Here is a 72,089-nt window from a genome sequence, read left to right as displayed (position 1 = left end):
CCAGTATGAACCTTCCAGATCCCTCAGGTCATCTGGATCCGGTTTTTTATCAGTTCCCAGAGTCAGAACCAGACACGGAGAAGCTGCATTCAGCTTTTATGCTCCATATATCTGGAACAAACTCCCAGAAAGCCTCAGATCAGCTGAAACACTCAGTTTATTTAAATCCAGGTTGAAGACTCACCTGTTCTCAGCTGCTTTTGAATAAAGCACAAAATCCACACTTTTAAGCTTAAATTTCAAAACTTACATTTTAACTACTGATTTTATCTACTGTTCCTTCCTTTCCCCCCCCCTTTTTTTAAAAAAAATGTTAAATCATGCTTTTTATTTGTTTTTGTTTTTTAATGTCTCTGTAAAGCACTTTGAATCACCTTGTTGTTGAATTGTGCTATATAAATAAACTTGCCTTGCCTTATGTCCTTCATAATGCTATGAATCTTTCCTTGGTTTGCTTTTTTAAGAGGGTTTAATAACAGCTCAAAAAATAAAAAGGAAGCACTGAAATAGTTTAAGGTAACTCTAACTTCACTGCATTTCTCTGTAACTTGGTTTTGTGGGTGTTTATCAGACCAGATTTTAAATCTTGTTTTACTTTCCTGGTTAAAATGTCTTGATGCATGCAGTTGATTCTGTTCATCTGGAGGTAGTGTTTTCAGTCACTCATCTGTCATGGTACTGGGTCTGACCCAGTGTTTTGTGTTTATGGGTTTACTTGTGGTTTTCAGTTTGTGTTCATTCTTAGTTCCTAGGATTTAGGTTTCTGTTATTTTTGCCTTCCCCGTGTTCCTCGTCTAGTCAGTCTTGTCTCCATGTTGCCTCCGTCTCCACAGTCAGAGTCAATCTCTACGTCAATTGCGCGTCTTTGTGAATGTCTCTGGTTTGCAGTTTTAGTTTGATAGTCCTTGTTCTGTGTGCAGTGTGTGTAGTTTTGCTTCCACTTGTCTCATTATTTCTGATTAGCCCCAGCTGTATTTCCCTCGCTACTCCCTTGTGTATTTAAGCGCTGTGTTTTCCTTTGCCCTTTGTCGTGTCGTACCACATCATGTGCTGTAAGTCTCGCTGTGTTTCTGGTTTCTATTTTAGTTCCGCACTTCTAGTTTCCTTGTGTTTTGTTCTTTGTTTCTTACTCAGGGTTTTGGTTTGTTTTGTTTGAGTTTATTTTTATGGAAGATTTTTTCCCAGCAAATAAAGCTGCTATTCTAAATTTACCTTTTCGTGTTTGAGTCCTGCATTTGGGTCCACTTCCTGCCTGCCACAGCCGCACATGACATCATGCAAGTGACTTCTTGAGTCTCATCAGAATCAGAGTACCACTGATCAATGACTATGGACCGGTTGAGGATCAAAGCCAGAAACTTTGAGATGTTATAGGTGACCAAGTTGATCATACAGACAGTTGGTGTTGAAGGTACTTCCTGTTCATGTATCTTCAGTAAGCTGTACAGACTTGGTGTAGCTCCCCCTGGGTGTAGCCTGTGGTGTGAGGTCTGGTCAGTAGCATTGCCCTGTTCTAACTGTATCGTACTCATCCTGTAACCACTACTTAGGTACTCATGGCCATTGATCAATTGGTCATGGCAATTTCCATATAGTGATCATGAAACTGACCTCACGGCCCGTTGTTAGTCGGTGGTGCTAGTGTCAGTCATTATGCAAATGTCCTGTTATAAGGTCGCGGAAACCTGCAGTCAGCTGAGACTGAAGAAGTCACTTGGACGAGTGACGAAATGTTTCTCCTTTCTGGGTTTTCCTGGTTAAGTCAATAAATAAAATGGCAGTAATCCTTTGTTATTTGCTTTCTTTGTATTCTCCTCCTGCCTCTTTCTTCTTTATCTCTCTCCCTCATCTGTCTGCTATGTCTTCACCCGGCCAGTCGCCTCTCCCCTGTTCTCCCTCTCTTGGCCTCTGGCTGAAAGAGCTTCTTTCTCGTGCAGCTGCTGCCTCCAGTAAACACCTCGAGGCTCCTGTAGCTCCATCACCTCTGAACACAGACAGCGGTTATGTGTTGGCCGGGCTTTTATGTAACCTGGCAGCAGGTTAGAGAGAAGGCCTCTTCATCAAAACATCACAGGTTCAATCTTCGAGGGCGTCAGCATGCTCTCTGACTGACACACCAAACACGTGAATGCTCCCTTCATGCCACAAGCAACACGAAGCAATTTAAAAATGAAGAAATAAATAAAAGTAACACTGGCCAGAGATTTTTGACTTCACAATCCTCTTTTTCTTTCAGCTAGTCAGCAGATCATCTGCTGACTAATAACGGCTTTCAATGATTTTGTACACAAAGCACACCAAAGCTCCAAAGTTGTGCACAGTGTATCCTCTAAAGCACCTGACATGTCATCAGCTCTGCTTTTGATTGCGTTTTATTAGAAAGCACGTTTTATGATGCACATGCTGCATCTGGACCGAGCATTCAACCGCAAAGATCCATCCACCCAGCAGTCTAAGCAGAGACACTCAGCCTTCCCTCTCCACAGTCCCCCTCCTGCAGTTCTTCATTGGGGAGTATCAATATTTTCCCAATCCCACCTGGCTGCCTGGTGTTTTGGTGCATACACAGTCTTATATGCCACGAACTATATTGTCAGTGCAACAGTCTCTTGGTGAAGTCTAGTGAGTCGATGAGAAGCCAGAAAAAGTGTGACTGAAAAATAAAAGCTATGCTGATGCAATCACAGAGCCTCACTCTGATGCTTATGGTCACCCGATGTGATGGCTGCAGTTACAGCCACACTTAGTGGTAATATCTCCTAAACATCAGTGCTACAGTAGAATTATAAATAACACTACATTTATATTTTTCTTTCTTTAAATATAGGATTTAATTTACAGGGTAATAAAGAATTGGTTTTGGTTTAGATTAATTTATTTAATCCTTCTTTGTTTTCCAGTTACCTCAGAAGCAGTGTAAAAGGGGCGGAGCAAGCCTATATGGAGACCTGCAAATTGGGTCATACCACAACTCTGGATCATGGAGGGGGGTAGGTGGGTGGGTGGAATTTGTTATGTTACTTTCAGTTAGGTTTTTGTGTGTTCTACCCCTTTTTGTGTCTTTGTGGGCTGATCAGCAACTGTTTAAGTTTCCCCTTTGTCTCGTTTAGGTAGGTCAGTTTGTTTGAGTTAGTAGTGTTGGTTGTTAGCAGCGTTTGAGTAGAGTTCTTATACTTTGACCTCTTTTATGGGCCCAAGATTTAGATTTTTTTTTATTTTGTATAATTTAAAGTTTGTTTTTTGTGTTAAATAAAAAAAACACTTTTGCTTTTGGACTTTAACCTGTTCCTGGCTTTCCTTTGCTGCTTGGTCCATCACACCTGATAACACAAAAGAGCTATATGGGTCCTTATGGACTCATCACCTGCAGGAAGAGCTGAAATGGCCCAGTGGACTCGTTTTAGAGACACAGAACTTTTCAGGACAGTAAAGATGGATGCCTATAAGTATCTTTTTATTCTCGTGTGGTCAACTGTAGTTCTGATGCTCTTTAGATGAGTACCAGCGATGTTCTGCATATCCACTGTGTGAGTTTGACATTTCCAGATGGGATGATATCAAATGTTCACCTTTCTCTGAATGATTTGTTGCACAGTGGATTCTTTTTCATTGTACAAGTGACCGAGTTTTTTTTTGGTATTGATACCTCTCTGCACTCTCCTGGTGGTTTTGGCTTCATTTCCATGTTGCGGGCAGACGTTGGCTGGTGATGATTGATGACCTGGAAGTAGGCTCAGTGTGTTCGCAAGCAGGTGCAAGGAGGCGGAGGTCCCCCTGGAAATGGTCCTGAAACCCAGATCTGAACATCTGTCTGCAAGATCGGAGCGGGTGTTGTGAATGTGTGTGTAGTAGTTTGGCAGGTAGCAGTGATGACGACGTATGTTTGGCAGGTGGCTTAGCAACAATCAGGTAAAATGCCCCATTATGAACATTCCTGAGCTCTTAGAAGTACAACTTATTTATCGAGTCACAGACATTATTACACTTTAGATAAATTTAGCATAAGACTCAACAGCCATTTAATACCGGAAAGTCTGTAGTTTGAGTCCACAGTGATGCATACGCTGTGGAAAGCTAGCTACTGGCATTAAAACAAAGCACATCGTGGCTCGCAATTGATACGGTGAGCTATTCTGAAAACTTCAGTTCAGTAACAAAAATTGCCTTTACGTGCCTGAATGTTTCCAGGGTCATGTCGGCAGGATTGTGTGCATAGAAACAAAGAACCATGCTGCACAGGTTAGAGCAGGTCAGTCAGTGAGAAATCTTTAGTGAAGGATCGGATGAACGTCTGGCGCTCTGCAGGAAGTTTGAAAAAAGGGTAATAGATGTGTAGCCATAACCAACTCCTCCCATACATTTGTATTAATGATGGCAGGTTTCAATTTTATGTATTCTCTCTAATCTACAGATGGGTGACAGAACTGAAGCCACTTTCAGACCAAAGTGCTCTAAGACAAGTACCAGCTGTGGACTGGTTCCCCGTCCAAGTCCAGCTTTGACTCGTCCTCTAATAGCCACCAGCGGTCGGTTATGTCATGTAGTAGTGTTGTGGTTTCCTTATAACAAGTTAAGAACAATTCTGAGATATTTCTAGTTGCTAATTTGGGTTATTTTGTGTACATTCTTTTTTTATTTCAATATCCTTAGTATGCCTAGAAATAAAGGAACTCTGGTTCAGGCAATCGGTCAAAGGTCAATATGTGTGGAACCCAAAGTGTTCCACAAGACTCACCATAAGTGACCACAGTAATGTGGTGCTTAGCAATAACATCCTTTCTGTGTGAGTTCATTCTCTCCATGTCTGTGTGGGTTCTCTCCGGGTACTCTGGCTTCCTCTCACAGTCCAAGGACATGCACTCAGTGGGGTTAATGGTGATTCTGAATTGGCCGTAGGTGTGAGTGTTTGTTTGGCCCTATGACAGACAGTCATAGACTGACCTGCCTAAGTGTATCCCACCTCTCAGTGTGTGACAGCTGGGATAGACTCCAGCCCAGCCATGTCCCTGGACTGGATAAGTGGAAATAAAGGGATGGATGGGTGGATGTTCTCCACCTCCTCTTATTTTGTTAGAATTTGTGGCAGAAAAAAGGGTGTTATAAATGCCATAAGATCTCCACCTTCACTGGGTTCACCAACAACACATCGATGATACTGATCATGGCTATGTGCAGAATGAATTACATTATACTGCTTCATTCCATCTGCACCAGCTTCTCAGAAGTAGGTTCATTTCAGAGTGTTTTGGTACATTTTTGTTGTTTTGATGGATAAACCAGTGCTGCTTCGCTAACAATGTTCTAAGAACTGTGATGGTCCTGCAGGACAGACCCAGATAAAACTAAGGTTTCACCTTAAACAGTTATTAGACAAAGTTGCTGTTTATTAAAAGCAACTTCTTTTATGCTGCGACGAGCATTTTACTGGTATGTTAAGGATCCACTTTCCGTTAGAGAGAATCATGACTACATCACAACATTTGTTTTCTCTCTGAAACAGGTCTCTCTTCTAAATGAAACATCGAGTCTCAATAGCAGTTTATAGAGGAACACCAAGAGCCCTTTGGAAGTGGAGTGTTTGTCTCTCTAGTAGAGTGCCACAGGCTTCCTGAGTCAGTCCTACACTAAACTGATGTTTTTCTTGTTTAGTGTCATTGGAGCACAGACTTATTGGACTGGTAGTACAGTTAACTGCACAGCAATTCAATTCAATTCAGTTTTATTTATACAGCGCCAAATCACAACGACAGTCACCTCAAGGTGCTTTATATTATAAGGTAGACCCTACAATAATACATACAGAGAAAAACCCAACAATCATATGACCCCCTATGAGCAAGCACTTTGGCGACAGTGGGAAGGAAAAACTCCCTTTTAACAGGAAGAAACCTCCAGCAGAACCAGGCTCAGGGAGGGGCGGGGCCATCTGCTGTGATTGGTTGGGGTGAGAGAAGGAAGACAGGATAAAGACATGCTGTGGAAGAGAGACAGAGATTAATAACAGGTATGATTCAATGCACAGAGGTCTATTAACACATAGGAATCCCCCATGATGCATTGCATTATGGCTTGCCCATATATCCTGTAGGATAATTTCAGTAAGATCTCCCAAAAAACAGCAACACCTCAAAAATGTTCCAGAGGTCCGATATAGCGGAGATGAAGCCCACCAGGCAGTCATTGAGGCTATGACTGCAACTCCCACCATACAAATGCTTTTTCTTTCTTTTAATTTGCCCTGTCTGCGTTTTAATGTGCCACTGTAGTTTGATTCATTTTCACTGTTTAACTGTAAAGTGAGTCATTATCAGTTTTACCAGCAAAGCACTTTGGATCGCTTTAACGTGCCACACGAATAAAGCCGTTTGTTGTGCCAGTCAGTCTTAAGCGCAGTTTGCAGCTCTGCAGAATAACAAACTGTCACCATTTTCATGCCACGTGCAGGCCCGTGTGTTTTTCCTGCAGCTGACTGTACTGTTTTTTATTTGTGGCATTTTAACCTGACAACAATGTGATATTATGCAGCACAGACAGAAAAGGGTAGTTACTGGGGAAGAACAATGTAGGCTTTGTTGGGAAAACACATGGAACGAGTTGAGGAAAATAATATCTCTAAATATCAAAATCCAGTTTATAGAAGCCCTGAGTGGGAGCAGGTGCAACACTGAATTCACCTTTCCTTTAAATTCCTGAAAATCTGAGCATGATATTGGCGGTCTGAACTCGACAATGCGACATTATGCTGCAGCGGTGGGGGTAACAAAAAGGGAAGGCTGTCGACGGGAGGGGATAAAGTGCTCTTTGTTGGGGCAAAGCTCTGAGGAGCGGCGGCTGCAGCCAACGTTCAGATGAACAGATAAAAACACACTTTTTCAGCACTTTAACAGTTACCCCCTGATGTGTGGGCCGAGGGCCACCTTCATAATAACAGCCATGTGACCTCGGTGTTTGAGCTGCAGGGTCGCTGCTGCGCTCTGAAAAGTTCAGGGTTCATCACAGAGAGGACAAACAGAGCCGCTAAACGACTGACGGCGTCTCGCCAGGAAACGCGCTCTGTGCTCAGAGTGCAGGAGACGACCAGAGTCTTTGTTTCATTCATGGAGACTGAAATCTTACTAATAAGGGGAAGTGCTAAACCCACAGAAAATGCAAGGTTTCAAAAGTTTGTGTGTGCTCGTATCACAGTGGCTTTGTTCCTCTGTAAAGCAGGACTCGTCGGCACACTGCTCCACTCTGCTCCTGACACACTGCTGGTGTTAAACTGCTGTGATGAGTGAAGCTGATGAGGACGTCGAGATCAGTACCTCAGAGCCAAAACTGAGCTTCTGTTAACAAAGAGTCAAATTGTCTCATGAAACGCAGCATCAACACTGAATTTTCACAATTCATGATGATGTCACCTAAATTCACGCTTTCTGATTAATGAGCCTGCAGGAGACGAAGGTTTGGGTCATGACTTAATTAACTTGTACTGGAGTGATCACGAGCCGTGTGGGTAAGGAAGAGAACAGGAGGCTGCTACAAAGCAAGTTCAACATAGTCAGGCTTTTTTGGCTTTAGCTGGCTTGACAAAACATCACAGCTCACATAAAAGGGGACGTTTGGCCCATCGTTTCATTCTTCCTCTGTCAAAGTTTCCTTCTTCAGTCAGAGACATTATCAGAGGAATAGATGAAAAACATGATTCAGGTGAAAAAACGAAAAGTTTGTAAAAATACGAGAGTGAAATTAAGCACAATCAAAGCAAACTTCTTACACACGTAACTGATTCATTTTTAACCCTCCTGTTGTGTACACCCCCACCCCCTTACTTTAGTGTTCCAGTCACAATTGACCAGTTAGTTTTAACAGCTCTTAAACTAACATGAAAAACATTTTTCACCACCAAATTCAGTTCAGTGGGTTGTTCAGTAGGTCGTAAAAGCGGATCTTTCATTTTGTCATTCGGTGGGCCATTCAGGGGGTCAGAGGCAGATTCGACCTGAACACGACTTTGTTATATTGGCAGAAATTAGAAATAGATTCGATGATAAACACATTTGTGGTGGAGGTGTGGCCTGCGGCTCTGCTGCAGGGGAGCGGTGGTCCAGCAGGCTCGAGGGGCAGTGCCAGGGAGGCTGAAACCCATCCAGTAATCATGGCTTTGTTACTGACGCCGGGAGCTGGGGGGAGCAGTGGGGACACAACTGAAACCAAACCCTTTGTAAATAAAAGGAAAAACTCATCAAAAGCACGCCGAGTGTCCCGGGTCCTTACTAGGATTCAACATTCGTCACTCACATGTCCTGCTGAATGCGGGTAAAGTGCAGTGATGCATCGAACGGTCGGTTCTGTTCGCAGCTGAGCTTCATCGCGGCTGCTCATCGGGAGAAATCCTGAAACCCCACAGGACTGCTCACACGGGCAGACTCAGCCACGATTTTACAGCTTTCGACTGAGCCTGTCGGTGATTTGTGTTCGTGGCTGCGGGGTGAAACCCGACATCCTGTTTGGTTGTCGGAGCTCAGCGGACATGTTTTTCTGCTCCAGCCGGTGAGGTCATTCCCTTCTGACCTCTGTCATTAACTCAGGTTTTCATAAACCGCTATGACTGTTGTGGAAAACAATCCAGATCGACAGTTTTAGAAAGCACCGTCAAACTCGGTGAGATCATCTCTTCTGTCCAATCGGATGTTTGAAGGAAACATTAACTGAAGCGTTTGACCTGCAGGAGCTGCTGCCTCACTGCTGACACACGATTGGCCGACTGGATAATTGCATGAACGAGCAGGTGTTCTCAATAAAGTTCTTATTGAGTGCTCGCCATAATTATGAAAATAATCTTGTAAAAACAAGAAATGTTTGCCGCCATGGCAGCCACACAGTGCTGCAGTGTACAGTCTGTGCATTTCCTATTATTTGATGTTTGTGTGTAAAGGCCAACCATAACAGGCAGCCTGAGGAACGTTATTTGACTAGAAGGTGGAAGCGCAGCCTTGGGAGTGACAGAAGGTCACTGCAGATGCTGTGCGTGAGCTCTGCGTTGTACCTGTGCTGCAGTTGGAGGTGTTGATGCTCGAGTCATTTCTGCCCTTCCGCCCCCTCTCTCTGTTTTTGATGCCATAAATCATCTAATCTTGCTGTAAATAGAAGTTTGTCTTGGTTCACCCGAGACAGGTCGGTGGACTTACGCTCACATGCAATCATTCATAACGACCAGGAAACCCTTTTTTCCCACAGTCGGCCATCTTTCCTGGTGTTTCCTCAAGCCCGAGTTCATTCGGTTTAAGCATTAAAATCTGAGTTATAGTCGCTCGATAGGCTCCTGCACACATAAATGCACACGGTTAATGGAGCCACAGATGTAGTGGGTTTGCCACCGCAGACCTTCACTGAACTTTTCACCCCTCGGCTCCTTCCTGACGCCCCGGGTTTTTAAAAGCACCAGAAAAAAGATCTGCTACCGCCGTAGGAAATGGTTGAGAACGTTCATCAATATTTCGCTGGCTGAGCTGAACTGTGAGGCTCAGGGGCACGCGGGCACATTTTACGCAGGAAGTGACATAATTGCGTACATGGACTTTGGGCAGTTATTCAGCCGGTAGCGGCAGTGCATTGTTGAAAATGGCACAACTCAGTATTTACTCACCGGGCTCGGGTTACACGCCAGAGCCACATGCAATAAAATCTAACAAAACATACTTTTATTCTGTCCAGGTCCCATTATGAGCGACACCAGAGTTCATTCGACAGCTGATACGGCTGCAAACGCTCCCCGAAGAAGTGATTTTCTCTCGTTTCTGTTGCCTCGCTGAAATACAGGAAGTTATCGTGGTGGTGCCACAGTGGCATCGTGTTCCCCACACTGGCACTAACAATGATCCCTAATGGCACGTTAGAGAGGTGAAAAATTTTAGCACCCCAAAAACAATATAAATGAAATATCTAGTGGCAATCTTTAATTTTGAAACAAACCCCTCCAGAGAGTGAAGCGTAAATATATTGTAGGTTTACACCAGTCAGCCACAACATTAGAACCACCTGCCTGATACCAGAAGACTGAGACACACAGACACACTTTGCAAACGTCTTGAGTAACTCTTCATTATATTCTATCAGAGAAATGGGAAATGTACTGAAACATGTGAAGAAAGAGAAGGCAAAAACAGAGATTAAATTCCATCTTTATTTTTCAGCACAGTCTGAACTCTCTGAGGAAACTCCCTGTAATGTCTGCATCTTCATGAATATGTATTTGAAGGTTCTCAGTCAGTCTAAGGAGCTTGGAAAGAAAAGCGATGGACTTCTTTAAGTCTCTTGAAGACGTTTCAGGTCACCTCATCGAGAAGCTTCTTCAGTTCAGAACTGAACTTTCTTTCCAAGCTCCTTAGATTATCTTCAGGAATATTTCTCCGGGTGTCGTGACAAAGATTTCAACAGAGATCTCCAAAAGCACTGACTGACCTGCAGCTGAAACCATGACAGAGCCTCCACCGTGTTTGACAGATGGCTGTAGACTCGCAGCTCGTACATACTGACCATGTGGAGCCATCGCTCCATCAGCCCTGTTCCACTGATCCTCAGTCCAGTTCTTAAGTCATTTTCATACCTCAGTCTTTCCTCCTTGTTTCTCTTTATTAAGAACGGCTTCCTGACAGCCACCTGTCACTGAGACATTTCTGATGAAGCTTCAGTGAACAGTAGATGATCAGCTGAACGTCCAGATCATCTCTCAGGTCCCGCGTCAGGTCTTTGCTGGAATTTTTTTCCTGTTTCTAAAATACGTGACTTTCAGATACTGTTCATCTCCTGGAGGTAAGTTTTTAGTCCTGACACTTCCTCTTTGTCCTCCACTTGAACAATTTTCTCATATTTTTAAGGACTCACTGCACAACATGCAGAGTTTTGTCTAACAGCTCTTTGGGAATCTCCTTGTTGGTGCAAAACTGCAATTTTATGTCAAATTGTGTTATCTTTGGTCTTTAATTTTATAAATTCAACTAAACAAATGAAACCAAATGATGAACATCTTTTAATGTTATACAACGTTGTGTTTGCTGGTTCGAGGAGCCTGAGTTTTATTCAGAAAAATGGACTCTGAGAAATAAAAATGCTGGAAGACATTATGAAATTACACGATCGGAAAAAAAGTCGCATTTCAACTGAAAAACAGAAAATCCTGCAGTTCGGTTACACAAAGCAGAGATGGAATCCTTCGATGAGGTGAATGATCAGCTAACAGAGTCCATGTGGGCAGAACCAGAACCAGAACAGAGGGTTCAGTTACACAATGAGGAAATAAGAAAGTGGCATCCACATCAGAACCTGCTTATATTACATTATAGTGTGTTTCTGTGCGGACAAACACACAGACTGTAACTGAATTATGTTTCCTAAATGATCGTTTGTTAGTGTTTACTACATCCTGAGGTCACATCATCTGATGCCGACAGTCAGCTTTTGTTTTTTTCAAATTAAAGAGTAACTTTAAAATACATTAATTAAAAGCACTCACTGCTGGAAAATGTCTTGTTGTTCTTACCATCCATCCTGTCCTGTCCTCACTGTTCCATGAAAGTGTCGCCTTCCTCGGGTTCCCTATCTGCTGAATAATCATCTTAATCAGCTTCAATCAGGTAATTAGTGCACTAAAGGCAGGAAATTTAAAGATTTAAAGAGACACTGCAAACAACAAATGACCTCAAAGATTGTAGTTAGTGTTTGGATCTTAGCAAAGCATTTCGGCTCGACTGACGAGGCATGCACACCTCTAAGTCAACTATGTCAGATGGAAGTATGAGGCTCAGCAGGAAGTTGAATGATTTAAAATAGTAAAGCTAAAAAATTCATACTTCAGCACAGCACCTGAGCAGGTTATTTACACTCCACCTCCAGTGCTGCCTTTCACTTCTACCTTTCTTGTCATAATTTTATGACAGCGTAGATTTTTTTTCTACAGAAGTCCAGTCTGCAGCAGTGAAATATTTCTGATGATGTGTCTGTTTTTCATGCACAGGTGCAACGTTTTAAACCAGAAAAGGGACAAAAAGTGATTTATAAGAAATTTAAAAAACAAGTGAGAATAAAACCAAACACAAAGCAAAAAACAAAGAATAACAAAAAACTTGACATACACTGTAAGCTGTGCAGCCACCTGAAGGGGGCCATAATGAGTCTGCCTGAGTGAAACAGCTGGATCCTCTGAGAATCCAGCTGTGCTGAGCGGTGCACTCAGCGAAAAGATGGCGTTGAAATGCCCCACAGCTAGGCTGGAAACTTCAGAAACATGAAGGCAGCACAGCAAGGACATCATGTCATTCATGGCAAAAGGAGCAGCTCTGTAACATCAGGAAAGGAGGTGAGCCGCCTCCTACCTCATCATTTTCAACCAGAACCTCAATCCTATACTAGCTTTACCCAAGAAGTAGCTATTGTTGCTAGACGTAGCCAGTGAATGAAAAATAAAACCAATCAGCATGTGGAAAAAAATCTAAAACTGCAAAGTAAAAAGCTCCAAATAGTTTGTGAACAGATTATCCTGTTCTTCACCATCAGCATCTGCACTCGCTAACTCCGACTGTCATCTGCGATTCTGCTCTGTGCTGTCACTTTTCATCCTTCTAATCACCAAAAATACGATTTCAAGTCATCTCATCTTAATAAACGTGGGCTTATATTACATCCCAGAGTAAAACCTCAACGTGCTGTTAGATATCAGGGCTTACAGAGACAGCCTGCACATCCTGAGGAGAAGTTGTTCACATCACCTGATAATCACTCAGCTCACCTCCTCTTCCAAGAACCACAAAACATGGTAAATCTGCCTCCTGTAGTCGACCTTAGTTAAATATAAGCTTTGAGAGTGACTGTGGTGGTGGAGTGGATTTAGTATATGTATATAAAAGGTGTGTTTTCAGGGCAGCGGTCCAATCCTGAGCTGTAGTTACTGTGGAAACCTCAGGACACTGGACACGGCCTTTTGATCCGGTCGCATGCTTCAGCGCTCTGCTCAAACAAGGAAAAAGAAGGAAATAAACTGTGGGAACGCTGAGGGCTGGAACGCCGCGGCCCACGCTCCAGACGAGCCTGAATATAGAAATGAAAATTATAGGTGTGATTTTCCTTTTTTAAATCAGACAGTGATCAGGAGTCTCCCGGTGACTCAGCAGGTTATGATCCGTGTCACGTACGTCAGTCGTCTGAGCGACGTGTCACTTTTCCGATTCTTTGAGTTGGACGACAGCACACGTTCTTCTCTCAGTCTGTAGATCAAATATGAAGCTGCAGCGAGCTGATGGTTAGCTTAGCTAGGAATAAATATGGAAAACTCAGCACAGGTTGTTACAGCCAACCTGTCTGTCAGGTACCTCAGGAGTCCAGGAGACAGCAACCTCCTCCACTTCATTCCTCTTATTAATTTTAACCTTTTCTGTTTTCTTCTATTCAAGTTCTTCTCTCTAGCTGGAGGTCTGACATCATCTGGGTTATCTAGTACTGAATATTGAGGTTCATTAGTGTTTGTTAATTTTCATTACATGTGTTCTGCTGGATACACACCAAGAATAAATGTAACTGATGTTAACAGAATTTCTTCTGAAATAACTTTAGTCGCACTAATTTTGGTGATAGGACTTTGGAGGAAAACAGATTTGTGTATCTGTAAGATCGTGTAAAGTGTGATGAAGACAGTCTTAAGCTCTTTCTTAAACACTCCTTTGTCTTCAATATTTCAATGAGTTGAATTACATTGCAGAACTCTTACAAAATCTATCAGCTAAGAAAAAACAGGAAAATTCAAATCTCACATCTTCTCAGTTGCTTTAGTTTATAGCTGGACTGAATAAGGTGACCCTGAAATAGCCTTTAAGTTATGCTGCTTCTCCTGTCATTAAAACTGCACAAAATAATGAAAATAAGAATGTTGTTGCTGAGACAACAAATTGTAATTCTACTCAGAAAAAAGGAGGGAAACTTTTATTCTGCTTTGGCCAAATATTCAATGAGACAAAAAAAACTGAACAAATCCTCCTGGTGACATGACAGCACATAGTTGGGTTTAATGATCTGGCTCCAGGATTTAACAGTCTCAACAAGAAAGGACCTCCTGGCTAAATAAGAAAAGAAATACAATACAACAAAGGACACATGAAGAACAGAGCTCAGTGTAAACACATGCAGTTTGTATGAGCAGTGGCCCGCCAACCAACCAACTACCTAACTAACTGACTAACTAGCCAAACAAACAACCAAACAAACAACTAATCAACAAACAACTAACCAACCAACCAACACAACAGCTAACTAACCAATTGACCAATCAACCAAACAACTAACTAACTTATCGACCAATCAAGCAAACAAACAACTAACCAAACAAACAAACAACTAACCAACCAACCAATCAACCAAACAACTAACCAACCAACCGACCAACCAATCAACCAAACAACTAACTAAGCAATCAACCAATCAGCAAACAACCAACCAGCCAACCAACCAACCAACCAACCGACCAACCAATCAACCAAACAACTAACTAACCAATCAACCAAACAAACAACTAACCAACCAATCAACCAAACAGCTAACCAATTGACCAATCAGCCAGCCAACCAACCAATCAACCAAACAACTAACTAACCAATCAACCAATCAGCAAACAACCAACCAACCAAACTACTAACCAACCAATCAACCAACCAACCGACCAACCAATCAACCAAACAGCTAACTAACCAACTGACCAATCAGCCAGCCAACCAAGAAAATCAACCAAACAACTAACTAACCAATTGACCAATCAGCCAGCCAACCAACCAATCAACCAACCAACCAACCAACCAACCAACCAACCAACCAACCAATCAACCAAACAGCTAACTAACCAATTGAGCAATCAGCCAGCCAACCAAGAAAATCAACCAAACAACTAACTGACCAAATGACCAATCAGCCAGCCAACCAACCAATCAACCAACCAAACAAACAAACAAACAACAAGAGATTTACACAAACCCTGCCAGCTGAAAAAGAACCAAATTAAATAAAAGTTGAGGTCTTTGTTTTTGATTTGAGGAAAAAAACACAAAACCCTGAAAGTTCGACACAACATAGAAAACAAAACAGTCTCAATATGGGTAATAGGCCTACAGCTTACTACCACAAATCAGCAATATACTACACACTGTGATGGAGGGACGCGGTTTACTCTGTGGGCCTTAAGTGACTTATCTTTCACACTGGAACACCAGTGGACAGTGTACTTGCCCAGGGATACTTTGACATGCAGACTGGGAACTATGGGATCAAAGCACCAAGATGGACATCTCAGAATTTGTTGCTATGTGTCAGAAGGCATTGTGTTGTCAAAGAACACTACCACCATGAGACCAGATATAGTTTTAATGATGAATGCAACATTTTATCTTCTCAAGGTTCAAGGTTCAAGGTTCTTTATTTGTCACATGCATAGTTATACAAGTATAACACACAGTGAAATGTAATCTGACACGCTCCTCGACATGTGCAAAAATGGGGGGGGGAGAACATTATATATATAGTATATACATTAAGTGAATGTGCAGTAGTAGCAGCAAGCAGGAGAATTCTGTGCATTAGGTGAATTAAATAACAATAGACAATCTGACTATTTTACAGAATAGACAATATAAACATATTGGGGGGGGGGGGGGGGGGGGTTGGTTTAGTTTAGGGCCCGGATGGCTTGGGGATAGAAGCTCCTCTTGAGTCTCTCTGTCCTTGCCCGGATGATGCGGAACCTTCTACCGGATTGCAGAAGTTGGAACAGTTTGTTGCCAGGATGGGACGGGTCCTTCAGTATCTGCGTTGCTCTAGTCCGGCATCTCCTGGTGTAGGTGTCCTGAAGCAGGGGGAGAGCAATCCTGCAGCAGAGTTCCGCTGTACGGATCACTCTCTGGAGAGCTTTTTGGTCCTTCACACAGCTGTTCCCAAACCACGATGTGATGTTCTGTGTGAGGATGCTCTCCACAGCGCCTGTATAGAAGATCCTGAGGATCTTTGGAGAGACCCTGAACTTCCTCAGTTGTCTTAGGTGGTACAGGCGCTGCCTAGCCTTTTAGGTCTGGACCTGAATGTGGGCAGCCCATGTCAGGTCTGAGGAGATGTGGACACCAAGATACTTGAAGGACTGCACCCTCTCCACTGGAGCTCCATTAATGATAATGGGCTTGTAGTCTCTGTGCTGACTCCTTCTGAAGTCCACCAGCAGCTCCTTGGTCTTGCTGACGTTCAGTTGGAGGTGGTTGTCCTGGCACCATGATGCCAGATTCTTCACTTCGTCCATGTAGGCCGCCTCATCGCTGTTGGAGATGGCACCCAACACCACTGTGTCGTCAGCAAACTTCACAATGGTGTTGGAGCCATGGGTGGCCACACAGTCTGAAGTGTAGAGGGAGTAGAGCAGTGGCGAGAGGACACATCCCTGTGGTGCTCCTGTGTTGATGGTGATGCTGTTAGAGACGCATCTACCCACCCTCACCACCTGAGTTCTGCCAGTGAGGAAGTAATCGTTCAGGGATGAGGGTTTGCTGTTCTTGGGCACAGGGATGATGGTGGATCTTTTGAAGCATGTGGGGACCACAGACTTCGCCAGGGACTCGTTGAAGATGGAAGTGAACACACCTGCTAGCTGGTCAGCACAGCAGCGCAGCAGACGGCCGGTGATGCCGTCTGGCCCCGCCGCTTTCCTTGTGTTCACTCTCCTCAATGCCGCTCGGACGTCATGCTCCGCGATGTTGGTCACCGGTCTCTCGTTGATGACGTCACTGTCCTCGGTAGTCAGGCGGTAGATAGCATTAGCCGCCTGGCTAACCTCGAAACGTGCGTAGAACTGATTCAGCTCATTGGTAAATGCAGAGTCGGCGTTGATCGGCGCAGTGTCCCTGGCTTTGTAGTCCGTAATGGTGCGTAGTCTGTGCCACATACTCCGTGTGTCGCCCTGTTGGAAGCGGGACTCCACACGCTCCCGGTACCGGCGTTTGGCATCTCTCACCGCGTGCCGCACGCTGTATGAGGCCGCTTTGTAGGCGCTCATATCGCCAGTGGCTAGACCCGCGTTGTAGGTGGTTCACTGCAGCGCGGATCGATCTGTCCACCCACGGTTTCTGGTTTGGGAATGTGGTGACTCTCGCAGTGGGGATAATCTCCTCCGCTAGCATATTGACGAAGCATATTGCTACTTCCGTAAACTCGTTGATGTCGACCGCGCATGCTCTGAACATGTCCCAGTCGACGTCGTTGAGTGCGTCCTGTAGCGTAGCTTCTGATTGGGCAGACCACCGTTTCACCTCCCTCGTGGTTACTTCTTCCCTCCGTATGTTTTGTTTATACTGGGGAATGAGGAAGATGGCGTTGTGGTCAGACTTCCCAAAAGCCGGGTGTGGGACAGCTTTGTAGCCCTGCTTGTATGGCGTGTAGCAGTGGTCCAAAATTCGATCTCCCCTCGTCGGACATGAGACATGCTGGTAAAAGTTTGGCATGACTTGTCGGAGGTTCGCTTTATTAAAGTCTCCTGCTACAATGAGGGCTGTGCCCGGGTCCTTGTTTTGGAGCGAACTCAGCACATCATGTAATTCGGACAAAGCCATACCTGTGTCCGCTTGGGGTGGGATGTAGACCACCGTGGCGATGACCGAGGTGAACTCACGGAGCAGATAGAAAGGGCGGCACTTAATGCTCAGGAATTCCAGATGTGGCGAGCAGCTGCTGGAAAGAGTAGAAATGCTCCTGGCATCACACCACTTTCTGTTTACCATGAAGCACACTCCTCCACCTTTGGTTTTGTTTGACTCTGCCGTTCTGTCCGCGCGGAGCACAAAGAATGAATCCGACGGAGTTACGGCCTGGTCCGGCACGGTGGGGGTCAGCCATGTCTCCGTGAAGCACAGAATGTTGCAGTCCCTCATGTCACGTTGGAAGGTGACTCTTGCTCTTAGGTCATCGAGCTTGTTCTCCATGGATTGTACGTTGGCCAGTAGGATACTGGGCAGTGGTGCGCGATGCGCCTGCTGTCTCAGTCTGTTCCTAATGCCAGCGCGTTTCCCCCGGCGCTTCTTTGTTCTACGCCTCGGATGAGTGGCCCGTCCTTTGTTGTTCTCCGCGCCGCGTAGAATCTCTGGCGGCCAGGATGGGTCGGGTTTAAAAGTGTCCAAGATTAGATGTGCAACCTTGTCACCGATGTTTACAAGTGATCTGCTGTCGTATACTATAAAACTAGAGGATTTTGGAATGTAAACCAGAGCAAAAAATCAGTAAAAAACGAGAAAAGTGGATAGTCGGAGCGGAGCGGTCAGGAAGGCGTCCGGACGTGGCCGCGCCATCTTGTCTTGTCTCCAAATCCACATTTAAACCACAAAGTTCCATTTTGCTCTTATCTGTCCTAACAAACAACCTTCAGGCTCCTCCGTGTGATCTTTAGAAAACTGTAGTTTTATTTTGAAGGGCAGTGCTCTCTTCCTGCACACCATTGCTGTTCATAGTTGGACTGATGGCGGACTCAGCAATCGACACTGTGAGAAAGGCCTTTAACACGGGTTCCCCTGTGACCTCCCAGACTATCACGTCACAGTGATCTTTGTTGGTGGACCTCTCCAGTGTTGGGTAATGATGGTTAATTTCCTCCATTTATGCTCAATCTGTCTGAGTGTGGATCGATTCGGTCCAAAGCCAAAGTTGGATGGTCCTGAAACCTTTTCCAGCCCAATGAACAACTCTTTTTCTGAGGTCGTCATCTCCTGTTGTGTCATGGTACACGTAAATCAGCCTTAATGCCCTTTAAATCATCAGCATGCCGACTCACACCTGACTCACTTTCACCGATTGGAAACACCTGCGCTTGATTTCAGTTTCCCTGCTTGTCCTCCATGTTCACATTTTCTTCAGCAAACAAAGTCAAATTTTTACACTTCGTGTAATTAACTGAACTCTTTCTATTGTGTGATGATAGTTTAAGCCTTATGTACGTGGAAGGGTTCACTAACCTTTTCCTTTAGCAGTTAAATTAAAGCACGTCTTCTCTCTCCTTCTTGTGTCAGTAAAACCAGTTTCTCAAAATATTTTCAGGCCACCCCATGGTGATATTTATTTTGTTGTTATAGTTATGTGATTTTATTGCGTTTATCGCTGCGTGCCAGCTCCAGGCGGTTTTACGTTGGAGTAACAGTGTTTACAAAGAGGGTAAGAGTGGGAAAGAAGTGTCCAGCTCGGTCCAAAGCTGACTGCGTGTGGGTGTGTACAGTCTGAGTTTGTGTATGTAATTCAGCTTGGCGAGGCGCTCCAACATCCAAGGTGTCCAAGTTGGATGCTGTACAGCTCTGCATTCACGGGATGTTTGATGGATGAAGACTAACACGGGCATCCTGAAGTGATTTTAAATAATCTGTATGTAAACAGTGCGCCGAGTCTTCTTAATGCTGACTGCCATGAAACATCTTGGCACCATGTCCGTGATTTTTACTGTATCACAGGTAGTAAGACTTTATTTGACTTTTATGTTTGGCATTTTACTACATTTTTAACTATTTTGTATCAAGCCATGAACGTGTTTATTTCTGCTGTGAAGTTGTACATTTTACCATGCGAGTCTATGGGCACTGACTCTCTGCTGGAGCCTCTGCTGGATGTTACAGGAACTGCAGCTTTTGCCTCTTATTGGCTTAGTTTCTGGCGCTTGTCTCACGGATTTATCCATGAGTTATCTGGTATTTGTTGCAAAAGTACAGCTTATAAATACCACTTTCTAATCAAGTGAGTGCACCTCATAGTCATCTGTGGTCATTTATGGCTCCAAAAGCTACCATGGCGGCAGCCAAAATGCTAGTGTTGAACCTTCAGATTGGAGAGTTTAGAAATCAGGGCATTGTATCTCATCTTTTACATTCAGTCTGTGGGTTTTTCCCCCAAAACTGAACCCCAACAAAAGTTTTTAGCACAAGCTGCAGGAAGTTGTAGCTGTCTGTACGTTCTTGAACAGATTTCAAACATGAACTGCAAACAGCCAGTTCAAAACACTTTTAATTTGGCCAACGGGGAAGCCAACTGGCCTCATCGTGTTTCATTGTTTGTATATTCTGACTCATATTCAAAGCCTTGAGCACATCGTGGCACATTTAAGTAAATGAATTAAAAGAGGCGAAGGGTAAAACGAGCCCAAACTCAAGGAGAGCTGCATGAATAAATCCTACTCTGGATCTCAGCACGTCACACTGAACGTAGATAAGAATTCAGTATTCTGTGCACAACTTTAGTAGGCGAGGTGTGTGTGTACATGTTTAGACATCTTTGTGAGGACCTGGCATGCCACGATACTTGTGGGGACCAACAGTCACTTATGGGGACGAAATGCCCGTCCCCACGAGTTTGAAGGAATTTCTGAGGCTCAAAATGTGGTTTTAGTGTCAGGGTTACGGTTAGGTTACGGTTAGGGTAAGCAGCTACGGAAAGAATTATGTCAATTAGATGTCCTTACTTAGATATGAAAACGAGAGAGTGTGTGTGTGTCCTGTTTCTGCAGGTGTTGGCCACATTGAGAAGAAGAAGACAAAGAAGGGAAGAGAAGTCGAGGCGACAGGTACTTGGCAGCTCACGAGCACAGTAATGCTGCGTAAATAGCCCCCTCTCCCACACACATGGACACACTTACAAAAGCCAGACGACGCGGAGAGACACGCACACACACATACCGATGAAAGCATGTCCGTGAAGTTAAATACATAAAAACATAACAAAAACAAACACATTTAGGCATCGGTGAAAAAGACTTGCGATACACGTCCATCACTGGTCTGCACAATGAGCCGACTCGAACCAGTTCCCGTGTAGTGGCTAATTTTAGCTTAGCTTATGTCTTTTTGCGGTCTTTAATGTGGCTCAATGGGTCATGCTGACCTTCCTCCGCCCACCCTCGCTGTAGAGATTCAGTGAATGATGCTAAAAATGCTAAAAAATGTTTACGTGAAGATTTTAAACTTTTGTTTTCATTCTGACTGAAGAGAAATTAGTCACCCAAAACAGATACTTGCTGGCATTTTTATGCGCCAGCTGCTGTTTGTGAGTCTCATAAAACAAAATTCAGAGGATGGTGGAGTGTCCACAGTGGAGGCTGGGCAGGAATTCATGTTTTTGGGGATCTTGTTCATGAGTGAGGGGAGACTGGCAGATGTTGGCTGTGCTAAGGAGAGAGCTGAGTGTGAGGATAACCTCTAGATTCACCCTGACCTGTGACTACAAGCTGTGGGTAAAGACCAGATCATTAAGACTGAGCACATGAGCGGCACGCATGAGCTTGAATGAGTGAGTGGATAAAATGTTACTAAAATCACTGAACTTCCTAATTCTGATAGACTTCCTGTACACACATGCTGCTGATTTACATTATAGGGACGATAGGTCCCCACAGTAAGGGTGAATAAACAGATTTGGGTCCCCATATCGCAAGTACACACACACACACACACACACACACACACACACACACACACACACACAGGAAATGTAAATTTCCCTTCACAGTTGCACTCCCCATCATGTAACACACACTTTATCTCTTAAGCATTTTGTCCGAAACTCCCATGGTTTCCAACACACACACACACACACACACACACACACACACACACACACACACACACACACACACACACACACACACACACCCCACACACACACACACACACACACACACACACACACAGCGGTGGTTCAACATACAAATAGGAGGAAACAGACAAATTATGTGTCTGTGCTGGAATGCCTTCATGGAGACGAGCGTCTGCCAAACACTGCGACTGCAGACGGTTAAAGAATTCGTACCTCTCGCGTTTTCTCTCTGCCCTCGTATTCGGGGGGGCGGAGGGACAGGAGGGGGTCAAAATTCTAACTTTGTGAATGAAAATGTGTGCGTGTTAGTTTGTGTTGCTTTTTTTCCTCTCTACATTTGCTGACTATGATAAATAGATCACTCAGCCGTGGAGTAGCAGAGTGTCACGGTGCCATAATCAATTATCTGTAACGTTTCCCTATAAATAAATGTCCAGTTTACAGCTCCCTGTTTCCGAATCGAACGGTGATTTATGGCGACACTGAATGATTAACAAGTTGTGTTTGGGAAGTGCAGAAACACCACAGCAGGAAGAACCTGGCACTAAAGGTGTCACCAAGAAAATACTGTAGGGATGGTTAGTTTTTGCCTCTGTGCCATGGAAATATACAGTCCAGACCGCAGGTATTTGGACAGCAGCATATACTTCCTATTTAGAGTCTGTTCTCCAGCAGATTTAAACAAAAGGACAAAAACAGCTGATGCTGCATTAAAAAACCAGGTTTCAGCTCTATGTGTAGGAGGTAGGGCTTTACCCATACACACACACACACACACATATATATCTATCTATATCTATAGATAGATATATATGCAGTTGTTTTAATGGTATGACCCATTTAAGGTCCGTGTACATTTATGGAGGCAGCGGTCTGCACATAATCAAAGCTCGTCACAACTCGATGATTTCAAGTAGTTTGGTTTGTTACAAATACCATTTCCCTCGGAGAGATCATTTATCGAGATGGAGAAATGAGTTCTTCTGTTTGGTGATCAGACCCTGATGACTGAGTCCTAGCTGGGACAGGATTTAAGTCAGGACGCCCTGCAGTCTGGCGAAGATGAAGATGGAAGCTTGGATGAAGCGCTGAGTGACTGGATGAGGCGGAGATGTGAAAGAGGTGAATAAGAGTCTGTAAAGGAGAATGATGCAACTGTCTGACTGACAGCATAGGAAAGTGGAAGTGATGTAAAGAACAGACTAGCAGCTGAACACCCAGCAGGCAGATGAATCATTGCAGGTGTTCCTTACTGAACTTACACATACGCTTCATAACTGTATGTATGATATGGGAGCCTTAATTAAGCTTCAATGCCAATTGCTGAGCTTCTGTGGATAGTAAGCTTAGTATTTCTATAATGTATTTAAAGTAGTGCTGTCAAAATTAACGCATTAACGCAAATTAATCCGCCATCACGGTCAACGTGATTAAAGTTTTTAACGCAATTAATGCATCCGGAGTGCAGAATGACTCAAAATCCCTGAAATGTTTCAGTCAGCGCATTACGGGCAGTTTGTCCACGTAAAGTTACCTTCGCACATGTGCAAATGGGCAGTTGATCTGGTAGTGACGGGCAGCTGAACCATTCAACTCAATATGGAAGATGATAAACGCACATCGGCCCTCTCGATGGGAAATTTGAGTATTAAAAAAATAACAAGACGGAACAGTCGACCCACAGAAAGTATTATGCACATTGTGCAAGAAGGAATTTTCTTTGCACCGAAGCACTTCCAGCTTAAAATATCACACTGACTCGAAGCATACGTTAGTCGGGGATGCTGCTAGCACTTTGGCTAATGTGTCACCCAGCTTGTGACAAACCACTCACGGAGCATCGGGGCTCAGTGAGTCTTCCTCGGACATATTGACTGACACAGTTGCCGAGTGGATTGCAACAAACTGCAGACCTGTTAATATCGCTGAGAACCTTTACATAGCTTTGGTTCCTTGTTCAAGGACCTGAAGCCTCCCCAAGAGTGACAGAGAGAGTGCATCTTACCTATTAGTACGTAGGTTTTTTAAAAAGTTGTATTTCACAAGAGAGAACCTGTGCTAAAAGATTAAACTATTCAAATTCTCTTTGAATTTAAGCGTTTAGCATTCTTTGTGTTTATTCTGCATTTACTTCATTATATTGCATAAATGTCAGTTACAAGCTTAAATATAAAGTTGAAAAAATATAATTGCAACCAGGCTATTGATCAAGTAATTGCGTTTAATCACAATTAATTAAAGAAAATTGTGAGATTAATTAGTTAATTTTTTTAATCTTCTGACAGCACTAATTTAAAATGAATATTACCATTTTGCAGCTGCTCTGCAGTAAACCAGGCAGGATTACTCCATCATTTAACTGATCTGAGCAAAGTTTGACCTGAAACTGCGCAGCTGAGTTTCCTCTCCTCAGTGATGCAATCCAGGAGCATCCAGTTCACCTGCTGGTCTTCACCAGGTGAACTGTAATTAGTTTTCAACTCTGACTAGACAGTGGGAAGAAAAAACTCCCTTTAACAGGATGAAACCTAAAGCGGACCCAGGCTCAGGGAGGGGCGGGGCCATCTGCTGTGATTGGTTGGGCTGAGGGAGGAAGACAGGACCGAAAAACACACTACATGGAGAGTCAGAAGAGCTACTTCACCTGCAGTAAACAATACTAATACATTGATAACATTTGACCTTTGACATGTGCGGTAAAGCATTTTTGAGATGCCCTGATGTACTGTGACAACATCTAACAACTAAAAAAAGGACTTCTGGCAGCTGGGGGTGCGCTCTGTATGAGCTGCGGGGATATGTCTTCTTTTCAACACCTGGTAATGATAATGGTGATGCTGTTGGGACCATAGTGTGTGTCTGTGTGTGTGGGTGGCCATGCAAGGTGGATGAGCGGGGGAAGGTGAATCAGACGGTGAGGTGAAGGAAAAAGTGAAGCTCACAGAATTTGGAAATTAAAGCAAGTTTTAAATTTGTTTTAAATTTTTTACTTAATTTACAGTAAACTGTAGAAAAGAGCACCGAAATGTTACTAGAGATCAAAACAAAAAAGTTGAAACAAATATAAGTAGAAGTGAAAATGTTACAACCAAAGACAGAACTGTGAATGTCACGGTCCTGGGTCGATTGTTTGTGTTTGGGTTTATTTCTACCTTTTGAATAACGGTTTTCTGTTCTGTTTCTGTTCTCCGTGTGTTTTAGTTTTCGGTCTTCATGTCTTCTCTGTGTTCCACGTCTAGTTACTTTTGTCTCTGTGCTTCATGTTCCCTCTGTTCTAGAGTCTGTCATGTTTCCACGTCTCAGTGTCTAGTCTGCATCTTTGTACTTCCTGTTTTACTTTGATAGTTCACGTCCTATGTCAGTGTATCCTGCTTTGCTTCCTGTGTCTCGTTATGTCAGATTAGCCCCAGCTGTGCTTCCCTCCTGTTTTCCATTCCCCTGTTACTCCCTGGTGTATTTAGGCCCTGTGTTTCCCTCTGTCTGTGGTTGTGTTGTATCCTCACAATGCTGTGTGTGTCCAGTTTAGGTTATTGTATTTGTTGTCTTCTGAACACCCCACCCCTTATAGTCAGTTTCATCATCCGTCCTCCAAGAACAGGAACCAGCACAGACATAATCTGTGAATCAGTGAGACAGTTCACCAGTGTGGTGTGAAGGAAACAGCGCTGCTTACTTTATCTGTTAGGTCTAATTGTTGAATGTTGCCATTGTGTTTCTTAAATTTGTACAGTCTTAGTTCAAGCAGTAGGATCAAAGCCATTCCTTTGATCCTAACCACCTCTAACCACTTTGTGCTGGGGGAGGTTTTATTGCAGATACATCCTATCTGGAAGATCTGCTTCTTTTGATGTAAGCTTCCTGCGGTTACGACCCTTTGGTCAGCAGGAGGTCTACCACACACACACACACACACACACACACACACACACACACACACACACACACACACACACACACACACACACACACATTCCTACTTACATATAGAAGTTCACACATATACATAAAATGCCTTAGAAGCATGTGGGCGTTGCTTTGCTGTGTTTTGTGTGAACTGTCTCTCAATAAAAGCCAGCGAGAGGAGGCCGGATTTGGGGTCATTGTCGTGCTGGACACAGATGAGGCCTCCCTTGCACAAGTAATCGATCGAACGCTGTTGCCTTGTTTTTCTTTCATGATGAATAAGTCTCTAGAACTAGCGGGGTTTGTGGGAACAGACCCAACATTATCCTTTGAATGATAGGTTAATAATAAACTGGCTTAAATTAAGTGCTTGGATATTTTAAAACTACAGATCAACCATAGACTGTATATAAAAGATGACAGTAGCAAAGACAAATTAGTGCTTTGGCTGCCATGTTGGTTTTTACGGAGTCAGAAGAGACTGTACTTTGACTTTTTATCAGCTAATCCTACAAGGCCTGGTATGCAAGCAGGATCCATAAACTGTACAGGTGGACACAAATATACAGATACCTGATAATTAATGCAAAGTAACAGACAAATGAGATGCTACAATTTGTTTCTCCAAAGCTGAAGCACAGATTTGTTGAACAGTTGGACAGCGCAGTCACTCGACAGAGAATACCATCAAAAAATGTTCCAGAAAGTTCAGCTCAGACTTGACTTAGTGCCTGTAACCTGAGACAGCATCTTCTGACAAATCATACGAAGCTGGACCCTGACAGCCCTCAAAGTCCTTGGCAATAAATAAACAGCAATTTGTCACTCATGATCAATACAAATCAAAGTTTTGCTTTTTCAACACCATAAGCACTGGAGGAGAAACTAATCCTGTCTGTCACCCAGTCATTACATGCCGGGATGCTGCCCGCTGACTTGCTTTTGTCATACTAGTCATATGTCTAATCGGTCAGTCAGAGCTTAGTTTGGCTAACAAGCTAGTAACAGTTACCACTAATGAGCAGAGCTGCTCCACGGGGCCGATGTTGGTCTCCCTGTGAGCGGTTTGATTTTCTCCTTAATCTCAAACTGGATCCTGTTCAGTCTGAAATAAGCCTTGAAACTGATTGTTGCACCAGTCTTTCTCAATCTTTATCTCATGCACTCAAATTCTTCGTTTTACTAGTTTCTCAATGCTCGTGTCAAGAACTGCTGCCAGTACTAGGACATGATTTCTTTCCATAAAACGGAGCAATGCGGAAGCGCTCGGAGATGGTTTTTCCATCCTAGCAACAAAAAGTACTCGAGAGAAGAAATGCTCTGAAAATGAGGTCATGGGCTCTTCAGCGCAGAACACGGTATCTGGACTGCAGGTCCTAACACTAATCAGCGTGTGTTTGTGTGTGTGTGTGTGTGTGTGTGTGTGTGTGTGTGTGTGTGTGTGTGTGTGTGTGCGTGTGTTTTAAAGCAAGTTTGTGATAACTTTAGCACTCTGGCTCCATGGCGGGCCACATGCTAACGTAGAGTCCAGAAACAAACGGGCAATATTACAGTGTCTACGTCCATCCTTTATATACAGTCTGTGCTGTTTCTGCAGACAAAAGAGAAGCATGTGGATATTTTAAAACTTAAATATTACCAGCTAAGGTGAATATGATCTCCGCTAAATCAGGGACGACTAAATAACTGAGGCAGAAATTTAATTAGTAAAATATTTTTCCCCCTAAAATCAAAAAATTCTTCTTTTTTTTCACCAGAAAATTCAGTGAATAAGTGGAAAGCACAAAGTTAGAGTGATACAGAAATTCAGTGGAAAGATACCTATAAAAAGTCACCGTTCATCCACTCTTCCAGTTCAGAGTTGCAGGAGGGCGGGTTACACGTCATGGATACGTCGCCGGCCTGTTGCAGGGCTAACACTAGACTGCACTCATATGTCGAAATCTAGTTTGGGAACATCAAATACCCAGAAACTGATAAAAACTCAAATCGAGATGTTGCTGCCATGGAAACACACCTCTTCCCCTTTAACACACTGCACAGCATGCTGCTCTTACGCCGAGGTCAGAAATGAATAGACCCACTGTGTCTTAACATGAAACGCACGACTCAATCAAACGCTGTCCAGGCCGAGGGTTTGCCCTGAAAAGACGGCTATGTTTTCACAGCAGAACAGAAATAAGCTTTTCTTTTTTCTAGTGCTGGAGGAGGAAGAGGAGGAGGAGGAAGCGGGTGAAGCAGCAGCACTAACTCATGATTAGAAGTTGGAGGTGAAATTGGACTGAAAATGTGCTCAGAGACTCTTCTGCCAAAGCTTGGAAAAATACCCCCCAATCTGCTCCACATTTAAACTGTAACCTGGTCTGTGTGCTTTACACACACACACACACACACACACACACACACACACACACACACACAATCAGAGAAAACGCATCTGTACAAGTTTATCACGATATGCAAATAAAAACCACGTACCCACACACACCCACATGCATGCTGGGAAGGACATCCACAGCTGCAAACGTAGGTGTCACACACGGCGTGCCAGATAAAACAGCTCTGCTTTACTTTTTAGCAGCTATTGGCCACATGATAAAATTCCTCCCAAACATGTGTCAAGGAAAAAGCTCTTTACTAAAAAGTGAAACACGGGTCAACGTAGCCCATCCAGATCTGATAGCAATAAAAACCCGGCACAGAGAGGTTTGGAAGGAGCGGGGCAGATATGGAGAGGTGGCAGTGTAGAAGGATGTGTCCGATTTTATTGCTCAGTACTTTATTGATGCAGGTAAAAGTCCCACTAAGGTAAAAGATCTGTTTTCAGGAGTGACCTGATGAAGAGGCCAGGAGGCATTTTAACTATTAGAAATGTGCACGCATGGCCAAATGCAACCTCAGCGAACTACAAATGAGAATTCGGATCTTACGCAGTAAAATATTGAAGACAAAACAATAAATTTTTGTGCAGCCTTAAGCTCAGTCACACTGAGAGAGAGAGAGAGAAGTATTTCTTACTTTGGTAAAAACTGTGCACCGCTGAATGAAATGTTGATGGCAGTTTTTAATCAGAAGGATTTAACGTAGTCTGCCCTCCACAATCACATTCTTCTGCATGTGTATGAAGTTACATTAGATTGCTTTCATGAAGGACGACCTCTAATCGAACATTTCTGCTTGTTTTTAGAAAAGTAGCAGAGATGTCAGATTACCAGTGTATTCTTCTAGCTGCCAGAGTGGGTCGACTCATTAAGCTGGTAACAGGAATTCTGGAGCCAACATGAGTTTAAATAAGGTCTCATTTTAATATTGTCCCTTCTTATGTTCAGGTCAGATTGGATGCTAAACTGACTCGCTGCGCCATGTTTTAAATTGCATTATTAGATGAATACAGCCCAGACTGACTTCAGCCAACACAGCTGTTGTTTCTTCAGATTCACTGTTGTGGTGCTTCCCAGAGACTGGGGAAACACGAGGCTCGAGTTAGCTGATTAGCAGCTACTGAACTGTGAGTGAGGCGATCAATAAAACCTTGGTGTGTGGTAACATTAAGCTTTTGTGTTATTAGTGAAGTTTCGCTTTAGAAATCACCGTCTAGAAAAGAAACTTGCGGCTCCTCGGTGATTGCATTGAAGTTTTTCACAACTTCAGCTGTTGTGATGAAGAACTGGTGGCTCAGAGGTTGCGCGTTCAATGCCTTCAAAATCTGGGAAACCACCTTCGATTGCACCAGTCACTTGGTTGGAGGCCGCCTCTTTCCAAAGAATCTTGGCCCGACTCAGACTGACTGTTGAAGGTTTGCGAATAACTGCTGTCTTCAAAGTGAACACAGATCAATTGCCAGTCTGAGTCAGTTTGCATTCAGACGCCTTTAACAAGTCTCTTTGCAATAGTTGAGTCAACTCAACTGGTTGTATTCTGGTTATATTTCTATATAAAAGCAAATGTCATTTTGCAGTTCATGACGTCACCATTTGTGGCAGAGTTTCTGTTCTGGCTGGACTCTGAACGGCCGTTAATGTGTATTTCTGTGTATGCTGATGGCTACAGATTAGCTGGTTTATCAGTTAACGGCTTTATTATCACAAACAGATCTAGTATTCTGCTGCACTTCATTAATTTAAATCAAATATAAAATTAAAAGACTCACACACTTCAGGGTTCAGTAGGCATCAATTAAATATAAAAACAGTTTTAGCACAGCAGCTACCACAGAAGGGTTTTTATTTAGCTGTGTAAATGTCTTAGTGTGTTAAGATGTGACACCAGGGGGTCCTGAGCAAGCGTCATCATGTGACGAGTTGGAAGGGTTAGATTACAACCAGACCTGGCAGACTCAAAATACAACTAAAAAGACAGAAACATTTAACGACTTAAAGAATGTGTACGTGAGGAGGAGGAGGCAGGTGGAGAGTGAGCATGCAGACATGCTTCAGATGAGGTCGAAGAGCTGGAGGATTAGCTAAAATGCTAAAGTGCTAAATGAAATAGAAAGCCATAAGAGTAACCTGAGCACTGCTACAAAAACAATCCAGCAGAGAGTGGGTGGACAAGCCGGACTTTATATACTTGCAGGTGAGTGCTTAGGTGATCATGATCAGGTGATCAGTCCCGCCTCCACCTGGCTTCAAAAGCCCAGACAAACCCTGAAAGTGAGAACCGAGCACTGAGTGAGAACAGGAGATTTGTTTCATGTATAAGAAAGAAAATCTAGGCAAATACAGAAATAGATCATAATTAGTGATTCATGACCAGTTATCAAAGATTTACTCCTTGAAAAATAGTTTCTGTGCTTCTTTGATGAGCTGATGATGAAATTTGATTTGTCAGTGTTAAAACACTTAAAACACTGCCACTAAGGGTTCAGTTTCCCGTCTTCATCCAGAGTGTGAAATTGTGAATTACGTGTGTGTGTGTGTGTGTGTGTGTGTGTGTGTGTGTGTGTGTGTGCGCGCGCGCGCGCACTCTCGTGCTGCACTTCATTAGCTTCATGCAAAAAAAGTGCAACTGATTTTATTCCAAGATAAAGTTTGGAAACACTCTGAGATAACTTACGTTATGAATTGGCATGACATAAATAAACTATGTAACTAACAACTTCCTAACATGAAAAATTCAGAGTCTGCAAATGCAAAAAAATGCAATTTCGTGTTTTTTTTTTTTTTTAAATGTAGGACTCCATTGCAGGAGATCTGGACCACTAACCCTGAACGAGGTTGTGCGGGCCTGGATTTCTCTGTGGGAACATAAGAGCCTTCCGGGTGTGTGTGGTTCTCTCATGGGAAACGCACACACAAGCGCTTTTTGCAAGCATCATTGTTAAACAGTGTAATAGGGGCGACCATTAAAGTTGTGTTCGATGAAGTTAAGCCCTGTTAAACAAGCCTCCCTTTTCAGCGTTGACGATGGAGGGCATATGGTTCTGATTACATCCGAGCGGGGAAACACAATAGGCCTCTTCAGCCCGGCTCTTGATCCTGTTCGCTTGGATTCAGCCTGACACTTTGCCACAATTCCCGGCCACAAACAGCGACAAGGAAACCCAAAACCTGTAAACAGTCCATGTTTCTGCTTTACTACACATTTCTGGGCCTGAGAAGGCAAACCGTGGAGTTCACTGCAACGTAATCTGATTATGGGCTCCGTGGAGGGAGGGGCTGGCGTTGCTCGGGTCCAATAGGACAACGTCGAGGGTTACATGAAGAGTTCATATACAGTGTATGTCCAGTTAGAGGAGTGCTTCTTCGTTAGGCACCTCTGATGGCATCACTTCATTATAACACACACAGTTTCTGGTGTCTTTCTGTTGGTGAAGATTGGTGAATCATTCATGTTTGAAGCTGTTTACAATGCAGGAGTACAACAAAGTCCTCAGTGAAGTTCTTTTTAGTTACAGGAGGGTCGATGTTCAGAAATTCAGAAGACAAAATCATTTCTACACGAGTGAACGGCGACAGGAAATAGAATTAGACTTTTGAAGTGCTTTCCAGTAGCATTGTGAGGAAATGTGGCCTGGAATTAACATGGACCTTGGGTGATCCAGTCACCTCTTCATAAGCAGGAAGCAGGAACGCACACATCGTATTAAAATGTGACAACAGAGTAGTATTATGTTACGAGTGTGTCAAACATGGTGAGGAGGAAATGACCCGGCCCATGTTGTTTTTCCTTCTTCTAATTAATGGCAGATGAGGCATTGCATTTGACTGCTGTTTTGAAGGTGTGGCTCCAAACTTACTCAGTCACTTGACCGACCTAAAGAAGGTCCTACTTTAGGGTCCGCTGACAATAAATGGGAACATGATTTACAGATTTATCATGTTTAATTCAGTAAGACTTGAAACTGGTGATTCAGACCATACGCTGATCATCACGGTGTTCACTACTGCTATTTTCTGTCATGAGTTAGCTAACAAGCTAATGTTCAGTCCATGTTCTAAAAACCTTTCACTCTAAACAATAGACAGTGTCTATGATAGTTTTTGATCATAGGGCTCCATGGTGCAAATTAGCCTTTATACATACAGTGTTTCACCTCAACTTTAACAACGACTTCGACCAATCTGGGCATCCTCCTCTCTGAACTTTGCTCCATCCTTTGAGTTTAATGGTTGTGCCCTCTGCCCTGTATGCATGGAAGACATGGAGCCCATCAAAAAAGATTTCCCAATGTTGCAACATACTGCGACAACGTTCTGCATCAACATACTGCATTAACATAACGCAACAACGTAATGCAACAGCATACTGCAACACCATACTGCATCAACGTACTGCGACGACGTACTGCATCAACATACTTCAACAATGTACTGCAATAGCAAACTGCAACAATGCACTGCAACATAATGCATCAACGTACTGCATCAACGTACTGCATCAACATACTGCGACGACGTACTGCAACACCATACTGAATCAACATACTTCAACAACGCACTGCAACATACTGCAACAACGCACTGCATCAACGTACTGCAACACCATACTTCATCAACATACTTCAACAACGTACTGCAATAGCAAACTGCAACAATGCACTGCAACATACTGCGACAACGTACTACAACAACATACTGCAACATACTGCATTAACATACCGCAACAACGCACTGCAATAGCAAACTGCAACAATGCATTGCAACATAATGCATCAACATACTGCAACACCATACTGCATCAACATACTTCAACAACGCATTGCAACATACTGCAACAACGCACTGCATCAACGTACTGCAACACCATACTTCATCAACATACTTCAACAACGTACTGCAATAGCAAACAGCAACAACACACTGCAACGCACTGCAACAACGCATTGCAGCAACGGACTGCATACATACTTCAACAACGTACTGCAACGTACTTCAACAATGTACTGCAACACTATACTGCATCAACGCACTGCATCAAATTGCATTAACATACTGCAACAATGCACTGCAACACAATACTACATCAACGTACTGTGACAACGTACTGCAACACCATACTGGATCAAAATACTTCAACAACGTACTTCAACATACTGCAACACTATACTGCATCAACGCACTGCATCAAAGTACTGCATCAATGTACTGCAACATACTGCATTAACATACCGCAACAACGCACTGCAATAGCAAACTGCAACAACGCACTGCAACAGCAAACTGCAACAATGCACTGCAACGTACTGCATCAATGTACTGCATCAACGTACTGCAACACCGTACTGCATCAACGTACCTCAACAACGTACTGCATCAATGCACTTCAACAACTTACTAAATCAACGTACTGCATTAATGTACTGCATCAACGTACTGCAACACCGTACTGCAACACCGTACTGCATCAACGTACCTCAACAACGTACTGCATCAATGCACAAAATCACTACTAAATCAATGTACTGCAACATACTGCATTAACATACCGCAACAACGCACTGCAATAGCAAACTGCAACAACGCACTGCAACAGCAAACTGCAACAATGCACTGCAACGTACTGCATCAATGTACTGCATCAACGTACTGCAACACCGTACTGCATCAACGTACCTCAACAACGTACTGCATCAATGCACTTCAACAACTTACTAAATCAACGTACTGCAACATACTTCTGCAATGTACCGCAACATACAGCAACAACGTACTTCAACACCATACTGTGTCAGTGTACTGCGTCAGTGTACTGCATCAATGTACTGCAACAACATACTGCGTCAGTGTACTGCAACATACGTCAGCAATGTACCGCAACATACTGCATCAACGTACTGCAACACCATACTGCAACAACATACTGTGTCAGTGTACTGCGTCAGTGTACTGCGTCAATGTACTGCAACATACGTCAGCAATGTACCGCAACATACGTCAGCAATGTACCGCAACATACAGCAACAACATACTGCATCAACGTACTGCAACAACGCATTGCAACAACATACTGCAACATAATGCAACAACATACTGCAACGTACCTCAACAACGTACTGCAAAAACATGGCATACTAATGATTTTTAAGATCTCTTACTGGGACAAAGTAACCAATGAGGAAAATACTGCGACAGGTACACATCTCCTGCTGACATCATTACTGAGAAACAGTTTTAATTTGCACATCCTTCACCTGCCTCCTGAAAGACTTGCAAGAACACCATGACCTGGACTTAAACATAAAGGCCAACAAAACATCATTTAGAGACACACGTTCACTGAACATCTGAACAAATATAAAACGAAGTGAATTGGATCAAAACTTAATTTTTGTATTAAGTCTGTACCTGGTTCATATTGTGGAGCTTTGTTCAGTATAATTAAGCAAAAATATCCAAATGAATGAATGAATGCTTCTCCACACTTAAAAAAGTTATTAAAGCACTGTTGCTTTTGCACACAATGTTTCTGTGTATGAAATGTATTTTTTCCTTCATGTTTGTAAAATCATCTAGAAGCTGACGTTTCAGAGAGCTGCTGTATTTTCAGTGTTGTGTTTGGGAGTTTGCAGTGACTTTAAAGTCTCCCATTAATGCATTTAAGAATATTTTGTTTGATATTATTTTTTTTCTCTTCTTCTTCTGTCAATGATGTAGCTCAGCAGATCATCTTCCTCCATCTCACCCTGTCCCAGCATCCTCCTCTGTTACAGTAGCTCTCTTCGTGTCCTCCTTCACTACATCCACAAACCTCCTCTGAATTATTCCTTCTTTCCTCCTGCCTGGTAAGGACAAACATCTTCATCATCCTTTGTCCAGCATATCCACCCTCCCTCCTCTGCACATGTCTCAGTCTCTCCTCTCTGAGCTGTCCCTCTGATGGAGTAATTTATAATCCTGTCCATGCTGCTGACTCCCAGTGAACATCTGAACATCTCCAAACCATCACAGCAGCTCTCACTACCATCTTTAAACCTTCACTTTCACTCTTGCTGCTCTCCTTCTGTCACAAATCACTTCTGACACTCGTCTCCACCCACTCCACCCTTCCTGTACTCTCTTCTTCTCCTCTCTTCTGAACCTAGCTTCGTCTCTTTCCCATATCTTCATAGAACGGCTCATCAGCGTTATCCCTCTGTAGTCACTACAGCTCTACACATCACCTTTGTTCTTGAAAATCAGCACCAGGCATCCTCTCCAAGATCGTGTTAAACAGTCTGGTGAAAAAATCCACTGGCCTCTCTCCTAGACATCTCCATACCTCCACAGGTAAGTCATCTGGACCAACCATAGATTCTCTTAAATCTGCCTCCTACTTAGTAATTCTCTGTTGATATACTTTTAGTTAATTCACATGTTGAGAAATTCTTATCCCCCACTAAAGCTTAGAGACACTGAAAACTGTCTTCCAGCATCAAACTGAATCGACGTATTTAAGGAATATATACACAACATCAAACCGAGCATAAACAGAACAAAGTGAAACGTACATCTGAAGATGTGAGTTACAGTAAATATACTCGCAGCTTCCAAGACATTGTGTTTCCTCTTAAACAATCCCACTCCATCACAGGAGGAAGAAACACATACCGTGAAGTCAATTTCCTAATTATGCTTCATTTCCTGCCAAGCCAACACACTTTTGCATCGTCATAAATCATAGGAAATATCCGTCTCCATAAATCATACGCAGAGATTTAAATCAGCTGTTTGTATAATCCAGGGCATGTATCTCAGATGGGCTAATGTGTACAAAATGTGTGATAATTAAAGCCAGGTGGAGCTCTCTGTGGGGAATACCATTTCCCAATGTCTATTGAACAGCACTGCGCTCGATACCTCCTTCAGCTGTTCACAGCTGAGCTCGCAGGGCTGCAGTAGCACAGATAAACCTCTCAGCTGATCCGTTAGCGGCTTGCTGTGGCAGCAGACTGAAGCCTGGTTTAAGGTCACTTCACCGGTGACCTTTAACTGCCTAACAATTAAAAATGGCGCTGACAGCACCTGCGGTCTTCTCCTGAATAAAAGGTGTCAGCACCGAGAAACGTTCTCCACATCGCTGAGCTTTCAGCAGCATCTCACTCTCTGTAGGCTGAGAGTGTCTGAGCTCCTGCACCGATCACTCGTGCTCTTTCTCTTCATACATTTGTTTTGTTGAGCTCAGTTCTGTTTCATGTTTTGCCTGCTGGAACACAAAAGCTTCCCACATTTGGGACAAATAAAGTGTTGCTTGTTCTTATTATTCTTAAATGGGTGCAAAGGTCAACAGGATCATAGAGCAAGACAAACTAAAGATCAACCTACCTTAGCTCTGATGTCACTGATGGGCACGCTGCCGTTTACGTGGGTGCAACGGGGCGCGTAAATTAGGCATTTAGTTATCCCTTGTTCCTAAAATATTCACCCGTCCAACTGTTTCCAGTTCTGATGTGATACAGATACCTTGGCTTCTTCTATCTGCAGACGTCGAGTTATTAGCAATTAGGCCGTAATCCTCACTGCGAGGAACACGGTGGGAATAATTCCCGCTGTGTTAAACAACATCAGGCCTTACTTATACATTGTTTTAATTATTTTAGGAAATTAAATCCAACACATAATTATGTGCAACAATATACGCTCACTGACTTTATTAGTAGAATAATAAATGAAAACAGAAGCTGTTTCAGGCACGAAGCGCCTCCAACCTGCTGTTGTTGCTGTTATCGCTTCTGCTTTAGTGGAAGCTCGAAAAACAAAGAGTGGGACTGATTCATACCTGATCCAGCTTCACTCCGGACCAACATCCAGGTCAAATATCCCCAGCTGTTACCTGTAAATGAATGATTTCAGGGTCATTCCTATTTCCCCCGTTCTATAAGACCCATAAAGAGGGCCTCAAAACTTATTTATAAGGATGTTTATCAGGACAGTTCACTCTGAAAAGAACATTTTTTATATTTTGTCTTTGTCACAACAATTTCAGTGTTTAAAGTTAAACAGTTTAAGAGACAAAAACTTCATTTAGAAACATTAATATTAGCAGTACTGAGACAGATGTATTTAACATGAGCAGTATAAGTATTCTGTGAATCTACTCTCAAAAGTCCAGTTGTTGTTGTTTTAAAAGAAAAGCTGCCGTTGCTTGGGTGGATTTTTTAGGTGGGTCTCTGGCTGGGAAAAAATAAACACAGTGAATATCTCTTATCTGCAAACACCATTTGTTACACGAAGCCAAAATTAGCCCTGTCAGGTCTGAGTGGACGGGTTCCTTCCCACATCTGAAAAGAATGAGCTGATTGTTAACCGGCACACAAATCAGACGCGCCATAAATCAAAGAACAAACTGAATTTTCATTTAAGTCAAAGCTGCAGTAAACCAGAGGTATTATGCATTTCATGGTAGCCTCTTAACTTCCACCAGCAAGCCGGCAAACCACTCGGGGCATGTGCGTCAAACTCAGTCCCCATCTATCATTACAGGTTCTCGGTACGTTTGGCCTGCTGTGAAGCATCCTGTGTACACACCAAACCAAACATCCATCCATCCATTTTCTGCAGCCTATCCGGTCGTGGGGACAACAGTTTAACCAGACACCAGACTCCTTCTCCACAGTCACCTCCCACATCTCTTCTGTGGGAACATTGACGAGTTCCCGAGCTAGTCTAGACTTTGACTGAGTGTCCTGGGTGTGCCCCAAGCTTCCTGCTGGTAGGACATGCCCAAAACACTTCATACAGAGGCATCCAGCAAACACCCTGGTACTGGAGACTGGTTCTGGAACACGAGCTGTGCCCAGAAATAAAGCTTGGGCTGTTTTCCCACCTGAGAGCTGACGCTCCATGTCCCAGTAAGCAGCTCCGACAGTCTGGGAACGTTTTAGGTGACACCAATGAGACCTTAATGACTCACACGATGGTAGGCTGGATGACCTGTGCACCGCAGAGTCACATGTAGATTTCCTTTACACCTGTTAAGAATAATGAGAGACTAATTTAAGCTTAATAGGCTGTGTAACATTCGTGATGAGTTCCAAAAACCTTGATTTGGCTCCATACAGATAGAGATTGTTTGGTTTGGTCAAAAATTGCTTAAAAATGTCTCCTTTGATTGATGTTAGATGAGTTGGAGCTCACAGACTTCCTGTTTAACTCTTGACATGTTGCTCATTTCCCCGTGCAGCTCTCATTGAAACACATTCTCAACACATGCTAAACAAGCACAGGTCCAGAAATATGGGATCATAGCATATATAAGATGAGTTATAAGATGTTCATTTGGATATCCCAAACAGGTAAAATTATAAATAAGGAAGCAGACGTGAAGTCAGACCTAATGTAAAGGTGGTTATTATCAAGACTCAGCAGCTGCTGCACAGTCAGAACAAGTGCTTTCTGGACTAAATGAGCTCCTCTTGGGGTTAAAACACAAACTGAACAGCCCTAATATTCTCAGGTTCCAGTCCCACTGAGCCTCTCTCTGCCTCCATCTCCTCAGTTCAGTATTTTGGGGATGGGGGTGGGGGTCATACCACTGGCATGCCTCAGCTTTGATTAAAGGAAATGCTTACATCAGTCCTTCTCCAAGAGAAACAAGCCATCCGCTCGGCGCAGATGGTTTTATCCAATAGCTCGCAAGCTTCATGGGCAGGCAGGCAGACAGGTGTGCTCGCTGCTGACGGTAGGAGGCACACGCACACACACACACACACGCACGCACGCACACACGCACACACACACATTACTGCTGTTGCATGTGTTCTGCAGCAACACCATAGATGCGGTCATCTCTACAGCTTCACACATTGTCAGGTTTTTCCTCAGAGTCTGCGCTTTCTCGAGTAATCAGAGGAGGCAGAGAGAGATTATGAAACAACCAGACCAGGACGCGAACATGTTCAAGGCCCCGTGACCCCGTTATAACGCACGTCTGCCTTACTGACTCTGAACACCAAAGAACTGATAGTCTCTAAAAGTCTGATTTAACAATTAGGAGAAGCTGAGAGTGATACTTTCTTTTCTACCGTTTATTGTGAGGAAATGAGAAAATCTACAATATTAAATATATTAAATAAATATATGACAGTATATGGTTATATGATATATTTTGAGCATGCACAACCAGAAGAAGAACCTGGGGCAGACACAGACTCCTGAGAGTCCCATTGGAAATGCTGGAGCAGAGCGAGGGCTGGGCATCTCTGCAAACTCTATAGTATCCACAGCCCAGGCTCAGAGCAGCAGCTGAGGGTGGATGGACGGATGCTAAATGGACTGGTTCTTATAAAGTGCTTCATACCTCGTGCCTTATTCACAGCCATTCATACAAGCGGTTTCTTCCATGCTTAGGTGCTTCACATCACTCCGACGGATGCTTGGTTTAGGATATTTGGCATGCAGGCTGGAGCAGCCAGGCATCTATTCACCAACCTTCCAATCAGATGACCTTCTCTACCTCGTGAGCTGCAGGCACCTGGGATGGATAAATGCAGTGACGCATTTATAAGTGAGCTGACAGTGTTTCTTAAGCTTATCTGGATCTAGTTACTCGTAACTGTTGTGTTGTAAGTCTGCTCAGGCTGTTCATTTGTTTTATGACTTAAATATTAATAATTGGTCAAACTGGTTCTTCTTCAAGTGGCGATGAAACCCTTGAGGCTCACCTCTTGAGGTCATCAGCTCACCCTAACCCTGTGCAAACAGAGCTGTCTTTTTTAAACTGGTCTCCTGAGTCTTGACAATAGTACAAAACAAAGATAATTTTGCCTCGAAAGTACAGTTAGCACCTATGATAGCCCCTCGGGGGCTTAAAAAGATGCTGCTTTAAAGTGCTACACAAATAATTTTGGTAACTGAAGTCCCTGAACTGGATCTCTGGACCAGTTTGTGCTGTTAGTCAGTTTTGGAGAAAGGTACATGTCGGAGTGAGGCAATTATCTCTGTGGTTAGCCAGATTGTCCGAGACGTCTGTGCTCCAGTTTTATCTTATCTTATCTTATTTTATGGGGCTTAGTGCTAACTTACAGATATATGTACATTTTATTAATGCAGCTGATAATTTACAGCCAGCTCTGGCTCCAGAGGAAAAATGCTGACACTGAGATTTCAAAACGTGGAGTCCACAGCCCAGTGGGTTACATCACAGAGGCTTTGACCATCTTTCATATGTAGTCACCCGGATGATGAATTCAGCGCCTGCAAATCTACTTGTAGAGTCTATAATAAAGAGATGGAGCTGGAAATGAGCAGAACAGGTCCCCTTTAATAGGCACAAAGTTAAAAAACCTAACTCCTCGTAATTTTAACTAGACCTTTGCAACAGTTTATCAAGCCAGCCAAGTAAAACACTCATGTTCCACATCAAACAGTCATTCCTGGGTTAAATTGTAAATTTGGCAGCTGTAAATCTCACAAATTCCTCCGATAGTTTAGTCTGCAGATCCTCGAGGGGGTGGGGGGCAGAGGTTTTCACTGATAGGAGTTTGGAGCTCAGTCAATTAGACATTTTTTTATTGAACACGAGTTTATGCAGCTTTCCCAAATTTGGAGCAGGTCAGATGAGCACTTCATCCCTGGCTCGTATTTATACATCAGAAATTCTTGACATGCTTTACAAAAAGGTCTTGGATAAGGCATACAAATGACTTCATCAGATAAGTGCTGGAAAAGAGCATTTTTAAGTATAACACTTCATTTTTCCAAGGCATTTTAAACTCTTTACAACAATCAGCAAATTGATACAAATCTAAGAAGAAGGAAAAAGTCCGTACGAGACAGTCCAAACGAGTCTTTTTTCCATCGGGTCGTGTTTCCATTATTTGGATTGTACTGGATGCATTTTGCTCATCACTACCAACATCAACATTACACATAAGTTTTAGTGAGTGGGCGTTTCAGAGCATCACCTCCGTGAGTTTATCTTCATCTGTTTAGTCTTAAATAGTCTCTGGTATGCATTCTTGTAAGCCCACTTGAGTGTGAGGAGTAATGTGCGTTGCATAGCAGTGAGCCTGAAATACCAACTCCAGTTTTAGCTTTGAATATAATATTGAAAAGTCTTTGCTGTGTCTGCTACCTGCACCCGCACGACTCCACCACCATGTCCTCGTATTGCTTGTAGACGACGTTATTGGCCGAGTCGATGTAGAGGATGCTGATCGGGCTGAGCCGTGTCGGGACGCAGCAAGTGGGCGGCGTTGACTCCGGGTCCATGGAGTTAATCAGGGTTTGTATGATAGCGTGGTTGGTCGGCTCCAGGTGTGAGCGGATGGGGAAATCGCAGGCGCCGTCGCAGTGATAGGCGTCGTACTCCAGCGGCGCGATGATCCAGTCGTCCCAGCCCATCTCCTTGAAGTTGACGTGGAGCCGTCTCCGGTGGCAGCGCAGCCTGGCCTTCACTGTCTGGTGCTGGGATATGGACTGTGGCAGGGACTGCTGCACGGGTTTTTTGGCTCCCCTCGCAGCAGGTGCCCGTCTCATCCGTCGCTGGGTGAACAGGTACTCGTAGACTGTTTTGTTGTCGTGGCCGGACCGCGCTTTGATCTCTTTGTAAAAAAGGTCACGCTTCTTGCTTTTCCCAAATGCCAAGAAGAAGGCTTTTTCCTTGTTGGTCCTGCCGTGTCGAGCGAATCCCAGAGCGCGAAGGTCCATGGGGCGACCGCCTCCGTGCTCCAGCGCTTCCAGTTCAAAGCACAGCTCCTGGGAATGCTGGCCTTTCTGGGTTTTGAAGCCCCTGAAGACCTTCCAAACGTCAAACACTTCCCATGTGCTGCTGAACAGATCCTCTACGGTCTTCATCTGGACAAGAATGGCCTTTTGTTTGCCTGAAGCACAGGTGTATAGCCTTAGGAGCGGTGATGGGACTCCTCCTCCTTCCCCTCCTCTGTAGCCTATCAAGACTCTGCGAGGGTCAGGCAGGCGCTTCCTCAGGATGTGTAGCTCGGCCCCCAGGAGCCCATCCCGTTCCAGAGAGCTGATGTTGAAAAGATACCTCTGCCGTCGCAGCTGGGGCCCACGTTCATCTGTGATTAGAAACGGAAGCGCAGGTAAATATTCACAGACAGGCAAAAAGAAAAATAGTGTAACAAACTTTTAAGGAAGCCTAACACAACACAGCAACTAAGGACCGTTGAGTAAATGAATGAATCTGTAATGTGAGCCCCAGAGAGCCATCAGCTGATGCACTAAAGGCCACCCGTCAGGTCATAAATGATGGACTCCTGCATATAGGTCATGAAATACACTGACATGTCCATACACTTCCATAACTGACTGTTTCTTTCTTTTTTAACTAAATCTTTTACGAGATCTCCCTACTTGAAATCTTCATTGAACCCATTTTAATAATCCAGATATTGTCTGATCTCAGCTTTTGAAATATAAAGAAATACTGTACTTTCATTCAGTGCTGCTCCCCATCATAGACTATAGACTTTTATTCATGACCCTTTTTATCATCACAATCTTGGTATTGAGCTGTGGGTCTGACTGTGAAACCAAGTGATGCTGGACAGGGATTTGTGATTGGCATGTATTTAGCCAAGCTGGAGCCTAACCTGGATAAACATCCTTTCTCTCAGAATGACCATAATGTAGAAAATAAGTGTGCTCTTCTGCATTGGCTCTGCTTTTATTCTTTTATACTGTTTACATTTTCCCTCCAGGCAAAAATGGACCTAATAGTTTTTCTGGATCTTACTTGTCTGTTTTACAAAAACATTACTATTGTTTATATTTTTATTACCCCTTTAAAAAAGGAAAGAACAGCATTCTTGACTTTATTTTGGGATATTTTTTTTTATTTTTGAAGACATCATCTCAGACTAAAACACCGTAATAGCTGCCAAGAGTGAAAATGTGAAGTGAACTACAGTCTGTACCATCAAATGTTAAAATGTCCAACTTAACAACAAATATAAACATTTTTATATCCTGTTACAATTCAAATGGTTTTGGTCTCCATCCATCCATTTGCTTCCACTTATCCTTTTCAGGGTCGCGGGGGGCGCTGGAGCCTATCCCAGCTGTCACCCTGGACAGGTCGCCAGTCTGTCGCAGGGCTAACACACAGAGACAGACAACCATTCGCACTCACATTCACACCTATGGGCAATTTAGATTGATCAATGAACCTATCTCCACTAAGTCTTTGGACTGTGGGAGGAAGCCGGAGTACCTGGGGAGAACCCACGCATACATGGGGAGAACATACAAACTCCACACACAAAGTGGGTTTTGGTCTCATGCAGCTGATTATATGAAGACCATATGAAGGTGAATCCATTCATCAGTATCTAAGAAGTGTTTCCAGGTCTCCACACCTGGTTGAGTTTTTTGATGATGTTGATATTTTCATTTTTTGTCATTCTATGCTGATGACATTCAACTGTTGTTTAACCCCCACCAGTTGTCCACCCTAGTACACTGTTACCAGGTTAGCGATTGGCTCTCTGGCAGATACCTTGTTTTAAATGCCAACAAGACTAAAGTCGTGATTACAATTCCTCCTGAAGTACATCCTAAGTCAGACTCTTGCTTCTTTTTGTTCAACGGTCCAGTGTTTGAAATCTTGGTGTAATATTTATTTTATTCTGGGCTTCAATTTGCTCTCATTCCTGTTTCTTTCATTTAAGACACATTTCTAAATTGCAACATATGGTTTCCTCTGCTGACCTGGAAAAACATATTCATGCATTTGTGTCATCGTGTTTAGATTAATCCCCGTTTACCATCTTGGGCAAAGCATCTCTTTGCAATACAAAATGCTGCTGCCAGATTATCACCCCTATTTTGTGCTCCTTATCTGGCTCCCAATAGATTTTAGGATTGGTTTTAAAATTTTTGTATTAGCATTTAGCACTAAACAGCTAGGCATATATAGCTTCTTACAAAATACACCATCTTTGTTCACAGGCTCTCTGAAACACCGTAACCAATAAATTTTACATATCTAATGATGTTACTCAGACTGTATGGATGTAATGTAGCAGACACCTGTTAATTAGTGCTATAGATGCAGTTTGCTAACAAAGGGCTACCAACAGCTGGTAACTGAGCTCTCTACCTTCTGGTCCAAATATGGTAACTCATTGCTTTAAATAAATAAATCAATAAAAACATGGTGGTAGCCAAAATGTAAATGTTGAAGCTTCAAACCACAGATGCAAAAACTGGTGAATGATGTCAGTTGCCATATCTACAATAAACTACTGCAGGCATTATGAAGGAAATCGACATAAATAATACAGATGCTCAAGAATGAGCATCCAGAGACTCGTGTTTAGAGTAACACTTTATGGTTTACTTTATATTAATTGTCCTCAAATTAAAGTAATGTCCTCACGGGTAAGTGAAAAGCTTTAAGTCCCCATAACATATGTAAAACAAGTATACACACTCATGCATCAGAAAGCATGAACTGAATGGTGTAGATGGTTTTCTGTTGTTGTCAGTGAGGGAAACTGTAAACTTCCCTATCCAATGAAACCCAGCAGATACATGTGTTTTAAATTCTCTGTGAGGACCCAGGTCGGCTAATATATTCCCATGATTCTGAGCCTAATTTATCCCTGATCAACCCTGAACCCTGAAACGAATTCTGAACCTTCAAACAGATCTCTGAACTACTGTCCTCATGTTCCACACATGTCCTCACTTCAAAGGTCAGAGAAATCACTCCGGTCCTCGCAAAGTTAGCTGTGCATATGCACACAAACTGCTTACATGTTCTCACAGCACCCCCTCCTCCTGTCCAGGACTTTATCATGCATTGAAAAGTACATTAGAACCAGGCCGGGAGACCGCAACGGTCTGTAAACAGGCCTGTTATTGTGGACCTGCAGCTATTCACAGCAGACAGACAGCAAACACACACACACACTCCTCTTTGGGCAGTCTGATTAAAGCTGAGAGGAATTTGGTTTCACAAACTCTCACGCACTTGTAAATCAGCGAGGATAAATAATGTTGGAGGGATGCAGAGCTCTCAGGTGTGGTCTTTATCACTTCAGAACGCTCAGAAAATCACATTCTTTCAGGAGCGGCTTGGAACAGATTATTGTGTATGTAAATGCAGAACACACAAGATTAAATGTTTGGATTCTAAACTCTGACTTCATCCCTCTACTAACAGCTTTTAGGTGGATGTCCAGTGGGGGCGGGGCTTTAAAATAGCTGACAGAAGGGCAGCGAGCAGCAGCAGAGCTCTCAGGTGAGATGTCTGGCTTTGGCACTTTGTCATCCAGTGAAAACTTATTTATATTACAGGTGCCAAAACAAGACTATCCAAAATTTACAAGTAAGATCTAACCAACCTCCTGAAACCAAACATCTCTGCTTTGTTTCTGAAAGGAGCTTTTTCAAACTCATTTATTTATAACTCAGTAAAATTATAACTGACCAAAATTAAATAAGATTTACATTTCTTTTTGTCACATGAGCAGATATATCGAGGGCATCAAACACGTGGTTCAGGGGCCAAAACTGGTCCAGGAAAGGGTCAGAGTTGGCCGACTGGATGAGTTTATTAAAGCGTGTAAAGTACAGTGTTGTTATGGGTTACTGTTCATGGAGTAGTTTTACTCAGGAGTTAAAATTAATGGACAGTTTTATTAAGTTCTGTTATTAAGGGCTTTTAGCCTTTATCTAAGCAGGTGAGTGGAGAGTGGACAGGAACGCAGGGACAGAGTGCAGGGGAAGAGATGCAGCAAATAACCCGGGGTGGATTCGACTACTGCAATAGCCTTAAAGTATGTGGGTCACCTGCTCAAACAAAGCTCTAAAACACCAATATTTAGTTAAGAAAGACTCTAAAATTCAAATGTTTTGTGATCTATAAATTGAAAACTCGACATTTCAGGCTGATCATCACTCCTAAAATTATGAAAGTAATATAACTACAAAAAAACCTACTTTTGTCTGGAAAATGGCGTGTCGCTCACTTGCACACATGGCTTCAGCTTTTTTAACATATTGGCACCGGCCCAGGTGAAGAGGATTTCCCACTCTGGGGGAAAATGACCAAATCTCTCCTAATCCCAGGCGGGTCACCAGAGCTGAGACAGAGAGATGGACTATTTAACTATTTGCACCAACTAACCTAACCCCACTAACTACACTTTGGGCAGTGGGAGGAAGCCGGAGTGAACTCACAGAGACACAGTGACAACATGCAAACGTCACACAGAACGGCCCGATGGTGGAGTCGAAACCAGGTGCTAACTACTGTTCCTGCATTCAGTGGTTATTTACTGCACTGCTGGACTATAAAATTGCCAAAAACTGGAAAACAGCCTGACACGGTTAAACAAATCAGCGGGTTAATAAAGGGAAAAATTACCTTAAAAATGTAATTATCAAAATCACTGCCAGATCAACTTTTAATGGACTAATCAGGGTTTTAGCTGCTGTGCTTCACACACACACACAGCATCTTTGGGGGCCCCAGAGCAACGTCTTGCTCTAGGGCCCCTCAGGAGGTACGTTCAGCCTTGCATGTGGCAGGAAGAAAGAAAGAAGGAGCGGCAGCAGTAACGGAGGAATAAAGGCAGAAAAAAGGAAGCGAGTAAGAGTGAATGAAAGGATAGAAGGTAAATAACGAGCGTCGGGGTGATCAGTTCCTCGTCTCAGCATGTGGACGAAGTCAGCAGCGACTCGCTGAACAAATAAAGGCCACATTAAAAGTACATTAAGTGGTGGAAATGTAAACCTTCAGCAGCAGCAGGAACATGAAACTGCGCTCATTTAAAGACGCTTCTAAAACTGTTTTACATCGTAAAGACAACATGACACGGAGGGCTGTGAGCACTGTTTATTTACCCTCACGAGGCCGTATATATCACTGAGAGCCGACCAGATGTTAGAAACACACGGCAGCACACACACACAGACTCACAACTGCAAAGGAATAAATATACATAAATATGTGCATACATGTGCACAGACATGTTCCAGACGTTAAAACTGCTTAAAGTTTGACATCAAACACAAATTATTCCTCTGCTACACTACCTGCTGTTACAAGACTAATTAGTTATTGGTCTTTAGAAAAATGCTTATTAGAATCCATTTCTAATTTCATACATGTAAACTCACTCCCTTGGTCCCCACTGTTTGGTTTTCTCCCACCAAAGTACCAGATATAGACAAACATAGCTGCCATCACAGCTTGTAACCCCCTCCTGGCTGGTTACAGTAAAGCCCATAAGCCCCGCCCACTTTACGTTTGCAGAGGTGACCCGAGCCAAACTGAAGCCAATCTGAGAGAGCCATTACACTTCCTGTCAATCCCAAACTGGCTGAAATTCAAGTGTGCAGCGGAGGGTGCTCGTGAGAAAGTCCTCAATGAACAGGAGTGAAAGGAGCTAAATAATTATTTCCAGCTGTTTGTAGAAAAAAAGTTTTATTTTAGTTTTCACAAATCCAGCATCGATGATGTGTGCGGCCTAAATTAAATCTACACTGGTGTCCTTTAGGTTTTTTTACACTGCAGTTTTACAGCTGAAAATGAAACATATCTATTGGCTCAGCCTGTTCTGTCAAAAAAAATCCTAGAAGAGCACCCTCCATGAATCTGGAAGTCCAGAGAGTGGGATCTATTTAATTTTTATTTTTCCTCTGTTTATAACTGAAAATCAAACACTTTCACATTTCTGTGTTCAAATGCAGTTTAAAACCTTCCAAAATTAAATGAAAGCATCATCTCTGTTTCTGCTAAAGAGAGATCGACTTCCTTCAAATTCAAGCCAAGCTGTCTTTTTCTTGTAATACCAGTTTGCACCACAAGGTGGTTAAATGAGTCAGTGTCAGCTTTTACATAAACATATATACATAAAGGAAGACATAAAGAAAAATAGAATAGTGCTTCTGATTGGCTACGCCTCTCAAAAAACAGATTAAACAGCAGGTGGGTGTGGCTTCTGTGATGGGAGGACCATATAAGGATATCTAATCTTACTGACATCACACAGATCCAAATCTAGAAAAAAAATCTAAAACTGAGAGTTCAGAGCAGCCTTAGCTTTTGGATGACTGACCTCAGTATTTAAAACATCACATGACTGCGTACTGCTGGAAGAGGAGATAAACTAAAAGGAGAAAATTACGTCCACTTGAACTTCTCGGCTAAATCACATCCTCTGTTAGCTCTGGATGGAGCTGTTTCTTTAAGCTAAGCTAACTGGCTGTCAGAAAGGGAATCTGACGCCCAGTTTGTTGAACGCTCCTTCTCATCATACTCCACTCACTGCTGACCTCCTGATTTTAACGCCACAATCCTCAGCCTGTGCCCTCAGCACCACCCTCGTCTGGTGCCCCCCACACTGGTCTCCAGTCCCTTAAAGCAGCTCTCATTCTGTGGCACCTGAAGTTCCAGTGACATCCTTTTTATACTCCCCATTTTTTAATTGTTAATGAATTGTGGGTGTGAGGTCTGAACTTGTTGTGGATTCTAAAGTGAGACTTTAAAAGCAGCTAACAGCCCCTGGCCTCTGCTCATCCTCTGGCTCCTCAGATCTCCTCTAACCTCCTGCTCCAGCTGCTTTTTTAATCCCCCCAGAGTACCAGGGGCACAAACGCATCATGAAGTAGTTGTCCTGCTGCCCCCACAGCGTGGACCCCCACCCACCCATCACAGCTCAGCTGGGTGTGTGTCTGCCACCATCCCTGCACTAACAGCGTGTCACTGTCACTCTGTTTCTTTCATGGGACTGTGGGAGCACGCAGAGAGGCTCGTGGGTGATGCGGTTACCTTGCCCTTTATCCACGAAGCTCGTGATGGTGTTGGCCAGGCCGGCCTCGTGCAGCGCGCTGCCGTTGACGTCACCGCTGGAGAGAGACCAGTACAGCGCGAGCATGTAGTCGTGCGGCGTCACGAGCGGCTGTTTGTGGCTCGCGGCCCCTCGCTGCGCCGCCGGAGCCGGCGCGCTATGGGCTCTCTGCGGGGACGCGGTGCGCGCAGCCGCGGCCGCAACTTTTCCCAAACTTCTCCCCGATGAACCTCCACCTCCTCCACCCGCTCGTGCGTGTGCGTTAATGGCAGCGGGAGCGTGCGCCTTATCGTGCGCATCCCCGCCGAGGAGCCGGGAGCGCACGGGCTCCGTGCGCCCTGAGCTCGTCGCCCTGGTCGCCTCTCCTCTGATTACCGGCGGACCTGCGCGGACACGCGCCGTGGGGCCGGGATGCAGGTGAACCAGGGTCCAGCAGCTGAGCAGCAGAGACAGACGCGTCACAGCTTTCATCCTAAAGCGCGTTCGCCTCCCGCCAGGCTGTCATCGTAGCGAAGTGCAGTGAGATCACAAGGAAGCTGAAGCGGCAAAGAGCAGTAAATCCGAGTGGGTCATCCTCACGAGAAATGCACAAAAGCTGCTGCCCCCGCCTGAAACTCGCCAGAGACACGTGCCAGGCGGTGAAAGCAGAGACTGTAACGGACGTCTACAAGCAGAAGAAACAAATCCCGCACAGCTTTATTGTCCCACGCGTCATGTGTGAGGAGCATAGTGCTGGAGAGATGTACCCGGCACAGCAGAACGCAAAGCTGAGAGGCGCATAAACACTCCGCGGAACTGTTGGAAGTCTTGTAAGAAACTTCTTTAAATCCCCCTTTTTTTTCTCTCAGAGGGAAGAATGGCGTAATGCCGCAGCCCTCCCTCCCTCTCTCTCTCTCTCTCCCCAGAGTTTGAACTCCGTCCAGTGAAAATATTTCACTCACACACCAACCTGCAGGTGCTCGAAAAACTCCTCCAGCGAACCTGAGCGCAGGAATTGGAAACGGAATTCCAGAAAACTGGTTTAATTACCGCGTGATGTCATGCTGCCCAAACTCATTTAACAGCGATATTTCTCCTCAAATCTTCCTCCCTCTTTTCCACCAATGACTCACTGAAGCTTCAACACGGAAAGGACCCCCCCCCCCCACACACACACACACACACAGACACAGACACACACACAGGAGGGTAATGAAAAAGTTTACATCACTGAAAGGAGCCAAAAAGCGCAGAAATAAAAATCTCCACTCATCGGTTTGATCTGTGTTGTGTTTTTCAGCAGTACAGATTATGAGGCACGCTTTTCTGTTTTGTGTCTCTTTGTTCTCATTAACAGATATTTTGATCGCTCAGCAGCATCTCTGGATGATTCTTTGCTTCACAGTTTTTATAAAGGTCAAAAAAAATCCAAACTCCAACCTTCTAAACTGAAATATGTGACATCATTGTTGGTACATCCACCTTTCACGTTTTCAGTCGTCAGCACTGTGAGCTGCCATTCTGTCCCACTGCATACTCTGGTATCGATGCAAAACACGAAACACTTGCTTCTCATAAACCTACTTTAAAAAGCCTTTATTCTGTCTTCCAGCAGCCACAGTACACCTGAGTGGACACCACACTGTCACTACTTTCACCTGTCATCTGTCAGCATCTCACACTTGTTTAGAAGACATGAAAGAAGAGTGAGACACAGGATGAAGAACAATGACATCAAATTTATTTAAACTAACATGAACAAAAACCACCACCAGTGAGGCTGTGCGCTGGTGGAGTCATGTGGAAGAAGAGCTTCAGAAGTCTGGGAACAGGTGACTCCACGGTCTGCTCCATCCACCATCACCCACTGCACTGTGGAAATAGACCACACAGACAAGACTATACAGACTATACAAGCAAGCAAACCATCACAAAAGCTTGTGTTGGTGTCACCTATCCCAGCATGCCCTGCACCACCACAGCAACCAGCGGAAGAAGTTTACGGGTAGAGAAAAGAGACCGCATGTCTGTCACCATGTCATCAGCCAGCCTTCGTGACTGTCTTTACTGTCATTATCCTCTCCGTATTTTATTAGAGCTTTCCCCACCAGGAGGCAGCGTTTTCACAGCGTGCTGGAATATCTTCAGACTTCTTCTAACTCAACTTCAGCTGATATCTTCTCACAACATGACATAAACGTTATTTATTCTCCTTCTTTTCATAGCAGACGGTAACTTTGGAAGGTTTAAAGCTATTATAAGTACAGAAATTTAAAACGAGTTCCTTCAACATAACAGATGTCCAGGCTGTGTGGCTGGACAACCACTGATGGGACAGTGGATGGGATTAACCCGTGCCGAGGACGTTGCTGAGACACCACGATGTGCACTATGTCCACTTCCACTGTGCCGAGCTTTGTGGCTGTCATGTTTACCAGAATGGGCCTTTATGTCACTGCAGGACATCCTGGGAATTTTGGCATACTGACTAGTGTGATCTCTCCTGGAATAATTAATAGCATACTGGTATTTGAAGTCCCTGCTAATGTCAGAAATGTCTTTCTGTTGTGTCCCCTGGTGTGCAGTGCTATAGCTTATACGTTAAGTATTTTTGCATAATTATAACTGTACCTAAATCTTAAGAATTGGCCTCAGGTGATTTTATATGACCTGCAGAATGCAAATGCTTTGCCTGAATATTAGTAAATATGTAGTTTTTGGCCACAGTTAGTACCTGTCATGTTTTTAGCTTGACTGGTGTTGTACACTGTTAAACTCACTTTGTGTATTTTTTCTCTGTGTATTTCTGTCAGTAGTCTACACAGCCATCAACGACTGTACTGCATTACAGTTTTAATGTATTACATCTATTTAATTTTAATATATTATCCTGTTTAAATTACGGTTAACACACTTGTGGGTCTCATATCTGACTGTTCACATTATTAAACATTAAAAGCAAGATTATAAAACCTCGAGTTTTCACACATCCATGTTTATAGTGTTTTGGTCTCCTTCTCTTCTCGGGGGACGAGGCGGTCGGTTCTGATTCTAACACTGTTTGCCAGTTTAATTTATGATGCCACGAGCAGCTCCAGCTCGGTGCCATAAATTTAGTTTCGACCAAGCTCAGGGAATAATTAGCAGCCAGGGTTCAGACCCGGAGCTCCCGGCAGTGGAGCTGGTCTCTGGTGGTTTGTAACTGGAGCTGGTTCTGGTTCTGGTGCTGTGTTTGTCTTTCCCTCTCTTTATTCTCTCTGACCTCAGCTGCTTTTCTGCCCACCTCAGTCTCTGTGTGCGCTGATCGTTATGAGACCATGACAGATGGACAGGAGTGATCGGATGATACTGTCGAGGATCGCACATAAACTCAAAGTTGTTGGGATCGGCTCGACTGGATGTGACCGGTAACAGATTGCGCTGTTGCACATTCAGACCTGACTCCAGGTGACAGTGCCTTAAAAGCACATCACAGCTGAACGTCATTAACCAGTGTGTTTTTACGGCATACGGTGAAGCACATGAGGCGACTGATTTGGTGCTAAGTGAATAAAATTGAACTGAATTGAATGAATGTTACAACAGTGTGTGAAAGAGCTACAGTAATGGTTTTCTGTGTGACTTTATGGGTCGTTCATGTCGTTGTGGTAAAATTTCGGCCCACATTTCTTCACAGTTCATTGAGGCTTGTGTGGATTCATTTGTGCACATTTCGCAGCATTTCTGTCTGGTTGAGGTCTGGGCTTTGACTCGACCGTTGCAGCAGCTTAATTCTTTTAATTTTCAGCCTTTCTGTTGGAGATTTGCTTCTGCGCTCAGGGTCATCGTCCTGTTGTTGACCCAGTTTGGTCTGAGCTTTAGCTGCCAGACAGACGACTTCACATTTGACTCTAGAATACATTGGTTTACAGAGGAGTTCACGGTCAATAACTGCAAGCTGCCCACGTCCTGTGGCTGCAAAATGAGCCCGCATCATCAGCCCTCCGCTGCTGAGCTGACAGTTGGTATGAGGTATTTGTGCTGACATGCTGTGTTTTGGTTTGTCCAACTGTGCTGCTGTCCACGATGGGCAAACACCTCCACTTTGTTCTCTCCTGTCCACAAGACATCGTTCCAGACGTCTTGCGGTTCATTCGGATGCAGCCAGACTTGTTCTTTATAGAGTGAAGAGGCCACGGGGCTTCCAAATAAGCCACACTTATTCAGTCTTTATCTAATTGTGCTCTCAGAAAGTTTAACATGCTAACTGAGGCCTGTAGAGCATTTTAGGTTGTTTGTAGTTTCTTTGAGCGTTGCACAGTCTGGCCGAGATGTCCACTTCGTTAACACAAGCTTGAGTGCTGCAGACCAGAAAACTGCCAAAACCTCTGCTTTGATGGAGGTGCTCACACTCAGTGATGATCAGTTAATCAAGTGCATTTGATTAGCAGCGCCTGGCTGTTACTTGAATCCCAGTGGAAGCAGTAAAAGTGGACTTCACTCATGCGTCTGCATTTCTGATATGTAAACCTTAGAAATGAACGGGGTTTCTCCAGGACTGTATGTGTGCACGTCTACAGCTCTCTCACTCACTGAGAGGAATTCCTGCAGTGCACTAATCAAAATGTCGCACTGTGTTTACTACATACACTTTCAGGAAGGCGTTCTGCTGTGATTGAATGTGGTACAGAAATAATCCCGATGGACACCGCGGGGGTGTGAACACTTTTTATAGCCTGTGTATATTTGAGGGCACTTCCTGTATCGGAGGAATCGTGGGTGTGCGTTTGAGCGTGAAATGTAAACAGATCCCCCGGACCTCGGATTCCTGCTCTGGACCCACCGGTCTCACTTCAGAAAACGTTGAGCGCAGCAGATTGGGATACAGTTTGGAGAAAATGTGGTTTTCCTTTGGCAGGTCTGGCTCGTGTGGCATGCAGGACGCAGGGAACATTTCATTCTGAAAGATAAGTTGTTGACATTTCTGAGTCTGAGACATGCAATGAGGATCCCAGGCCAGAGCCAAAACCAAGGACATCAAGTGCACATGTAGTTTGATTCGAGCCAACTGACAAACAACCGTTTCCAGTACGCGGAGCTGCTCCGAGGCGAAGAGCTGCCTCGCTGCATTTTATTCTGGCGAATGTCAAAGACACAGCGAGGGATTTATCCTGACGCTCACATCAACAGTCTGTCATAAGTCATGATTTTATAACAAACTGCAAGCGTTTGGAGTCGGTGAGCATCACACCCTGGGACTCCATCAGCTCCAGACCAACAGGTCAAAGGATGGGACTGCTCCAACTGTCAGTAAATATATCAACGTGTTCCCGAAGTCCTCGCTCAGGTCGCCTTCACATTATATCGTAGGTCCTGTAATTATCATTCTAGTTCTTTCTCTGCAGGATCCTTCAGATGCAGATCATCTACAAAAGTTTACCCCTTCAAAGTCGGATGAAGCTCCACCTGTGGTAAAGGATTGAATGGTTCCACCCCTTCACGGCCTTTTTGACTCAGCTCGGTCTTTTCCAGTATTCGGCACCGCAGACATCCATGTGAAATTTTCTGGGCTAAAATTCACATTTTGGATCTGATTAAAAATACAGCCAAAATAATTTCACACGGCTCCAAGTGTCACAGTCTGAGGCCAAGATCTGTTTTTGTTCAGCACGACTTTCTCCATAACCAGCTGCATCGCGGGACACGTTTAATGTCTGTGACATGAAGGAGCAGAAACAAGCATCGATACTCTGGATGTTTGATCTTTTTTCTGATCATTCGCTGGAAAACACTTCAAAAAGTGCATTCTGGGTAAACTTTCAAGGCTCACATTACCAAAACAGGTTAAAGCGCACGAAGAGGCTCCTGTTACATCATATCCAGCGGTTTTAATTAGCTGCACTGCTGCTGCGGCTGCAGTGATATAGCCGATCTGGACAATGATTATAATATTGTTGTCTGGCAAAAAAAAATCCTTTTTCATCTTTGATGGAGTGAAAAAAAGCTGCCATGCAGATTTCAGGAAAAATGACGTGAAACATGTAAAAGTTTGACTCAGTGTTTCCTTCAAAAGCTTGTGTGTCAGAAAAGTTTCATCACATGAACACAAATTATTTTAGGGCTTCATTATATAAGCAAAAGATCAGCTGTTTCCAAGAAGGTCAGGCGGGAACGGATGTGACTGATTTTACACTAAAGGATGCTCAAGCAACAATCGGGAGCTTCTTAACCAGCCAGGGATGCTGTGGGCTAGAGGTCAAAAGGTCACTAAGGTCACTACATCCTCTGAAAAGCGGACAGGTTTCTCAGCTAATCGGAGCTCCTGACCAGGAGATATCTGAGCATTGAAACATTTTCTTCATGATTTAAGTATTTTTAAGATTTTTTTGGATCATTTTCATTCATGGATGCCTCAAAGAATCTCAGGAAGTCATGAAAAGAGCAGAATGATATTCTCCAGTGTTACATGGAAATAAATGTTGATTCATTTTTTGTTATTACTGTTAACATCTACAAGCATTAAATAAATCAGATAATCTGCAGATAAGGCTTCTTTACCCCGAGCTGATGGTTCCTGATGTGCAGCTCTTTAAAATCATCAGTAAAACTGAACTTACAGCAAAAAGTTCTAATATCTGCTTCAATTAGAAGGAAGCTCATTAACCAGCGTTTCTATTGGTGTTCTGGGGACTGGCCAGCAGTGTTTCTATGAAAGGAGGATCCTGCACACTGACAACCTTGATCAACTCCCCCCCCCCCCAAAAAAAACCCAAAATCCTGGCTGTTGGTCAGTTTTTCTCTGAATGGGAGTAAAATTTAAGAATACATATCATGTTGTACTCAAGAAGACCTGAAACCAGCGACTGAACCGTAAACTCCCCAGGAAAAGGCTTTAGTGAGGTCCAGTGTAGGGACTAACACGTTATTAAGTAACGCGTTACAGTAACTACGTTATTATTGTGGTAACGAGCACGGTAACTAGTTATTATGCCAAAATCAGGAACAGGTTTGTCGTTACTGGGATTTAGATAGGCTCGTTATTCGTTACTTCGTGTGTTGCATTCGACTTACCTCGGAAATCGGAACACGGACCTGGGAATGATGTCACACTCGAGTAAACAGCGTTCTGGTTAGCCTCGTCATAGAAGTCGGGATTCCAATATGGCGACACCCTCAAAAACAGTTGTTTTGCTAGCTCTCTGCAAAAACAAATTTCTACTAAACACATTTGCAGCTCATCTGCAGTCTGGAGTTACCTACATCTTCCTACTCGGAAGGCAGAATTTCTGAGATCCGAGTACAATCGAAAGCACCACGACTGCAGTTTCCGCGTTGGATGTAAAAAGTGCACATGAGGCTAGAATCATGGCGGCAGTCGACGACGGTCCAGGCGTGGGATTTCTCTCGTGGAAATATGCACGTTCAGTTAGGGAAGCAACACATTAATAAGAGAATTCTGTGTAAAACCAAAGTTACTTTTCCTAGTAACTAGTTACTTTGAAAGTAACAAGTAACTTGAAGTAACTGAGTTACTTTTGATAGAAGTAACTATTAATGTAACTAAGTTACTCATTTAAAGTAACTTACCCAACACTGGTGAGGTCAAAGGTCAAGTGAGCAGCAGGGTCCTCTTATCATAGACAAATATTTTGCAACCAGATGTGTCGCCCCCTGCTGGGCATTAGAAAGACTGCATGGTTAAAGTTTCACTGGCTTCTTCAGATTGCTAGACTTTTAAGACCTCAAAGATTTATCAAAGATTAAAAAACAAACATTTCAGCAGACATGCCAACATATTATTCACCTCCCCAGTCCTGCTCATGTTAGACACGTGTGGTTTTCCACATTAATATGTAAAGACACAGCTGTTCACTGAAACACCAATCATATTCTGTTCTTAGTACGGCTTCAAATGTCAAAGCAGCGTCACTCTGACAGAGAAGATCGCGATGAACGGTTAATGCGCTGCTGTCTTTGCCACGTGCAGGAACAGGACTAACGCTGTAGGGAGGAGGGTGTGTCGGCCGATATTTGGACAGACAGGGGTGAGTGACACTGCTCCACCACGCAGCCAGACAGCGTCTGCCGTGAGGTTAGACCAATAAAACAAAGAGTCAATTTGTCAGCCATCATCGTCCTTCATCACGGCGAGCCGGGGCTGGGAGACAGGTCCTGCTGTCACTGACGCTCTGTGGAAACCCGCCGCTCTGTTTATAAAACCATAGGACGAAAAGGTTTGTTTGGATGGAGGGAAATATGGAATATTATGGTTGGACACAGGTGTCGGAGGCCCAACACCCGGCTTTTATTTTATAATTGGAAATATTCGTCACACTGTGCTAATGGAGTTCTGAATGTAAAAATAGATATAGGTTACACGTGTTCCTCGTCTTTGGGGATGTACAGACAGATTTTCACTGGAAACTGATTCCCGTTTCAGAATAAGTTTTGTTTCCACTGGAATAGTGTCTGCTGGGAAGGCGGGAGGATTTGATTGGAATCTGAACAATTACCATTTCCTGTTATTCAGCAAACTGTCTGCTCTTCCTGTGTTTTAACTCCAGGGCCGTGTCTCGGAGCGGGTGGTACCTGATTTTTAGAGATATAAGCAAATCTTATTTCACTCTTCTTCTCCTACTTTCAGCTGTGCCTTAGAGGTCTCCACAGTGGATCATATCCCTCCATCTCCTCCTATTCCAGCATCCTCCTCTGTCACACCAACCCTCTGCACGCCCTCCTTCACGAACCATGAAGCTCCTCTGAGGTCTTCCTTGTTTCCTCCTGCCTGGCAGCAGGTAAAATACCTGTTGGTGATGTAAAGTGGGCAGGTACTAAATAGGGTCACCTAACCAGCTGGGCGACATTGCTAGATGAAATCAAAAAGACCAAATCATCTGCAAAAGCAGGACAAGATGCTGCCGTAGCTGTGAGTCTGTGACCTCACCTCCTCCCGTGGGAGCAGCAGGTCACAAATAATGCAAAGTGAATGCAAGCAGATTGTGAAAGCAGTTTGGGGAGGACTGAGGGGAAATCTGGGCTGGGGAAAGTTTCTGATCTTGAATCTGGAGATAAAAAACATATTTGCCCTGTTTAGAGCTCCTTTACAGGTTGTTTTGGTGAAATGTCCCTTTAGGGTTCCTGTCCCCGTTTTTCCCTGACTTCAGCCGCACATCATCTGCTCAGCGTTAGCTCTGTGTGTACATCCATGTAAGCCTGTGTTCTCCAGGTGTCACTCTGCTAGACCTCACTTTGATCAGACTGAAACGAGACGGGATTGAACGGTCGGTCTGAGAGGCGCTGCGTGACGGCGACAGGTGGTTAACTTCGGCTCATAAACAGGAAACAGCAGGAAAAGGTTAAACTTATCTGCATGTTATGAATGAAGCAGATCAAAGTACTGCTGAGGCTTCACTTTAAGTCCATTTACTGACAGCGGCTTACATTCGGTGTTGTAAAGATCACTCAAAAGCTGCAGTACCCAAACACATTTTGAGGTACTTTGAGTACTTCCATATGATGCTACTTGATGCTGCGTTTTGCTACATGTGAGGGAGAACGCCTTTGAAATGAAGTCTTTACTTTTTTTCTGTTTTCTTCCTGTTCTTCTTTCAGGGTACTTCCTGTTTTATTTTGAAGGTTACGTCCTTGGTTTTCTTTATTTTCACTTCCTGCCTTTGTTGTTTTCCTGCCCTTATTACCATCTGGATGAGTTCACCTGTGCCCTTCAGTCCCAGGTGTGTACTTGGCCTCAGACTTATTGTACTGCATGATAGGCTTTGTGTATTTGTTTGTTAAAACTAGGGATTGCAGTACTGGGTAGCAGAAGCACTGCCCAGTACACCCCAGTTAGATGGAGGCATAGAGGGCAAGGACCTTAAAACTTCTCAGGACACGCATCAGTGAGGCCCTCACCTGGTCTCGACATTCACAGGGACGGCTGAGGAAATGTGGAACTCCTACAGATGTACAGCTGAGAGCGTCTCTCATCCAGTCTGAGCGTAGCCTGAAAGCTGGTGTGTTCAGGAAGCATCCACTTAAAAATTGCATGGTTCACCCCAGCAGCAGCCTTCCTGTCACTACAGGACATTTGCACCACCCGGGTCATCGGCAGGGCCCACAGCATCACCATTGGCAGCACACACTGCTAGCACAGCCTGCTCAAAGGAAGCTAACACATAGCACATCAGACTAAGCAGGACAGCTAGCACTGCCCTCCTCCCACTCCATCACTCCTGTGCATCAGTACTTCAGCATTAGTATAATCTTCTGCTGCTCTGCCTCATCTGTGCAGGTCTGCTTACAGTATTTGCAAGAGGCAGAAGTACTCCAGCTTCAAGCAAACTTTTATTTAGTTTGGGTTTTTTTTACTTTGCATGTGACAATAAACTGCATCTTCATTTCATTTAACAAAATCAACCAAAATGAGGACACAGAGAACTCGAGCACTTTAAAAGCCTTCCTGGCTCCCTGACACACGCTCTGCTCCCGCTCCAGAGGTTTCTGGGACTTGAACCCGAACGTGCCGCTCTGCTTTCATGTGTGCTGCTCACATCGGCTGCTCTTCCAGTGCCCCCTTCAGGGCTCGTCCAGGTTTCTGCGAGGAGCAAATTGAGAACATCCTCTCTGTGGCGAGCGAGCAAGGAGTTTACAGGTTGCAGGTGGGCCAAACAATGTGATACGGATCACTGCAAGAGTCTGTTTATTCCTTTCTTCATCGCTCACAGGAAAAGGGAGGCGGAGGCCCGGCTGAGTCAGTGTACTCCTCGGATAAAGAAGAAGAAAGAGAGAGCGGTAACATGGAAAGTGTGACAGGTCTGGATACGGTGGCTGAACGGTAAAGCTTTCGTGGTGACCCTCGCAGAGAGCACTGAGCTTTTCTGTGGAAAACAAAAGTCAGAGGTAAAAACAAAACGTACAATCAGACGACCACATTTACGTCAGCCTGCGTTGTTGTTCGGAGGGAACATCTTAGTTATTGAGCGGACATTATGACTGACTTGTTTCCTGGAAAATGTCTGAGGTGGCTGTTGTGTGTCAAAAGGAGTTTGTTTGGTCGTTGCCATCGTCGAACTGTTCACATTCAGAAAGGGGCTCTGCGAATTTTACTCGGTCATTTAAAAAGCTATGACGGGCTGAGAGGTCGACTCACAGCAAAGAGACAAAGTAGTCCAAGACATCGTCTACAGCAAAGCCGACCACATCTGAGATTGTTTTATCTGTTAAAAAAAAGAAGAAGCTGTAACGCAAACTTTTTATGGCAGCACTGATTTTCAAGGTGCTTTAGACTGAAAGGTGAAGAACCTACACCAACAATACTGGAAAAAGAACTCCAACAATAACACGATTTACGACCTGTGAGCATGATTTAGCGATGGCGGGGTGGAAGAAACCTCCAACCGAATCAAGCATCGGAGCTTTCGAACGGTAGAAGTCACGTCAGCGGTGGTCAGAACGTGGGCTGGTCACACGGTCAAGAGCAAGTGGTCGATTGAAATGTGTGGACACAGAGAGACAGAGACCAGTTTCTTGATAGTTGGCTGCCAATAAATGCACTGATCAATATTAGTGTTTATATCACAGTAAAGTATGTGCAGTTAAATCTTTGTGTATGTGTAAGTAAAATATTCAAAGATCATTATTAACGGTGACGCTTACCTACTAGTTTGTCTTAATTGTGATTTCAGTAATCCCACCATAACTAACACTGAAAGTCATCTTTGTTTTAAGACTTTTGGAGGCCTGAAGGAGACGCACAGGTGAGTGTCAGTGATGTCACCTGAATGGCAGAACGACTCAGAGCAGCATAACTAAGGGAGGATCCAGGGTCACCTGGTCCAGCCCTAACTATGTGCTTTAGCAAAAAGGAAAGTTTGAAGCCTAATCTTAAAAGTAGAGATAGTGTCTGTCTCCTGAATCCAAACTGGAAGCTGGTTCCACAGAAGAGGGGCCTGAAAACTGAAGGCTCTGCCTCCCATTCTACTTTTAAATACTCTAGGAACAACAAGTAAGCCTGCAGTGTGAGAGCGAAGTGCTCTAATAGGGTGATATGGTACTACAAGGTCATTAAGATAAGATGGGGCCTGATTATTTAAGACCTTCGTAGTTTAAACATGAAATATTCGAACAAATGAATGGTCCACTGTACAGATTCAGTAATTTCCTGCATGTTGAATTAGAACATGAACAGGTTTCAAGTTAGATTACTGTGTATGTTTATTATTATAAGACACTTGCTATAATGTTGCTATAACTTTGGATTGCATCAACAACAATAAATATGTAAATAATTTACATTAAACACCAGATTTAAACTTTTTTATTGTTAAAAGAGCAGAACATGGTGAAGCGTAATGTTCGGTTTATTAAAGTTAAGAAGCTTTAAACAGGAGATCAGTGAGGGGTCAGCGTGTCGTCTCAGTGCAGAGAGTCCTTAGGCTGAACTCTCCTGAGCTCACACTTAGACACACCTGTGCAGGTAATGCATCAGGAGATGATTAATGTTTTTTTTTACCCAAAATAAATTATGGAATTTAATTAGCTGCTGATGTTACAGTGTGACATCAGTTACTATGGATTTGTATTAATAAAATACACTAATTCTGTAATACAGGATTAGTTTGATAACATACATGATAACATTGTGTTTAGTGTAACTCCCCATTTATCCTTATTTATGCTGCCAAATTTAAGATTTTCTGTTATGAGTCTCATTTCAAGTCCTCGCCGTCGCTCTGCTGCTGCCATCAGCTGAGCTGTGACATCACGCAAAATATTATTAATGAGTCTTTGACTCTTTATTTTTAACCAAACGCCACAAATATGGCTGTTCCCTTTTTGTTATGCCATGTTCACCACAGTGGACATTATGTTAAATTTAACTAATATTTTACTGTTCAGCCCAGCAAAAAGTCACGTAGTAAACGTCTGAAGCTTTTCTGTTTGCATCAAATAATTTATAATCACTTACTGGTTATTGGTTAATATCGTGTGTATTTGGCATCAGTTTATATATGCTTATGTGCTAATTTATTGGTGGATGATCCACTAACATCTGTAATACACAGCTCAATCTGATTAATGTTTGCTGGAAACACTTCAGACGTCTTACCTTAAAATGTTTGTGTTATGTATCTGAAATGTCTCAGTGCAGAGAGAAACACCTGTGCTGGCAGATGCAGGTAGATCCATACTGTGGGAATTTAAACAGTGACACACTTTTTGTAGTTTTCCCTCTTTGCACAAACACAGTGAACATAAAATCAATCAAACTGAAGTGCAGACTTTCATCTTTAAGTCAAAGGGTTAAAAACATTCCATTAATTTTTAGGTGCAGTCCCCCAAAAGATGGGGTGGGGCAAAAAAAAAAAAAAAAGATTAAAACTAGCAATGCACACCTAAAAACACGTCAACATACCCACAGGTAAAATGCTGCCCTCTGCTGGTGAAAGCTGCTGAGTGAAATTACAAAAAAGCAGCTTCACTGAGTTTTCTTTGCCCAAAGCACACAGCAAGGTTTCAGCTCACACCTGTGTCCATCTCACCTGTGTCCATCTCACCTGTGTCCATCTCACCTGTGTCCATCTCACCTGTGTCCATCTCACCTGTGTCCATCTCACCTGTGTCCATCTCACTTGTGTTCATCTCACGTTACTGAGCTCCGATTAGGGCCTATCCTTGTGTGTGATGCACAGACACGGGTACCTGCATACATACAGTCTAAGTCTAGCTAGCATTAGATGATAACAGAACCAATGGGTGATGCTTCAGTCACTGCATCCAGCTTCTCTGGGCTGAAACACCTGACCTCACTATGGACACATCAGCTCGTTCATCCAGTCGCTGCCAGATGTTGATGCTCACTCCATCTGTCCCCTAAAGCTGTTTCTGGCCCTCTCCTGTTAGAAGCCACGTCTGCTGGTCCTCCAGCTTCACTCCGTGTCTTCCTGTTTGAGTCCACTTAAACAGTGGAGCAAAGCAAAAATAGACCCAAAGAACACAAAGAGAAACAAAAGGGACCAGAGAGGCGTCTCTGTGACTCACTCTAAGAAAGGTCAGAGTGGTATGACAGTAGTGTCCAAAGGTCCACTGTATTGTTAATAATTCTCCTCCCTCATCTGCTGCAGTTTGTTTTCAGAGACCGTCCTGGTATTCGTTAAAAGCAGTAATAAACCTTTAAGATTCTGTGTGTTGAGAGGGTCGATCCTCACAGAAAGAGCTCCTTCTCTGAGGCAGAGGCCTTTTTGCTTTTCCACCTGAGCCACAGGTGCTTTTCTACAGCGCCGTCATTCACCTTCACTCAGGAAATGTTTGCTCACACCTCTCCTCTTCCCTGAAACCTGCCTGCTCCGGGAAAAAGAAATCCCACTCTTTATCCCGATAAACTGTATGTAAACACGTCTCTGATGACGACGGTGGCGATCGCAGTCCCCTTTCCCTTTAAACGCAGCCACGGTAACATGATGATGCTGCATCACAGCGCGCAGGTGTTTCTGTGTTTCCACAGATGGTGACTGCCTTCTAACCCCACGAGGACTAAACATATTTCTTCCAAGAGTCATAATTACAGGAATGAACTGACTGAACAGCAGAACTCAAGATCAATGCACATTTGAATTCTCAGGCTAAGAAACAGGTAAGATCAGCTCAGGTAAGTCTCCTCTCTGGGAGTCACCAGGAACCTGCCAGAGAGGAGAGAGCGGTAACGTCCTGATGCAGCACAGAATTATGGCCCAGATTGTTTACAAACTTGACTTGAATTCGTACTTGAGTTTTCCTTGTGATTTATGGGCGGGGCAGCACCACGGCGGTGGAGACAGCACAGGTTTCAGCAGGAAACATCCCTGCCCAGAGCGCCATAATCAGGACAAAAATCATTTTAACAGAAAGAAATCAAAGACTGTTTAAACTTTTTACTTTTCTGCAGAATCCAATACTCAGGCTCAGGTTCGCACAGTTTCACAGTTTGGGTTTTAACCCTGTAAAGTCTGAGTCATGAAATAACTCACAGATTTTTTATTAAGTCTTCTGACAATTTTAAAAAGACATTAAACATCATTTTGCACATAAGATCTTTCATTTTTTATTGTTTTTGCTACATTTGGCTTTTTTGAGCAATTTATTGTCACAGTTTGTTTCTGACTCGAGCAAAAACAAATAAGCGGGTTTAAAAATCACACTGATGATGCAGAGGTCAAAAACTGTGTATGTGTCAGATACGATGCACTGTGGGCTGTGTGTAAGTCATCTGTTGTGTTAATTATAGTTAACAATAATATCTGTGAACCAGCAGGTAACGTCCACTAAAATAAAACAAAAGAAGAAGAATTTGTTTCAGTGGTGGAGACCCAGAGTCCATCAGAGACACGAGGTTAGACTTCCAGCTCAAACTCCGTGTGTGACCCTCTCTCCTCCTCTCTGCTGCCTGTAGAAACATAAAACATTCATGGATGGATTTGTGGAACTATTTGATGGCTCAACATGTCAGTGAGTTATTAAATGTTTCATGTTTGTTTTGTAGATGTTATATTTATTATTTACTTTATTTATTTATAGAGCACCAAATCACAACAACAGTCGCCTCAAGGTGCTTTATATTGTAAGGTAGACCCTACAATAATACATAGAGAGAAAAACCCAACAATCATATGAGCCCCTATGAGCAAGCACTTTGGCGACAGTGGGAAGGAAAAACTCCCTTTTAACAGGAAGAAACCTCCGGCAGAACCAGGATCAGGGAGGGGCGGGGCCATCTGCTGTGATTGGTTGGGGTGAGAGAAGGAAGACAGGATAAAGACATGCTGTGGAAGAGAGACAGATTAATAACAAGTGTGATTCAGTGCAGAGAGGTCTATTAACACAGTGAGTGAAGAAGAAACACCCAGTGCATCATGGGAATCCCCGGCAGCCTACGTCTATTGCAGCATAACTAAGGGAGGATTCAGGGTCACCTGGTCCAGCCCTAACTATATGCTTTAGCAAAAAGGAAAGTTTTAAGCCTAATCTTAAAAGTAGAGATAGTGTCTGTCTCCTGAATCCAAACTGGAAGCTGGTTCCACAGAAGAGGGGCCTGAAAACTGAAGGCTCTGCCTCCCATTCTACTTTTAAATACTCTAGGAACAGCAAGTAGACCTGCTGTGAGAGCGAAGTGCTCTAATAGGGTGAGCACTTATGGTTTCTTCTTCTCTTTTTAATATTGTGATTTGGAGCTTGCCTTTCACACTCATGCTGCGTCTTCACTCTGAACATTTATGAAACCAAACATGTGCAAACAACACCTGTCCTGAACATCCTGCCTGACAGACCTTGAATACAGTTTATGACACCCATTTGCTCTTCATGTCTCTCTGCTTGCTGGCCGGTCGAGCCAGACGATCGACAGTCCAGCTGTTAGTTTCTCAGATATTTCAGTCTGGGTGGAATTGTTGGGCAGAGTGATTTCAAGGGAGACATGAGAAAACGGGGCCTTCAGTAGCCTTTCCTTCATCCCTGACTCTTTTCCATCTTTGATTTTGGGACTTTTCACTTTTATTGGACAGTTTAGCGAAGAAGAGAGAGCGGACACTCAGTTTAGGTTTCCTAGGGAGTGTGGATAATTTTGGTTCCTGTTTTTACTTCATATGATAAATTTCTTTTCTGTAAGCTTCAGTTTCCCTGTGTGCTCTTCCTCATCCTCATCCTCGTCTCATTTCTGTGTTAATCACATCTGTTTATCTTCACATCTGTATTAATATCTTGTTACTTTCCTACTTTGAAGGTTAGTTTTCCTTCGTGCCGTGTGTTAGGTTGGCTGGACTATTTATACACTGAAGGCTGATCAGCCAACAATGTACAACTAGTTCTGTCTCCTCTCCTCCATCGTACAGTGGTTCCTCTTTTGGAGGTTTTTTTTTTCCGCTTTTTAAATAAAGTTTGCTCTTTGGTTTGTTCAGAGTTTTCACTCTGAATATGGATCCAGCTTTAAATGGAGCTGTGACGGGTTAGTATGCTTTGATTTGTATGTTTAGAAAAAAGAGAAGAGTTAACTGTGTCTGTATGTTTGAACAGGTTTAGCGTTAAATGAGAAACGTGGAGAATCGTTTGAAAGAACGTCAGAGGTCACTGCTCTGTCTCATGAAAGCTGATTTTGGTGTTTTCCTCAACATTAATAAAGAAAAATGAGTAAAGCTCGCATCCACGATTGCTTTGGAGATCAGCGATTAACGTCAGACTGTCATCAGTAACTCCATTTTCTGCAGAAATATTATAATATGGAGCTGATTTTGAAGTTTCTCTCCCTAGCTCCTTTCCTTCGACTCACCTGTGTGACCTCCTCTCCTCAGCCCCTCTCCAGCTGCCCCCTCTGTTTTCTGCACATGGCCCTTGTATTACCTGGCATGTGAATGTGGCCGTTTATTTTCACAGGGATATGTTTTCTGGCGATCTCTGCCAGAGACAATATTATGCTGGAAATATACAGGTATTAACTGTTAAGATTTCAGATGGTCAAATAAACCGGGGGCTCTGCGTGGCTCAACAGAGGGCAGATTGTGTGTGAACAGCCTGCTGCTAATGAAACGCACGGGGGGGGGGGGCTGCTCAATCACTAATAATTACTGCTCCCTCCCTCCTTGCATCCATCTGTCTATCCATCCTTCCATCGCTCAGTCCAGGTGATTTCCACCCGCCCCTCTCATTCATCTTCCCTGCCTTTGATTTCAATGTGACATTCATTTCACGCTCATTTCCTCGCAGACCCTCACTCGGCTTTTCAAGGCCGGCCTTTCATTCGCGGCTCGGAGCCACTAAACACTCTCTCGTGCACTGACCTTTGGCGGTCGAGGAGCTGTGGAGACAAACAGGGCTCAGCACGACGTAAATGATGATGGATCTGTTCTGGCAAGCTTCGGGCTCGAGTTACGCAGCAGTTACCGGCAGCGGTTTTCCTCTGAGGGCGCAGATCTGTTATTACACATAGACACTTAATGACTCTCAGGGGGTCGAACACAAGGCGAGATCAATTGTTGAGCTGTTAGTTAGGAGTTAATTACTGCCTCAGGCGAAGAATTATTCAAAAGCAGATATCACATAAGTATTAATGCAAATAACAAATATAGTGGCAGGAAGTGATTCACAACGGGGGGGGGGGGGGTTACTTCATGTTGACCATGCTTGTGCTGTTGGAACACAATTATCTGACCAATAATATGCTGCTGTGTGCGTCAGGCCGGCCAAGGAGTCTGAGCTCCAATACTGAAGAGCGAAATTCTGAGATTTGAATTGGTTGTTCTGAGCACTAATAAGCAAGTATCACTAATAAGTTTGGTCACTTCTGGCTCCAAGAAACAACTTGTTAGGCTTCAAAACAGAGCTTCACTAACCACAGTGAGTGGGGCCACAGCAGCTACACCCATCTTTAATGTACAGTCTATGCTTCAGACACATTTTCAGTGTAATGCTTCTGTAACTGCTGGAGTGTCCTTGGGCAAGACACTTTCTCTGAGTGTGGCTGTTAGTGGCTGTGTAAAGCGCTTTGTGTGCTCAAGCAGTCGTGCAGAGCATTAATAAATCTACAACAATATCTGATGACACACAGGTCTGCCCCAAATTAGATGAAAAAAAAAAACAGTAAAGTGTTTGAACACGTCTTCAAGTTTCTAGCACAGCATGCTTCCACAGCGCTGTCCGATCTCCCAACGACTGATTCACACTCTGTTGTGCCACAAACAAACATTGCTGCCTGCTCCAGTAAGAGAATTAAGAGCTAAGGTCCAGTGACTTCAATTGTTCTCTATTTAACTAAACAGGTTCTTTTGTAAAACTAGGGAGATGGAAACAAGCTGTGGGAGGCCCCTCTGAGGCTGACTGCAGGAGCGCAGCGCCATCTGCAGGCACAGATCTGCATAATAAAGAGTCAAACCCTGAAGACTGAACCCTCTGTAAACATTTAACTCATTTTAAGTGAGATCTTGTTTGGATTGGAGAACTTAACTGTAAATACAATAACGTCAGAAATACGAACACAAATGCAAAAATATCAAATATTTTAAATGTTAATAAAATATAATTAGGCACAAAAAAGAATAAGAAATGCAAATAAAACATTTTCAAAGTTCACAGACTGAAAGGAAAAACTGCAATAAAGGAAAAAATTAAACTTCAAAAGCTGCACTGATGAAACAACCATACATGTACACAACAACTCAGAGGATCCCAGAACTGAACCCGGCGCCCTGTGAGGGTTAAACCTCTGTTTGCGAGGAGAGGCCGGTTCACTTTGTCCCGATCCTGTCCTCAAACTTATGAAGCCAAATATTCGTCTGAGTGACTCAACTTTGAAAACCTTTGAGCCATTCAGTGGTCTTTTTTATGATGCACTCAGACCTCCTGAAAATAAAGAAGGGGTTTTTCTTTTTAGTCTTATCAGTATGCAGAAACTTCAGGTTTACCTTTTTTTCAGGTGCTAAGAAGCTGATTTTCTCCAGCTGCTTTCACGTGGCAGGTACGTCGTAGAAGACTCGGGTCTGTGGTGCATGATGAGCTGAAAGCTAAACCGCAGCCACAGCTGAAGCATATCAGAGAGGAGTACATCAGAATTTTGTGTACGATCAGGACTGCTGAGAGACTTGATGATGAAGATGCTGCAGGGCTGCATGACGCTTTAGAAATCATAATGACTGTTCTCTTCTGCATGAAGCTGTCTTCTCCCCTCCACACCTGACACTGAGAGCTGACTGGTGCTTTGAACTTCTTTTTTTAAATCATGTTAATGTGAAACTAAGATGGTGCCTCATCCTGAGCACATTGCTCCAGGTACACCGAGGACATCAGTACACTTTCACCGGCTGTGGAAGTTACATCATGCAACAGTTGGCGGCCATCAGAGATTTTATTGGTACTAACTTCAAATTCATTGTGATGTGAGCAGAGATGAGTGTGCGTCCTCCCGCTACATGTGCACGATATGAAATATTTATGTACTTTATTTTCTGGGCCAAAGAAATAAAGAGGCTTTGACAGCATGATGCTGCCTATGACATCACGTAAAGACACAAGCTGTTAGCAGCTAAAAACACCACCTCAACCTTTTATTCTTTGCTTTCCTTCTTTTATTTTTGGTTGTAAATCCAGTGTGCGCTCTTTCTGTGTGGAGTTTGGATGTTCTCCCTGTGCCTGTGTGGGTTCTCTCCAGCTTCCTCCCACGCTCCAAACACATCCATGTTAGGTTAATTGGTCATTTTAAATGGATTGAGGTGTGAAAGTTGGTCTGCCTCGTTGTGTTACCTCTGATCCAACCTGTCGACCTGTCCAGGGTGCACCCCACTTCTCGTCCTATGACAGCTGGGATAGGCTCGATGGTCGAGCAGATTATGGCTCCATCTCCCCTCCAGCCTCCAGGAACTATCTGAGAAGGCTCGGATATGTTCCATCTGAGGAACTACCTCAGTCCTGATCGTGAAATGTTTTTTCATGCAACTCATGAACATGTTGTATTCAGTTGTGACCAGCAGGTGGCGCCAAAGCCTTAGTAAAACATCCGCCCTGTGGCCTTTAACTTTCTTATTACACAATACTGAAAAATCTCCACTGAAGACTCCAGAGTGCACAGCTGCTGAACAGCTGCTCATCATTTGTGGTTTTTGCAAGAAGTGAAAGCACAGATTCTTGAGTTTTCCAAGTCTGAATATACATTTTATGGCCCATAAATTATGTAAAGAACTTATGACAGAAGTTCCTTTAAAATCTGAGCCACCTCTCAGACTCTTCCCTTCGCCTTTGTGCGGATTTTATCCGCTGTTGACTTTAATGAGAAGTCTTTATTCAGAGAATTTACCCAACCTGTTTTTTTCACTGATGTTTTAAAGCTGTTGACTTAAACTGAGAGAGACAAGATGAGTCGTATCATCAGCTTTTAGTGTCTTTTAAACATTTTTCTTCCAGTCTGTCAAGCAGACAGACGTCATTTATACCGTGTATATATATTTGGTTTTAGTATGTTACTAAAAAGTCTGCTGATTATTCAATATTGATTTCTGCACAGCGGTGTAAAGTTCTCCATCACCTTCTAAGATCACACCAGTAATGCACAAGTCAGCACCAGAGTGCTCTAAAATATTTTTAAATCACTTTTTAAAGAGATAATTGTGTTTCTGGTAATTTTCACTATAAATATTAATCTCAGTGAAATTCAGGCAGTAAGCTGGCTTCCAAAGCCAAAACACGTAACTAAACATTCTGATTGAAATTGTAATTATATAAATTATATCATTAACTCACACTATAAACAAAATCCATAAAATAAAATGGAAGCTAAAAATGGACGTAAAAGGTTAGCGTTAGCTAAGACTAATTTTAAACATGTCCTTTAATAAAAATGAAATACTTTTGATATCTGGTTATCTTAGTGACTGGACTTGTTAAAGATATAATATCAGCCATTAATGCAATGTATAATGATAAAACACTAATGGTGCTACTGGAAGGAACGTTTAAACAGAGTTTAAACATATTTCCTGTTTCACATTAGCCTATTAGCATGTTAGCATGCTAAGTTTAGCATTTAAAAGAATAATGAGAATCTGATGTTTTAATGATCTTAATGTGACAATTTTATAGGTTGAATCAAAGAGAAGTTGTGACTTTATGGGGCTGCAGTGAAATTGTTGTTATTTTTTGTGACTGAAGTTTTTAAAGGTTAACATTTGATCATTAACCTGATAAAGTCTTTGGTCATCAAAGTCAAAGTCAAAGTCAACTTTATTTGTCAATTCTGCCATATGTACAGGACATACAGAGAATAGAAATTCCGTTACTCTCAAACCCTAGATGAAGTAGCAATGAACATTTAAATATAAGAGAGAGATTAAAAATGCAAGTAAAATAATTAATCAATTAATCAAAAACCATGGATGACAGGAGAGGTCTACAGGCTGCTGAAAGCTCGGAATGTTGCCTTCAGAGAAGGAGACGAGGCGAGCCTGAGGACAGCTAGGGCCAACCTTTCCCGTGGCATCAGAGAGGCTAAGAGACAGTACTCCAGGAAAATATCTCATCACTTCAAAGACAGCAGAGACTCACGGAGCCTGTGGCGGGGCATTCAGACCATCACAGATTACAAGCCCCCACCACAGACCTGTGATAGCACTACCCCCCTGCTGAACGAGCTGAACACTTTCTTTGCTCGCTTTGAAGTCCAAAACAGCACCACTGCACAGAAGACCCCACCCCCTCCTGGCGACCAGGTGTTGACTCTGTCCCCGGACAGCGTGAGGAGATCCCTCAGCAGGATCAATGCACGTAAAGCTCCGGGTCCTGACAACATTCCTGGTCGTGTACTGAGAGACTGTGCGGTGGAACTCACTGATGTCTTCACAGACATCTTCAATATATCACTTATCCAGGCTGTCGTCCCCACATGTTTTAAAGCCACCACAATCATTCCAGTTCCAAAAAAGTCATCTCCCTCCTGCTTTAATGACTACCGTCCGGTTGCACTCACTCCCATCCTGATGAAGTGCTTCGAACGACTAGTCATGCAACACATCAAGACTGTCCTGCCCCCCTCCCTGGATCCCTTCCAGTTTGCGTATCGGCCCAACCGCTCAACCGATGATGCTATCTCCACTGCTCTCCACTCAGCACTCACACACCTGGACAAAAAAGACTCATATGTTCGAATGCTGTTCATTGATTTCAGTTCAGCATTCAACACTATAATCCCCCAACAGCTCACTCAAAAACTGGTCCAGTTGGGGCTTAACACCTCTCTGTGCAACTGGCTGTTGGATTTCCTCACCGGAAGACCTCAAGCAGTACGGGTCGGCAGTAATACATCCAGCACCATCATTTTAAACACGGGGGCCCCGCAGGGATGTGTGCTGAGCCCCCTCCTCTTCACTCTGCTGACCCATGACTGCACTCCATCATACAGCTCCAACCTCTTCATCAAGTTTGCGGACGACACAACGGTGGTGGGTCTCATTAGCAACAGGGATGAGACCGACTACAGAAGTGAGGTGAGACGCCTGGCCACGTGGTGTGTTGACAACAATCTCTCTCTGAATGTGGAGAAGACGAAGGAGATTGTTGTGGACTTCAGGAGAATGCACACCCAACATGCTCCTCTGACCATTGACGGAGCGTCTGTGGAGAGAGTGAGCAGCACTAAGTTCTTGGGTGTGCACATCACAGAGGATCTCTCCTGGACGTACAACACCACAGCACTGGCCAAGAAATCACAGCAGCGTCTCTTCTTTCTCCGCAAACTAAGAAGAGCAGGAGCACCAGCCCCCATCATGTACACTTTCTACAGAGGCACCATAGAGAGCATCCTGTCGAGCTGCATCACTGTGTGGTTTGGAGCCTGCAATGCGTCCTGTCACAGAACCCTCCAACGCATAGTGAGAGCTGCAGAGAGGATCATTGGTGTCTCTCTCCCCTCCCTCCAGGACATTTA

The 72,089-nt window shown here is 43.6% G+C and overlaps 1 protein-coding gene across 1 annotated transcript; it reads right to left on the bottom strand.

The window, feature by feature from the left end:
• Positions 1 to 40,197: 40,197 nt before the first annotated feature.
• Positions 40,198 to 49,499, bottom strand: gdf5 (growth differentiation factor 5). The gene is made up of 2 exons (XM_063472767.1): positions 48,682 to 49,499; positions 40,198 to 41,956 (listed from the first exon to the last, which is right to left on the bottom strand). Exons 1-2 carry the CDS (start codon positions 49,169 to 49,171, stop codon positions 41,007 to 41,009), a joined length of 1,440 nt encoding a protein of 479 aa, XP_063328837.1. The 5' UTR covers positions 49,172 to 49,499; the 3' UTR covers positions 40,198 to 41,006.
• Positions 49,500 to 72,089: the final 22,590 nt, after the last annotated feature.

Source organism: Pelmatolapia mariae, linkage group LG5, assembly GCF_036321145.2.
Source record: "Pelmatolapia mariae isolate MD_Pm_ZW linkage group LG5, Pm_UMD_F_2, whole genome shotgun sequence".
Taxonomy (NCBI): Eukaryota; Metazoa; Chordata; class Actinopteri; order Cichliformes; family Cichlidae; genus Pelmatolapia; species Pelmatolapia mariae.
Note: the sequence above shows the minus strand (reverse complement) of the source record. Positions and strands in the feature narration are given on the sequence as shown.

Bases quoted from the DNA above. Each gene is read 5' to 3' on its own strand.
- gdf5 (XM_063472767.1), bottom strand. From the start codon at position 49,171: ATGAAAGCTGTGACGCGTCTGTCTCTGCTGCTCAGCTGCTGGACCCTG. The intron at 41,957-48,681 runs GTAACCGCATCA...TTCTAATCACAG, and splicing joins CTTCGTGGATAAAGGGCAAG to ATGAACGTGGGCCCCAGCTG.